General features: G+C 40.7%; 2 protein-coding genes across 2 annotated transcripts; both read right to left on the minus strand.

Moving 5' to 3' along the window:
- Positions 1–17,711: 17,711 nt before the first annotated feature.
- LOC138890249 (uncharacterized) lies at positions 17,712–18,789 on the minus strand. The gene is made up of 2 exons (XM_070173620.1): positions 18,673–18,789; positions 17,712–18,305 (listed from the first exon to the last, which is right to left on the minus strand). The coding sequence occupies exons 1-2, from the start codon at positions 18,787–18,789 to the stop codon at positions 17,712–17,714; spliced, it is 711 nt and encodes a 236-aa protein (XP_070029721.1).
- A 10,278-nt stretch (positions 18,790–29,067) lies between these two features.
- On the minus strand, positions 29,068–33,656 carry LOC104241198 (transcription initiation factor TFIID subunit 7). The gene is made up of 6 exons (XM_070172269.1): positions 33,425–33,656; positions 33,224–33,337; positions 30,541–30,674; positions 30,316–30,435; positions 29,983–30,056; positions 29,068–29,510 (listed from the first exon to the last, which is right to left on the minus strand). The coding sequence occupies exons 2-6, from the start codon at positions 33,333–33,335 to the stop codon at positions 29,354–29,356; spliced, it is 597 nt and encodes a 198-aa protein (XP_070028370.1). The 5' UTR covers positions 33,336–33,337; positions 33,425–33,656; the 3' UTR covers positions 29,068–29,353.
- Between the last annotated feature and the right edge of the window lie 38,433 nt (positions 33,657–72,089).

Below are 72,089 nucleotides of genomic sequence, written 5' to 3' on the forward strand. Positions count from 1 at the left end.
TTATATGCCTAACTGACCCTAAAGAAGAGGATAGGCCTAAAAATCCCTAGAGTAACAAAAGAAAAAAGCTGGCACAACAGCTTGAAGAGAGGAGAACAACAAACTTCATCTTCCTCCATTCCCTATCATGTAAGAAGCTCATTAAGAGCTCAATGAAAAGCAGTTGAAATAACGTTTAAAAATGCAGCCAAAATCAGTCCCAAAGAGCTCCGAAACAGCTAAAAATTTGCCCGAAATTACGCCCGATATAGCTCCAAACACGAGCTGAAAAACACCTCCAAACCCAGCTTGAAATCAGCCCCTGAACCCACGAAAATCGGCTGGAAAAATCACCAAAATCAACTCTGAAAAATGCTGTCGAAACCCAATTGAAACAGCCTCCAAAACACCTGAAACCACCATGAAAACACCCCAAAAATACAGCATAAATCAGTCATGAAACCAATCACGATTTGCCTTCCAAAGGCACACTTGCATCGTCCATCCTCCATTTCTTTGAGTCGAGTTTCGTGCCGGTGATTCAGTTCGATGTCGTTGGTCCTGTTCGCAGTCTTGCTTTCATTTTGAGTATTCAATATTCGCTATTGTACTAGTTGGTTTGATTGTGACCTTTCATCAATAAAATGATGAAGAAGCTTCATTGAGGTTAATCTTATTTCCTTTAGCAATTTATTTTAAGGAGACATTTTATGCCTATTTGTTTTGCTTTCCTGCCTTCTTATTTAATTTTAGATAAGTTTAGTTAGTACCAATATTTTGCTTCTTGTTTCTATTTGTATTGTTTTACCACTTTCTCATTTGTTTTGGGTAGCTTAGCTGGTAGTGTTTTGCTTCTTATTTAATTTTGTTTGTGGTCATGTGTTAGAAATTTAGTCTTGTTGTTATATTACAATTGAAGAAAATTTCTAAAATTTGATGAATACCATAAGCTTACAAGGTTAATAATAGGTTGTTTTATAATCTGGGCTATTAGATGAGACAACTAGGCCGTTTTGGGTTTCAGATTGATTTGTTTAGGTTACTGGTTGATTTTTAAACTTTTGTTGCTAATATTTTCATGTTGGTTAGTTTACTGCCAAGAACTTCAAAAATATAAGTTCCATTTTTTGGTCCGATAAGTTTAAACTATTTGAACCATGGTAGTGATATAACATTTAGACCAAATAGATGAATTCTTCCAGGCCCTAAGAACTAATTTGAAGCTAGCCATCTGTCCATAATAAATCTAATTTATTTCTTTCACAATAAGTTCCATAACTTATGCATAACAATAATTTCAAGTTAGGAAGAATAAACACCGCTAGTTTCTTTAAGCACGATTAATAAGTCATCGTGACCATGGGTACGGTTCCCGTGGCATGGTCACGATACGTAAATCACATTTGGGTGTGCATTTTATGTGACCCGACCATAACTTCGAACATTAATTAATATAAACATGTTGTAAATTGTGGGTGCATTTTATGTGATGTAATTCACAATATGTACAAAAACAAGAAGTGCACGATATCGTGACTCATTTAAATAAATTCCATAAATCCTAAAAAGCGGTTATAAAGCTAAAAATGCACAATAGGTTTAAAACATGTAATAAATCAGATAATTGGGACAATTATTAATAGTTGAGCGACCGTGCTAAAACCATGGAACTCGAGAATGCTTAATACCTTCTCTCAGGTTAACAAAATTCCTTACCCGATCTTCTGTGTTCGCAGACCAAAAATAGAGTCAATTTTCCTCGATTTGGGATTTTAAAATAAACCGGTGACTTGGGACACCATAAATTATTCCAAGTGGCGACTTTGATTAAATAAATAATCCCATTTCGAATAATGTTACTTAAATTGGAAAACTCCCTTATATCCCTTTCGAGTGTAAAAAGGAGGTGTGACAAAGGGCTTTGATAAATTCAACCCTCGAATAATTTAAAGTCTAATTCGATAAACATCAGCCTTCGGAAAAACTTCAAGATGTATTCGATTATTATTATACAAACAAGTTATTAATAAGGTTCCGATACCTTGAACCCTCAAAAAATTCAACGGGTACAAAAAACAGATGCTAATGCATACAAAGTCTTTACTAAGTCTTTTAGCCGAAAAGAGGAAAAAATTATAGATATTTTAGAGGCCTAAACGGCACAACTTAAAGAGCCTAAGGGCCGATGTCTAGGAGCCTAAGGGACAACTTAAAGAACCTAAGGGCCGATGTATAAGAACCTAAGGGCCAACTTAAAAGGCTTAAGGGCCAAAACATATAGAGGTCGAGACCTCATTCGCACTCGACTCGGACTCGAGAATTCCGACACCCCGAGCTCATATCAAATCAATTTAAACTTTGCTCGAGGAGTGACAAAACCTTATGGGTATTATGTTGATTAGTGAAAAGCGTAAGGATCCATTATATTCCGAGTTCAAACAAATACTCGGATTGATCGTTTAAGTTATACAATAAAATTTCTCGCAGATAAAGACAAAATGAAATTTAACACAAACTGGAGATAAAGCAAAAAGGGTTCCTTATATTCACAAAAGTTGATTTACAAGGTAAATTTACAACGCCTGTCACACCTCCTTTTTCCTACCCCGAAAGGGGTATAGAGAGGTTTTTCCAATTTAAGTGACAATCGAAACGGGATCATTTTTATTAAATTCAGAGTCGCCACTTGGGATAATTTATGGTGTCCCAAATCACCGGTTTAAATCCCTAATCAAGGAAAAGATTGACTCTGTTATACAGTCTGCGAATACAGAAATCCGGGTAAGGAATTCTGTTAACCCGGGAGAAGGTGTTAGGCACTCCCAAGTTCTGTGGTTTTAGCACGGTCGCTTTGATCATACCTGGCTTATTAAGTTATTTTAGTTACTGATTTTAGAACCTATATGCATTTAACTTTTACCGCTTTTTAATTAAGAGAGTATTATCTTAAAATGGGTCACGCGTACGTGTACCCATTTGTTTGGCGTGTCCAAAAACTGTGTCACGCGAACGTGTCCACAATTAATAACACTTATTATTATTATTAAGGAAGTTTGGCCGAAGTTGCGCGAACGCATACTCTGGTGTTATTTTTAGAAATCACAATCATGTCACGGGGACGTGTCCACAATCGTAATGGTATATTAAACGTGCTTAAAGCAAACCACGATCGTTGGTTATTTGTTATATCTAAATCGGGAAATTAATACAAGGGCCATGCAATTGTCATTTTTGTTTGGCACAGCGCACCTCGAATCTAATTTACAAAGGGAATTTAAACTAAATTTCGAGGGTCCATGAACTATATGTGTTGCCTAATATGGCGCGCCTCCCTTAACTTAAGAAATTTAATTATTTGAACACTTAAGGAGTTAGAATTCTACTACTGCCAAATTGATTAGGAATGACGAAGGGCTGAAGGTTTAAAGGCAGTTTGGGCTGGGCATGAGGCCCAATAACCTGCGAGGTGCAAAGCTGTCCCGTACTGGTAATTCTTAGAGCCAAATCACACTGGGCCCAAATGAGAGCCCAAATTGGGGAGCAAGCCGCTTCAGCAGATCATGGGATCCCATTTCGAATCCAACCATAGCACAAAATATCAGTCAATTGCTTTCAAATTCACAGATCAAGTCATTTTAAGAAATCCAATAATTAACGATTGAGTACCACAAATGAACTATTCTTGACACTAAACATTATTGTTGTTCAAATCACATGCCATCATTAATTGAAAAAGCAAAATGAGATTAAATTAACAATTATCTCGGAGCCTTAACTAATTAACACAAACTGCCTAATTAAACTTCTTCTTCTATCTTTAGCACTTACTAGCCAAGCCTGCTTATCAATGGGTGAATGAAAGAATTACTGGGCCTGAGTCACAGGCTCAAATGGAAACAACAAGCCACTTTTCTGCAAAGGAGTCCACACTCCCAGCTTAAAGGTCTCGGAAACTTTAGAAAGAGCTAAGCTGAAAACTTCTGACCCAGCATCGAGTCTAGACTAATACGAAACAATTACAGTTTACCAGCAAATATATCTTAGCAAACAACATCATTGTTCAATAACTAGTACGTCCAAATTTAAGGAACAAAGAAACAATGAGAATCAACAGTACTAACAGCAGAAATCAGCACCAGCAATACATCAATAAACCAATTTCAAACCCCAACAAGTGATGTGCAACAATCAAAACTTAGCTTCAATCGAAAGTGACTCAAACTTCAAACCAAACTTCTACAACCCAAGTTCAATCCATTCCAACCCCAAATGATAAATCAGTGTTTTTCAGAACTTAAAGAAAAGAATCGGAAATCACTGAAGCAATTTCAATGGAACAGTAAAAACAGTTGTTTGTATTTTTCTCAATTTTTCTCTCTCCATTCTCTGCCTTGAAAGGTAGGAAAACATGTCTTTATAGGCAAGGAAGTAGGGCAGCCTAGAAAAGTTCAGCTTTGCAATTAGGCCCTTTTTCAATTTTGTTTTTGCCTAGATAGCCTTAGTTAAACATTTGAAAATCAACTTAAACCCCCCACCCAGCTTCCTAGAAGCTTCTCAATTCAGTTATACCAAGATTCCCATAAGAAGATTACCCAACTTACCCCTCAAGCCCCTGAATATTACTCTTAAAACCAAATACGGGTCAAGTTGACCTAGTAGCTTGAACCAAACCACACGATTTCTATCAAGACCTGGGCCAATCCCCTTCCTTAGGCCCAAGTCTAACTCTGCAATTCATTGGAAATGAGAAAGAAAAAGAGACAATTCGAACTCCTGAACCAACAACTCAACACGGCCCAAAAATTAAAACAAAGAAATTAGACACACACTAGTTTAACAAATTTGAACAGAACAAAGAAGCTAATAATTGATGTTGATTCCACAAAAACAAAACAAACCACAAGCAGCTATGATTTGAAAACTAAGGAAAGAGAGGGAAAAATAAAAGAAACTAAGAGAGGAAATGACTGAGAAATTGGACTTACTAAAGCGAATCTGAGTTAGATTACCCTTTCCACAGAATCCCCCATACTCTGCAGCCGAAATAGACTTCAGTCACATGTTCTCAACTGAAAACAACACGACAGAAGTCCATCTTAACCTCAAAGGACTCGAAACCTTGATAACCATCTTTTTCTTTGATTTAGGGTTGAGCTTTGATCTGAAATTCAGGAAAGTCCGGGGACATTCGAGGGAAATTGGTTTGGGATTTGGAAACCGGAGGGTGTGATGGTTGTTTGGTGTTAATTTGGGTGGGATTGGAGTAGGCGCCGCCGGGCTCGAGGTGGGGAAAAGAGGGGCGGCGGATTAGGGTTGTGGGCGGTCTCTGAAGAGACGAGGGTGAGAGAGGGACGATGAAAGGTGGGGTAGGGGTTCAAACAGTTATATACGGGGGAGGGGTTAGTTCTGATTCGTTGGATCTTGTTGATCCAACGGTGGGGATGGGAAGGCTTAAGACGGCGTCGTTTGGTTTGCTCGTGGGGGCGGACCGGGTTTGGGGACTGAACTTGGGCAAATGGGTGGGAAATATTTCGGCCTTGGCATTGGACTGGCCCAATTCCGAGTCTCTAAGTCCAATTCCTCCATTTCCTATTAATATTATTAATTCCCTTTCTTTTCTCTTTTCTTTCTTTCATTTTTTAAATTCCTTTTGTTATATTTTTCTCTTTTTTTTCATAATTAAATTAATTCCTAAATTAATCCCTAGAACCTAATTAACTTAAACGAAAACACTAATTAAACCTAAATGATAATTAACACAATTAATTAAAAATAAATTAAAAGGAAAACTACTCAAAATAAAAGTTAAGATTAAAAGTGCAAATTCAATTGTTTTTTTGTGATTTTCCCTTTTTTAATAAAATAACTTAATTACTTAATTAATCCTAACATGTTAAATTAAATCCTAAATACAAATTCACTTATATATTTTGTATTTTTTATTAATTAAAATGCACAGACAAAATGCAAATAATTAGCAGAAAATGCCACAAAAATCCATAAAATTGCAAATGAAAAGAAATTTATTTTCTTGAATTTATGGGAGTAATTCATATAGGGCAAAAATCACGTGCTCACAGCTGCCCCTCTTTGCTCGGAAACACAAAGAGTTTTCGTGCAAAGTTAAAGTGAGCAGATACGAGCGATTTTTGCCCGTTTGAATACTCCGAGGGAAGCATTTTTGAAAGATTTGACCGCACCCTACTTCCGAGGTTGCCTACATATTCTTGGCTATAAAGGAATCAGGTCAGTGTAGTTCGGGAAGTTCCGGTAGTTGGGACTACCATGAAGCTGTGATTTCACAGTTGCTGTTGCTGCTACTGCTTACTGAAACCTTTATTACACCATGATAAAATAAAAAGAAGCTAGACTAGACTATGATATATGCATTACAAAATCCTATCTATATCTTCAAACTTGCTCTTGTGGTTCTTGTTGCCTTGTTGACTTGTATTCTCCCGGTGGAATCCCCTTGTTGCTGCATTGAATTATAATCTGAGATGTTTTTCCTTTCTCCATGTGGACGCCTGATTGTTGAAACTAGAATGTATTCCCTTGTTCTCCAGGGGGCTCCTGATTGTTGAAGCTTGAATGTATTCCCTTGTTCTCCAGGTGGGCTCCTGATTGCTGAAATTTGAATGTATTCCCTTCTTCTCCAGGTGGGCTCCTGATTGCTGAACTTGAAATGTATTCCCTTGTTCTCCAGATGGGCGCCTGATTGCTGAACTTGAAATGTATTCCCTTGTTCTCCAGGGGGGCACCTGATTTCCACAAAATAGACAAAAACAAAGAAAACTTCTGCCCCAGTTTGGCATGTTACCAAATATCAGTAAGAACTTGAAAACTGAAACTTGAACTATACTCCCTTGTTCTCCAGGTGGGCGCTTGATTCCTGAACTTGAAATGTATTCCCTTGTTCTCCAGGTGGGCGCCTGATTGCTGAAACTTGAAATGTATTCCCTTGTTCTCCAGTGGGCACCTGATTGCTGAAACTTCTGAAACTTGAAATATATTCCCTTGTTCTCCAGGTGGGCGCCTGATTGCTGAAACTTGAAATGTATTCCCTTGTTCTCCAGGTGGGCGCTTGATTTTCACAAAATAGACAAAACATTCCCTTGTTCTCCAGGTGGGCGCCCGATTGCTGAAACTTGAAATGTATTCCCTTGTTCTCCAAGTGGGTGCCTGATTGCTGAAACTTGAAATGTATTCCCTTGTTCTCCAGGTGGGCGCTTGATTTTCACAAAATAGACAAAACAAAGAAAACTTCTGCCCCAGTTTGGTATGTTACCAAATATCAGTAAGAACTTGAAAATTGAAACTTGAACTATACTCCCTTGTTCTCCAGGTGGGCGCCTGATTGCTGAACTTGAAATGTATTCCCTTGTTCTCCAGGTGGGCGCCTGATTGCTGAACTTGAAATGTATTCCCTTGTTCTCCAGGTGGGCGCCTGATTGCTGAAACTTGAAATGTATTCCCTTGTTCTCCAGGTGGGCGCCTGATTGCTGAAACTTGAAATATATTCCCTTGTTCTCCAGGTAGGCGCCTGATTGCTGAAACATGAAATGTATTCCCTTGTTCTCTAGGTGGGCGCCTGATTTCAACAAAATAGACAAAAACAAAGAAAACGTCTGCCCCAGTTTGGCAGTTGGGCACATATGTGAGTGTTAAACTGAATCATATTACCAAATATTACTAAGAATTTGAAAGCCAGGTCTCGTTATCCAGGAGGGTCCTGACAGCTCCCAGTTAAACGATAGTTTTAAATCTAAATTATATCTTCTAAAGGTATTACTTCCGCTACATCTTGTTTATCTAAGAAAGTATTAAAGCTACATCCCATTATCCAGGAGGGTCCTGAGAATCAAAAATTAAGTTTTATCTTAAGAGTGACTGTTTTACGGCTAAATTATATTACCCTACAATAGAACTTACGCTACATCTTGTTATCTGATGGAAATCCTAAAGCTAGGTCCCATTATTCAGGAGGGCCCTGAAAACTCCTAATTGAATCCTATCTTAAACATGCAAACTTTGAAACCATCTTATATTCCTTGGGGTACATTTATGCTAGATTTTACTACTCATTATTGTTTTGAACTTTAAACTAGGTCCCATTTTTCAGGAGGGTCCTGAGAACTTCGAATTAAATCCCATTATCCAGGCGGGACCTAAGAGTTTACAGTCAAACCTGTTTGGTGCTCGCCTTTCTTTATGGAGGGTTTCTCCGAAACAAATGAAACTTTCTGCCCCTATTTCAATCAAAGAAAAATCTTGTAAGTTTTAAAACATGGTGGTTAGCTGATGGCATTCTTGCTGAAAGTGGCCTCCCTGTTGTCGTACTTCATTTTGACTGACTTCCCCTGGACTGGCCAAGAACCGCTTGGCTTTCTGACTGATTTTTAACCCATGTGACCTCGGATGACCCGAGTGTTCTATACCTGAACCGTTGTTTCACCTCTGACCCCTTTTACTGAACTTCCGCATCTCCCATGAAATTACTGAATCATTCCGCCGATGGAACTTTCAATGGCACTTTATATCCCATTTCATATCATACTACCTCTAGCAATGCCTTGGCTGCCCTGCGCCTTGTGCAACTTTGGAAGTTGGTAGTAGGCTTTGAAATTTCTTCTTATTTGCTTAAACAGAACTGACATTGGGAATATCTTAGAGAAATAAACCCAAAAGAAATGAAATGCGATGACTTTCAGAGTTAAGGATAAGCAAAATCCAAAACGAGAAGACTATCTGAAGGTAAAAAAGAAATGAGACTTATCTGAGTGAAGCACTGGCACCAATGATCATGACATGCATTTCGGATTAATCGGCCCAATCTGTCCAACCAATCAACTTTCAATTGCCATACTTTGTTGCCCCGAAATTTCCATAAGCTGACTTCTTCACCAAAACCTTGACCTTGTTCGACCTGCGGTGCCCTGAAGGGTTTTCACCAACAAGTCTCTCTCATTTGTTCATCTCTCAACTCACTTTCGCCTCAAGGTGCCTATGAGGGTTTTCACCAATAAGACTCTCTCATTTTTATTATTTCTCTCAGCTCTCATCGCCTTACGGTGCCCGTGAGGGTTTTCACCAATAAGACTCTCTCATTTTTATTATTTTTTCCTACCTGGACCAGAGTGCTTCCCCTGATACGAATCACCTCTACTTGCTCGACTTGGAATCTCTCAAAGACTGATCGAAAGGTCTTTCTTTGGACTGTAATGTGGGTTTTTGGATAGGGTTAGAAAGAAAAGGTATCAAAGGCTCAAAACAATTCAAGTGGGTTCAAAATTACAACTTTTGGAATCAGATTTCTTGTAACAACCACAACTTCTGCCTCAGTTTCTTTGCTTGGGGACTTTTGGGATTTTATTTTGATGGGACCGAACCATGAGGCTGCCTACATATCCTTAAAAGGAATCAGGTCGAACGTAGTTCATGTCATAAAAATTGCTTTGTTGTTGCGATTTTTCTTTTCTTTTCTCTTCCTTTTTCTTTTTGTAGTTTTGTTTTATTTTTCTTTTTTCCTTTTTCTTTTTCATTCTTCTCCTTCTCTTTTCATTTCTTTCTTTTACTTATCGTTTGTTCTTGCATTTCTAAATTTTGCCATTGATTCCAAAAGAGGGGTATGAAAGGAAATAAACAAGGCTCAAAAGGGGTAACAAAGGATAAAGTGTTTAGATAGCAAAACAAAATGCCTTCGTCATTCTAATCTCCAAAATATGCCAAGTACAAATAAACCCAATTTAACCAAAGAAATCATACATAGTATCTTTTGACTGCATCAGAATTGATGGCCATTTCTCCACATTTGCCTTCTATATCTGTTAAATACAAAGCACCATTGGACAACACTCTTATCACGATGAACGGCCCCTGCCAATTTGGGGTGAACTTTCCTTTCGCTTCCGCCTGATGTGGAAGGATACGTCTCAATACTAGCTAACCCACTTCAAACTTCCGTGGATGCACCTTCTTATTATAAACTCTTGTCATTCTCTGTTGATACAACTGGCTATGACACACTGCTGCTAACCTTTTCTCATCGATGAAACTCAATTGCTCCAGGCGGGTTTTGACCCACTCGTCATCATCAATTTCGGCCTCAGCGACAATCCGAAGGGATGAGATTTCAACTTCCGCGGGTATCACTGCTTCAGTGCCATATACCAACACATAAGGAGTTGCCCCTACTGAAGTATGAACAGTAGTGCGATAACCCAACAATGCAAAAGGCAGCTTCTCATGCTACTGTCTGGAACCCTCCACCATTTTCCGAAGTATTTTCTTTATGTTCTTGTTGGCCGCCTCGACTGCTCCATTCGCCTTGGGGTGGTAAAGGGTGGAATTGCGATGCATAATCTTGAACTGCTGACATACCTCTTTCATCAGATGACTATTGAGATTAGCACCATTATCTGTAATGATCACCTTTGGGATCCCGAACCGACAAATGATGTTTGAGTGCACAAAATCGACCACTTCTTTCTTGGTCACAGACTTGAAAGTTTTAGCTTCAACCCACTTGGTGAAATAATCAATGGCCACTAGAATAAACCTGTACCCATTGGATGCTGCTAGCTCGATTGGCCCAATGACATCCATGCCCCAAGAAACGAAGGGCCATGGTGCGTACATTGTATGCAATTCAGATGGCGGAGAATGAATCAAATCTCTGTGCACCTGACATTGGTAACACTTGCACACAAAACTGATACAATCTCGCTCCATAGTGAGCCAATAATAACCTGCTCGGAGAATTCTTTGCCAGCACGTACCCACTCATATGCGGTCCACAGATTCCATAATATACCTCGGTCATGATAGTTGTGGCCTGTCTAGCATCTATGTATCTCAACAATCCAAGATCCGGAGTCCTTTTGTACAAAACCCCTCCGTTGAAGAAAAATCCTCTTGCCAACCGCCGAATTGTTCTCTTTTGATCACCTGTGGCTTGTACCGGATACACCCCCATCCTGATCTATTCCTTGATATCGTGAAACCAAGGCTCACCATCAAGTTCTTCCTCTACCATGTTACAGAAAACATGCTGATCATGGACTTGAATCTGCAAAGGGTCTACGTAAGCCTTATCTGGATAATGTAACATTGATGCCAGAGTAGCCAAAGCATCAAGAACCTCATTATGAATCCTTGGGATATGCCTGAACTCTATTGATTAAAACCGTTAACAAAGATCATGCAAAAATTGTCGGTACGGTATGAGCTTCAAATCCCGAGTTTCCCATTCTCCTTGAATCTGATGCACCAGAAGGTCTGAGTCGCCCAAGACCAAGACTCCCTGGACACCCATATCTACAGCTAACCTCAAACCCAGAATGCACGCCTCATATTCAGCCATGTTGTTAGTACAGTAGAAACGAAGCTGAGCCGTAACAGGGTAGTGATGCCCTGTTTCAGAAATAAGTACCGCTCTTATCCCAATGCCTTTCATGTTAGCATCCCCATCAAAGAAAAGTTTCCATCCTAGCTTTTCAACTAGTTCCAACTCATCAATATGTATTACCTCTTCATCAGGGAAGTAAGTCTTCAAAGGCTCATATTCTTCGTCTACTGGGTTCTCAGCCAGGTGATCGTCCAATGCCTGGGCTTTCATTGCAGTCCTAGTCACATGGATGATGTCAAATTCTGTGAGCAAGATCTTCCACTTTGCGAGCCTCCCTGCAGGCATAGGTTTCTGAAAGATTTACTTTAACGGATCCAAACGAGAGATGAGGTACGTAGTGTAGGATGACAAATAGTGCTTCAACTTCTGTGCTACCCAAGTTAGGGCGCAACATGTCCTCTCAAGGTGGGTGTACTTAATCCCGTAAGATGTGAACTTCTTGCTGAGATAATAGATGGCCTGCTCCTTCCTGTCGATGATGTCATGCTGACCCAACACATAAACAAATGAATTGTCCAAGACCATCAAATACAGAATCAAAGGTCTCCCCGGTTCTGGTGGCACCAACACAGGTGGGTTTGACAAGTACCCATTTATCTTATCGAATGCTTCTTGACACTCATCTGTCCATTTGACCGCAACATCCTTCTTTATTAGTTTGAAGATAGGCTCACAAGTTGTCGTAAGCTGAGCAATAAACCTGCTGATGTAATTCAACCTCCCTAATAAACTCATCACCTCAGTTTTGTTCCTTGGGGGTGGCAATTCTTGGATAGTTTTGATCTTTGACGGGTCCAATTCAATACCTCGACGGCTGACTATGAACCCCAATAATTTTCTAGATGGCACACCAAATGCGCATTTTGCAGGATTGAGCTTAAGATTGTACCTGCGAAGCCTTTGGAAGAATTTTCTCAAATCTCTGACATGATCAGACTACTTTCTGGACTTTATGATTACATCATCCACATAGATCTCGATCTCTCTATGTATCATGTCGTGGAATATGTTTGTCACTGCCCTCATGTAAGTTGCCCCAGCATTTTTCAAACCAAATGGCATGACCCTATAGCAGTATGTTCCCCATGGCGTGATGAATGTCGTCTTCTCTACATCTTCCTTATCCATTAGGATTTGATGATAGCACGCATAGCAATCCACAAAAGACCCAATCTCGTGTTTGGCACAATTATCAATCAGAATGTGGATATTTGGCAGTGGAAAGTTTTCCTTGGGACTCGCCTTATTGAGATCACGGTAATCAACACATACCCTGGTCTTGCCATCCTTCTTTGGAACATGTACTACATTGGCTAACAAAGTGGGATACCGAGTGACCCGAATAACCTTTGCATCGAACTGCTTGGTAACCTCTTCTTTGATCTTCACACTCATATCAGTTTTAAATTTCCTCAGCTTCTGCTTGACAGGAGGGAATGCCGGGTCAGTGGGAAATTTGTGAACCACCAAATCAGTGCTTAAACCTGGCATGTCGTCATATGACCATGCAAAAATATCTTTGTATTCAACTAATGCTTTAATTATCTCCTCCCTGAGTTGAGGTTCACGATGGACACTTATCTTAGTTTCTCTGATATTGTTTGGGTCCCCTAAATTTATTGCTTCTGTATCACCCAGGTTAGGCTTGGGTTTTTCTTCAAAATGGCTTAGTTCTTTACTAATCTCTTCAAAGGCCTCATCTTCGTCGTATTCTGATTCATTATCACACTCTATTTCTTGAATTACTATTTCTGAATTAGATTGGCTTTTAAGATTGGGCCGAAGATTCCTCATGCAAGTCATGTTATTGAAACCAGCATAAAAAGAGTTGTACAAGGAAGAAAAGAAAATAAAACTATCAGGAATGAGGAAAAGGGAAATTGCACTTCATTGAAATTAAAAGATAACAAGGTTTATACATCCAAACGGACGGAACATAGAATTTGAATTACAACCCTGGAATAATCCAGATAAACTGAAAGAAAATCAAAGCAAACTACCAAAACTCCTTCCTGGTGGGGAGAGGAGTAGCTTCCCAATTGTTAATATTTGCACCGAGCCCAACAAATTGCACATCTGCCTCGCTCGAACCCTCTCCAACTGCCACCATGTTCACCTCGTCGAATAATTTCTCAAACCTTCCAAGCAACTCCTTATCACTACCAACCACATGACTGGGAACTGTTGTTGCTAGGCGTTTCTTGGCGCCGGGCCTGATAAATAATCTAGAGAGACGTGGGATGGGCTTTGGGAGGACCCATGCCCTCTGTTTCAGCTTTCTGTCTCTTTTTATGTCCGCAATTGTGGGCTTGAACCCCAAACCAAATGTATCCAAGTTTTTGGGGAGAGACACCGGTTGTACGATACCTTGTAGAGATGCACCCAAACCCTTGCCTGGTACAAAACCATTTTTCAACATTTCAACGGCTACCATGACTGCTGCAGCGACTACCCTCGGCACTGGAACGCACTTCCCTTCTGGAATTTTCTTTACCGATACCATGTCAAAAACCTGATAAACCCATGGCCCCTTGTCGTCTTCAAACTCTATGAACGGAACAATGGCATCACTGTGGGCACACAAATTATCCTCGCCGTGCATAACAATTTCCTGTCTATCCCATTCAAACTTGACCATTTGATGCAGAGTAGACGGGACCACTTTTACAACATGAATCCAGGGCCGACCCAACAGCAGATTGTAAGAAACAGCCACATCGAGCACCTGGAACTCCATGGTAAATTCAACAGGCCCTATTGTAAGCTCAAGCACTATGTCCCCGACTGAATCTTTCCCTCCACCGTCAAATCCCCGAACGCAGATATTGTTCTTGTGAATTCTTTCATCATCCACCTTTAATTTGTTCAAAGTGGAGAGAGGGCAAATGTTCGCACTGGAACCATTGTCGACCAGTACTTGGGTAACCACGGAATCTTCACATTTCACCATGAGATAGAGGGATCTATTGTGCTCAGTGCCCTCCATGGGCAACTCATCATTAGAAAAAGTGACTCTGTTTACCTCAAATATCTTGTTAGCTATCTTTTCTAGGTGGTTTACTGCAATTTTTTCAGGAACGTGGGCCTCATTCAGGATCTTCATCAAAGCCCGACAGTGCTCGTCTGAATGGATCAATAATGACAATAGTAAGATCTGAGTCGGTGCCTTCCTTAACTGCTCCACAATGGAGTAGTCCTGCACTTTCATCTTTCTTAAGAAGTCCTCTGCTTCTTCTTCGGTCATAGCTTTCTTCACTAGTACTGGGTTGTCTTTGGAGCTTTTAGCTTTTCTCAATTCTTCGGGGGAAAAGCATCTCCCCGATCAAGTCAAACCATGGGTCTCACAAACTTCTTCTTTAACTTCTTTCCCCTTGTAAGTCACTGTCACTCGTTAATAATTCCACGGAACCGCCCTGCTGTTGACTATCAGTAATTGATTTACCGGCTTGATAATGACAGGGTCTATGCGGGCACCCTCCACAATTACCATAGGCTTGTTCACCACTCCTGGCACAACCACTTTCGCTCTTTCAGGTTTCCTTGCAACGTCACTTGAGGACCCCTTCTTAACCACCACAGATGGTTCACTATTTTCCCCATTCAACTTGATCACAAACTTCTCACTTGTTGACTTTTCAAACGGCCTGGCTTCACTAGACCGAATCATCATGACAGTTTGCGAAGGCTTCTTAGTCTCCCCTTCCTTATGCACTATCTCAATCATATTTGTCTCATGATGGGCCGACAATGGGTTCTAGTTGATATTAGGTGCCTCCGGAGCTTGGACCTCAATCCGATTAGTATCAATGAGCTCTTTAATAACTGTTTTCAATTGCCAGTATTTCTCTATGTCGTGCCCTGGAGTACCAGAACAATATTCGCAACTCACAGAGTGATCAAGATTCCTCGGGGGAGGATTTGGCAGTTTCGCCTCGATCGGACTAGGCATACCCAATTGTCTCAACCTGTGGAACAAACTGGTATAAGATTCTCCCAATGGAGTGAAGGTTTTCTTCTTCTGCAACCTCACGTTCTTAAATGCTTGGTTGGGATAAAAACCTAATCCATGAGGGTTTTGATAGGCTCTTGGGGGTGGATAGGCATTTTATGGAGCTGGGTAAGAATTAGGTGGAGTTGGTGCACGCCATTGCGCGTGGGCAGGATATTGAGGGTATGTTTGTGCGTGATGGACGAAAAAGTGGGAATCTGGTGGTGGGTAATAGTGTTGTGGTAGGCTATATGGAGTGTGGGGGTAGATTTGGTGATAGGGTTGAGGCTGGTTGTAGTAACGTGAAGGGTCCCTGGATCCGACCCAAGTTCCTGACTCAACTGTCGCAACATCCTCTCTCTTCTTTTTCCCAAGTACACCTCCAGTACCGTTTTGAATGGCCTAGGTGGTCGCTTTGATTGTTGAATAACTCATGATCTTTTTGGACTTGAGTCCCTCCTCAACCATGCCTTCCATTTTTACAACCTCATTAAAGGACTTGCCCACTGCTGACACCAAATGACCAAAATAAGTGGGCTCCAAGGCCTGCAAGAAATAATCAACCATCTCACTTTCTTTTATCGGAGGGTCAACCCTCGCTGCTTGATCCCTCCAACGGAATCCATATTCCCTGAAACTCTCACCAGGCTTTTTCTCAATCTTTGTCAATGACAGATGGTCTGAGATAATTTCAAGATTGTACTGAAAATGGAAAGCGAAGGCTTGGGCCAAATCGTCCCATGTGTACCACCTGCTGTGTTCATGTCTGGTATACCATTCCAATGCCGATCCACTCAGACTTTGGCTGAAATATGCCATCAGTAACTCATCTCTTCCGCCCGCTCCTCTCATCTTGCTACAAAACCCTCTCAAGTGTGCTACTGGATCACCATGCCCGTCGTATAGATCAAACTTGGGCATTTTAAACCCTGCTGGTAACTGAACATCTGGGAACAAACGTAAGTCCTTGTAAGCCACGCTTACTTGACCTCCCAATCCCCTCATATCTCTGAACGATTGTTCTAAGCTTTTGACCTTTCTGATCATCTCCTCATGTACAAGATTTTTGGGTGGCTTCTCGGTCTCTGCTGGGAGATCAAGATGAGGGGTGTAAGAATATGGTTCTGGAACTTTGAAGGTAGGCTCGGGAGGTAGTACTGGTTGTCATGAGTCTAGAACAGAGGCTCACTGGAAGATCGTTGTAATGAGGCAGGTGGAGGTGCCACAAAGATAGGAGTGACTGGTGGAGGAGGGTATGAGACTTGTTTGGGTGGTGGAGCTTGGGAAGTATGGGAAGTGGTTCCGTAACATTGTTGGTAGAGGGGAAAGGCTGTAGACGAGTTCATAGTGGGAGGTTCCTGAGGTTGAGCCGATGGTGGGATATAAGCAGGGTTGGCGGGATAAACCGGTGGTGGATGCCCCTTTGTCCAGGCGTGGTACATTTCAGCCATTTGCTGCTTCAACTTATATAACTCATCTTTCAAATTAACCTCCGATTCATCCACCTCTTTTGACGGATCGACAATGCTTGCCTCCAGTTCTTGGTTGGCCATGTTCAGTTTGTCTTTTGACCGGGTATTGTAGGAGTGAGTTGCCAGAATGCCAATAAACTAACCACCTGTCTGGACTCAGTATATCAACAACAACCTTGTTAATAATTAGGCCTTTAACAAATTGGTAACCGCACATTTTGGGGAATGAATGCACCTAAGCAGTTAACCGTTTCTATTATGCATTTGATCAACTGTTTGCGTCATCCCGGTTTTTCTTTTCCCTTTTTCATCTTTTTCTTTTCGTCTTTTCACTCTTGCCCTTGCTTTCTCTTTGTTTTTATCCTCTCATTTCCCTCTTGTTTTGCCATTGTTTCTTTCTCTTGGTTTTCTTGTTTTTCTCTCTTTTTCTCTTGTTTTTCCTTTCCTTTCTTTCTCTTAAGGTTACGGTCGAATCCTATGGAGATTGCCTACGTATCATGACCCCGCATGAATCAGACCAAGCGTAGTTCTGGGAGAGATAAAAATAAATAACAAAATATTTTGGGATTTTCAATTTTCATAAAAAGCAAACGCTATTACAAATACTCAAAACTAACAGACTCCAAAGAAACTAACAGACTCTGATGAGAGAACAAGATACAAACTCCAAAATAAGCTACCATACTCCAACAAAAGAAAATATAGACTCGAAAACAAATGACAGACTCCAGAAGAAAGAAAATACAGACTCAAGTGAAAATCACGAATACATCAGTGCCTCCAACCCTGCCGTAGGAACACCAACCGGTCTTGCAGTGGGCCTACTTGTCATGTCATCTTGGAGCCGATAGAGTTCTTCCATTATCTAACGGACGAAGATCATTACAGTGGCGAAAAACATGGACCTTGTCATGTCCTTACACGCACTGCACTTCATGGTAATATAGTCAGCAATCCTTCGAACTCTTTCTCTCGTGATGCCCTTCTCTTGTAACAGACGACCAATCTGACGGGATCTAACCTCTAAGACCTGAATGGCAGCGTGGTTTTGTTCTTGTAAGTGCCACAAATCCTCTTCCAACCGTGCCATTACAGTGTAACAATGTTCTCTTTCAGCCTTAAAATTTTTTGCTTGTTTAGCCATTTCACCCTCGAGGTTGCCAATTGCCTTTTCCCAACTTGTGACCCCTCTTTCATATCTTTCTTTCATCTGTTGAATGAAAGATGCACGCCTTTCGGTGCTTTTAGCCAACCTTGCTTGTGCTTTTGCTAGTTCAATCTCAGCTTTCTGCAGACCATCTTCATAGTTACGCACCTTTTGAGTAAGGTTATAAATGAGCCTTTCATCTTTCCTGCTTCGGCCTGGGTTCTCAGCTTCAATTTTCAACTGTCGAACTTGGGCTTTGAGAGCTTCATTTTCTCGCACCAATATTCTTTTCTCACCCTCGGCCTCTTGTGCCTGTAAATCATTGATGAAGGTGACTTTTCTCAACTCTTCTCGTAGGTCATGGATGGTGGCCTTATATTCCTTTTCCTTCTCCCCCTAGGCTAACCTTTCCTGAATTTTGTCATCAAAGGCTTGAACATGAGGCCTTTTGGCGGGCCTCTAGGGCTCTGGCTCGTTATTTACACAAGACATTTTCTCAAACCAAGCAGCATAGTTTGGATCTACTTCCCCCCTGGCGATGTCTGGTACATGGGTGCCATTTTTTAGATACCAGCAACTATTCCAATCCTGCTGAACTACAGCCTCGGGAAATGCAGCTTCTGGATGTAACTCTATGACCTGGGTGCTTAGATCTTCATCTTCGGGCACAATCTGATACCTTCCCAATTGCCTCAAGACCCTCTGTGGTGCATATGGCTGAATACTCCTTACACCCATTAACCTCAGGTAGCCCTTGGTAGCAGTCATATATATGGCTTCTGTCCTCGGGAGTCATCCTATAGTTCACTCGGCCTGACCTGCGTTGAGAACTTTCAAGTGGGAGACCCATGCTTCAAACCCTTCTGGTGCATTTTAATCCTTTACCCTCTCCTTGTAGCTGGTGATGAAGTTACCCGGGCTCAAACCATAACTCATGAATCTGGGATGATGGCAAAGGTGCTCGATCAACCACATTTGCAGAAGGATGTTGCAACCTTCAAAGAATTGAGCCCCTGCTTTGCATAAAGTCAATGCTCGATAAATATTCGCCAGCACCAAGGGGGAAAGTGTATGATCTTCCTTGGTAGTGAGGATTTGTGCAATTCTAGCCATACGAATATCCACCGTCCCTTTCTCATTTGGAAAAACCATGATCCCCAAGAATGCCACAATGAATGCAAACCGGCGATGAATTTGCCAACAGCCCTTATCTTGTTTGTTGCTCAGACCCTTTTCATGCGTTTCGAAACCAGCAGAGTGCCCGAACTTGAAGTATAAGAAATGGAAAGCACAATACCCGTTGCTCACACGGTCTTTATTCGTTTATTTACTAATATTCAGGAGGTCAAAGAACTTGTGCACCGATGGAGCCCTTAGAAATATAAGTTGTTGCTTCCTCAAATTCTGTCCAAACTCAATGTCGCCGGCCATTTCCTCCAAAGTAGGGGTGATCTCAAAGTCCTAGAAACGAAAGACATTGTGGACAGGATCCCAGAAAGTTACCAGGGCCTTGATCAAATCTTCCCGTGGTTTAATCTCAAAAATGTTTAGAAGGGCACCCAATTGCCTTTTTATCCATTTCTGACCATTTTCATCTAGATCATTCCACCACATACGCAAGTGCAACTGAGCCTATTCCCTGACCACTTCTGGCGGATCCTGAATGGTATTCATTTGTTCCTGTGGAAGGTTAAGGTTAGGGTTGACTCTAGTGGACCTTTTTGTAAACAGATTTTCGAAAAAAACAAATCAAAGGACCATGATTTCTTCCCCTATATGCCAATTTTAGCCAAATGACTATTTTTGCAAGTGTGGCCCCTTCCCAAATTCACATGAATTTTGAGGCCGGGGAGGATTACTTTATGAAACTTCACAAACTTGTTCGTTCTTTTACGAAAATAGCCTTTCAACAACTAAAAAATACTCTAAGGCTATCTCGGCAAGAATGGTTTAAGACATTCCAAAGCTGGATCGGCTTATTTTGACAAAAAATCCAGACTGTATTTACTTAACCACTGACTCTCTTTTTCTTTTTTTTTCAAAAATAAGGTCGAACCTTATGTAGGTTGCCTACGTATCCCACATCCGGTGAGAATCAGACCTGTGTAGTTCGGTCAGTTTTGACAAATTTGGAAGAACATAGTGTTTGACTCTTTTGGAATAACTTTTTTTGATAATTTTGGCAGAGTTTCAGGACGTTTTCAAATACCGGTGTTTTCTTTAGAACCGGGCTTTATTTCTTCCCTATATCACTCTTGGTTTTTCTCTTTGCTTTATTTTCCCTATCCGGTCAGCATGCAAGCCAAAACAAATAAATGTTCACATAACACATAGAATGCATCAGGATGGTCTGTTATTTCGGGCACACCTGTCCTAGACGGACCTAACCCCTGTGTTGAGTCCCCTAAGTCAAATGCACATAATGCAAACAAACGTTCCTACTAGGGATCCGGCATGAAGCTGAGTTTTTCTAGGTTTAAATCCTGAGGTTGTGGTATAGACTTGGGGTACCTGAGCGGACAACTGGGGCCGAGGAGGGGGCGATATACCGGGAGCACTGAAGTCTACCCGGCCTTGTCATTTGCCCAGCCTCGTTCTATTTGGTATAATTTCTACAGAAAAAGCGGGTCATGCGAACGTGTGCACCATTTTCAGAAGACTCAGAAGGATTGCGTAGGAAGACAATTATATACAATTCAAATAATATTAAAGCGGTAGACATATAACATTTAGCACAAAAGGTTCACAGAATACAGTAATATCAACAATAAATGAAGCTAAGTAAAAAACAAATCATTTACCAAGCTCGAATTCTTGAACCCTGAACCAGAGATTCTGGGTTTGATCCCCAGCAGAGTCGTCAGAGCTGTCACACCTCCTTTTTCCTACCATGAAAGGGGTATAGGGAGATTTTTTCCAATTTAAGTGACAATCGAAACGGGATCATTTTTATTAAATTCAGAGTCGCCACTTGGGATAATTTATGGTGTCCCAAGTCACCGGTTTAAATCCCGAATCGAGGAAAAGATTGACTATGTTATACAGTCTGCGAACACAGAAATCCGGGTAAGGAATTCTGTTAACCCAGGAGAAGGTGTTAGGCACTCCCAAGTTCCGTGGTTTTAGCACGGTCGCTTTGATCATACCTGGCTTATTAAGTTGTTTTAGTTACTTATTTTAGAACCTATGTGCATTTACCTTTTACCGCTTTTTAATTAAGAGAGTATTATCTTGAAATGGGTCACGCGTACACGTACCCATTTGTTTGGCGTATCAAAAAACCATGTCACGCGAACGTGTCCACAATTAATAACACTTTATTATTATTAAGGAAGTTTGGCCGAAGCTGCAAACGCATACTCCGGTGTTGTTTTTAGAAATCACAATCATGTCACGCGGACGTGTCCACAATCATAATGGTATATTAAACGTGCTTAAAGCAAACCACGATCGTTGGTTATTTGTTATATCTAAATCGGGAAATTAATACAAGGGCCATGCAATTGTCATTTTTGTTTGGCACAGCGCACCTCGAATCTAATTTAAAAACGGAAGTTAAACTAAATTTCGAGGGGCCATGAACTATATGCGTTGCCTAATATGGCGCGCCTCCCTTAACTTATAAAATTTGATTATTTGAACACTTAAGGAGTTAGAATTCTACTACTGCCTAAGTTGATTAGGAATGATGAAGGGCTGAAGGTTTAAAGGCAGTTTGGGCTGGGCATGAGGCCCAATAACCTGCAAGGTGTAAAGTTGTCCCGTACTAGTAATTCTTAGAGCCAAATCACACTGGGCCCAAATGAGAGCCTAAATTGGGGAGCAAGCCGCTTCAGCAGATCATGGGATCCCATTTCGAATCCAACCATAGCACAAAATATCAGTCAATTGCTTTCAAATTCACAGATCAAGTCGTTTTAAGAAATCCAACAATTAACGATTGAGTACCACAAATGAATTATTCTTGACACTAAACATTATTGTTGTTCAAATCACATGTCATCATTAATTGAAAAAGCAAAATGAGATTAAATTAACAATTATCTTGGAGCCTTAACTAATTAACACAAACTGCCTAATTAAACTTCTTCTTCTATCTTTAGCACTTACTAGCCAAGCCTGCTTATCAATGGGCGAATGAAAGAATTACTGGGCCTGAGTCACAGGCCCAAATGGCAACGACAAGCCACTTTTCTGCAAAGGAGTCCACACTCCCAGCTTAAAGGTCTCGAAAACTTTAGAAAGGGCTAAGTTAAAAACTCCTGACCCAGCATCGAGTCTAGACTGATACGAAACAATTACAGTTTACCAGCAAATATATCTTAGCAAATAGCATCATTGTTTAATAACTAGTATGTCCAAAAACTTTGAATATCATTAACAACACATGCCCAAAAGGACTTGTAAGGAAACTAAAACCAGCTAATCAGAAAAATAGTTTTAGCACAATCCCCTTTGACTTAAATTACATGATGAAATGCAAAATCCAATCACTGATTCACTCAGCATATCCCATATAAAGTCTAACATATTCAGAGTCATCTATACCTCAACAGAAGCATGCTCAAATCCTATAATAAACACATAGCACTTAAGAAGGACATGTAACAGGGGAAATTCATATTTAAAAAAGGAAAATAAATTAAGCTATGAGCCAACATTCTATTGTTCAATCATCAGAAAATCCACTTCCATTTCTTAACTCTCCAACTTTGAGCATCAATTTACATAGGTTTCAAGCATATGTACCTGTATATTTAAGGAACAAAGAAACAATGAGAATCAACAGTACTAACAACAGAAATCAGCACCAACAATACATCAATAAACCAATTTCAAACCCCAACAAGTGATGTGCAACAATCAGAACTTAGCTTCAATCGAAAAGTGACCCAAACTTCAAACCAAACTTCTACAACCCAAGTTCAATCCATTCCAACCCCAAATGAGAAATCAGTGTTTTTCAGAAATTAAAGAAAAGAATCGGAAATCACTGAAGCAATTTCAATGGAACAGTAAAAACAACCGTTTGTATTTTTCTCAATTTTTCTCTCTCTATTCTCTGCCTTGAAAGGCAGGAAAACATGCCTTTATAGGCAAGGAAGTAGGGAAATCTAGAAAAGTTCAGCTTTGAAATTAAGCCCTTTTTTCAATTTTTGTTTTTGCCTAGTTAGCCTTAGTCAAACATTTGAAAATCAACTTAAACCCCCCCACCCAGCTTCCTAGAAGCTTCTCAATTCAGTTATACCAAGATTCCCATAAGCAGATTACCCAACTTACCCCTCAAGCCCCTGAATATTACTCTTAAAACCAAATACGGGTCAAGTTGACCTAGTAGCTTGAACCAAACCACATGATTTTTATCAAGACCTGGGCCAATCCCCTTCCTTAGGCCCAGGTCTAACTCTGCAATTCATTGGAAACGAGAAAGAAAAAGAGACAATTCGAACTCCTGAACCAACAACTCAACACGGCCCAAAAATTAAAACAAAGAAATTAGACACACACTAGTTTAACAAATTTGAACAGAACAGAGAAGTTAATAATTGATGCTGATTCCACAAAAACAAAACAAACCACATGCAGCAATGATTTGAAAACTAAGGAAAGAGAGTGAAAAATAAAAGAAACTAAGAGAAGAAATGACTGGGAAATTGGACTTACCAAAGCGAATCTGAGTTAGATTACCCTTTCCATAGAATCCCTCATACTTTGCGGCCGAAATAGACTTCAGTCACATGTTCTCGACTGAAAACAACACGATGGAAGTCCATCTCAACCTCAAAGGACTCGAAACCTTGATAACCATCTTTTTCTTTGATTTAGGGTTGAGATTTGATCTGAAATTTGGGCAAGTCCGGGGACATTCGAGGGAAATTGGTTTGGGATTTGGAAAGAGGAGGGTGTGATGGTTGTTTGGTGTTAATTTGGGTGGGATTGGAGTAGGCGCCGCCGGGCTCGAGGTGGGCAAAAGAGGGGCGGTGGATTAGGGTTGGGGGCGGTCTCTGAAAAGACGAGGGTGAGAGAGGGAAGATGAGAGGGGGGAGGGGTTCGGATAGTTATATATGGGGGAGGGGTTAGTTCTGGTTCGATGGATCTTGTTTATCCAACGGTCGGGATAGGAAGGCTTAAGACGGCGTCGTTTAGTTTGCTGGTGGGGGCGGACCGGGTTTGGGGACTGGACTTGGGCAAATGGGTGGGAAATATTTGGGCCTTGGCATTGGACTGGCCCAATTCCGAGTCTCTAAGTCCAATTCCTCCATTCCTATTAATTTTATTAATTCCTTTTTCTTTTCTCTTTTCTTTCTTTCATTTTTTAAATTCCTTTTGTTTTATTTCTCTTTTTTTTCATAATTAAATTAATTCCTAAATTAATCCCTAGAACCTAATTAACTTAAACGAAAACACTAATTAAACCTAAATGATAATCAACACAATTAATTAAAAATAAATTAAAAGGAAAACTACTCAAAATAAAAGTTAAGATTAAAAGTGCAAATTCAACTATTTTTTTTTGTGATTTTCCCTTTTTTAATAAAATAACTTAATTACTTAATTAATCCTAACATGTTAAATTAAATCCTAAATGCAAATGCACTTATATATTTTGTATTTTTTCATTAATTAAAATGCACAGACAAAATGCAAACAATTAGCAGAAAATGCCATAAAAATCCATAAAATTGCAAATGAAAAGAAATTTATTTTCTTGAATTTATGGGAGTAATTCATATAGGGCAAAAATAAGCGTTCTCACAACGCCCACGAGGGGCCCTTGTACAAAAAAGAAAAAGAAAACCTAATCTATTTTCGGGCTCACGTCCCCCGGAACTGCACCTTCGGCAGCTTTATCTTCGGAAGCCTCCTCTCCCTCGGGAACATCTCCTTTGTTATACTCGTCACCGGAGCCACTCGCAACGTCCTCGTCATCGGAAGAGACGATAAACCTGTCATCGATTTCCCGCGCCTTTGCTTCGGCTATCTCTTCAGCAAGGTTAAACCCTCGGGCATGGATTTCTTTTAGAGTCTCCCTCCGGGCCTGGCACTTGGCCAAATCGTTGCTCTGTTTCTCCCTGTCAGAGGCCTCCCTCAGCTCAGCTTGAACGGCCGTAACATCTCTTAAGTATACGACGATGGATTTATCACCGCAGCCTTCGTCTTCTCAGCTTCATCGTTGGCCTGTCCAGCTTCGGCCTGAGCTCTAGCGAGCTCTGCCTCTAACTACGCAATCTTCTTAGCCTGGGCCAGACCTTTCGCTTTGAGGCCCCGGAGTTGAGTTTCTGCCGAGGTCAGTTGGGCTGTAACAACTTCCTTATCGGCAATAAGCTAATCCATGCTTTCCTTCCATCGATGGCAATCAGCTTTAACTTGATCAACATCGCCTCGAAGCTGCCCGATCATCTCCAACTTCTGTTGCAGCTGAGACATCGAAGTATTAGCCTCCGAAGTAAGGCCAAGAAGGCCATACTCTATTAAAATCACAGTTACCTGCTCATCTATCCCAGACTCATTTTTCCGAGCTTTGGCCAATTCAGCCCGGAGGTTCTTAAGCTCCTCTTCTTTTTTGCTACAGAGGAGCCTCAGGGCTTTCTCTTCGCCCGAAACTTTCCTAAGCTCGGCCTCGCATTGGCTCAGCTCAGCTCTAAACTTGACGATGACTTATACATGAAATGAAGATATATTAGTCAAAGGAAAAGGAGGAAAGGAAAAATTACAACAATGAAAGTTAGTATTTACCCGAGAGAGGAGACGTTGAGCCTCTTCGAAAATGGTGGATGCATCATTGAGGTTAGTAGTATCCTCGACCCTAGTAAAGCAACTCTGAAAGGGATCTTCTTCGAGGAACTTGCTCATATCGGGCATGCGCAAAGCGTTAGCTTCTTCGATTGCCTCCTCGGAATAAGTTGGCAAAGAAAGGGAGTGACCTGTTGCCATGGCCCCAAGCTCTTCACTCGGGGCATTCTCATTAGCTTCGGGGGTCTATGCATTTGCCCCTTCCGGTATATTTGTTGAAGGCGGATTAATGATCTCAACCTCTGGGGACACGGGGGCCTTGCCCGCATCTTTCTTTGGGGTTCCCTCACCACGGGATGAGGTCTCTAGTTCGGAGGGCTTGGCGGCCTCGATTGGTTTCCTGGTTCGAAGCGCCAACACCGACTCTTCACCATTATTTTCTTCGTTATCGGGGGAATCGTGGGCCGAATATGCGCCCGCTTGAGCAAATCTCTTCCTCAGCCTTCGAGCAGGGGCTTTCTTGTATTGAGGGCCTTCAGGCTTCGAAACCCTCTTTCTTTTATTGTCTTTCCCCAACTTCGGAATTGGGGACTCAGACTCTTCTCTGGGTGGGGGTGGCCTCATTTCGGAGGCATCTCCGAGGCCTACACAAGTAAATATTGATGAGTTGATGCCATCAAATAAAAGATATCCGAAACATAGAGAAAGCACTTACCATGATGCTTAGCCTCCCATTTGCCCCTCGATAAATCACGCCATTTGCGTTCATCATACGAGGAGGTCGCGGCCAATTTTCGAACCCAGTCTTTGAGGTCGGGGACAATGTGAGATGTCCAAGCAACAGCTGTAGAAAAGATAACAATATTATGAGATGCAGAAGCAAAGTATATATGGATATCGGAAGAAGGACTCCACTTACGATTAAAATTCCATCTCTCCAGGAACGGCATCTTATCCCGGGGGATGACATCCGGAGTCCTTACTCTGATGAAACGGCTCATCCAGCCTCGATCTTTGTCTTCGTCATTGCTAGCAAAAAAGGCTTTCTTTGTCCGATATTGCAGCTTGATGAGCCCTCGGAATAGCTGGGGCTGATATAGCCGAATAAGATGGTTGAGGGAGAACTCCAACCCCTCGACCTTCCCGAAAAAGTAGTGCAGCATGATCACGATGTGCCAGAAGGAGGGATGGATCTGACCGAGGGTGACCTCGTATGTTTTACAGAAGTCGATCACTACCGGATCGAGGATACCTAGTGTGAAGGGGTAAGTGTAAACACTTAAAAAAACCCTCCACGTGGGTACTGATACTCTCCTCGGGGCCGAGGATCTGAACCACGTCCTCGTTCTCCCAGCCACAGTCCCTCTTCATATCTTTGAGGTACTTCTCCGATATCAAATTGATGTATCGAGATGCGTGTCGGCATCAGCCTGGGACATCATGGGAATTTTCAACATTAAAGTCTTTCTTAATCACGCAAGGGCTGGAGGTGATTTCTTCAAGAGTCGGCGGCACCACCGGTTTGGCCGGCCAGGATGAAGAAGAAGATGACGCTTTATTTTTTTTGGGAACTGATTTGGAAGTTTTAGCCATGATTCTAAGCTAAAGGGTACGGACGGTGGCAGGACGTGGTGTTTTTACGAGAACTTGGCATTTTTCGGCACTTAAAGAGGCGATGAAAACAGGTGATTAGAGAAAGAGATGAAGAAGGGAAAGATGTAATGAAAGAGTAAAGTTCTTTACTCAAAGGAATAACCTTATATTTATAGAAGGACAACGACGGTTCAACTGCGCTAATGGCCGACCAATACTGGCATGCATTCAATATTTTGGGGAAGTGAAACGACGGGATGTTTCAGTCACTTCGAACGCCTGCGTCACGGAAATGACATCATCACTAAAGACTTCGGGAAAACGAGGATCAAATCGTTTCTTATCATCTTATTCTAAGAATCCCGGGGACCAGACTGTATACGGTCAAAATCGTATGCCTCAGATTTGTAGGTTCGAGGGTCCGTCCTAGGCCCGAGTCCGGGTGAGGTCGAGTTCGAAACCGGCTGACCAAACTTGATCTCGAAGACAGAGTGCAGTGCCCGAAAGATAGGAGTTCGAGGAAAACCGGGCCAAGTATGCTCGACCCCGAAATGTACCGTTATGGATTTGTACCGGAATGAGCTAGATTCCTGCCACGTCCCCAAAGTCATGGCGCAAATCTTGAAATAGGGTTGTACGATTCCGTACTACGCGGTTAGACAGTTGTACCAAGAATATTCCTTACTGTAAATAGAAATATTCCTTATTTAGGGTTGCCCTATTATATAAAGGGGACCCCAATCATTTGTAACATCATTTAATCATTGAGAAAAGAATATACTATTTACTTTTTGGCCTACTGCTCATCAGAATTGTCCTTAGCTCTACAATTCTTACTTTATTTTTCTTACTTACTTGTTCTTACTGTTCTAAGCCCACCTCGAGGTCACTACTGTTGAGTAACACTGGTTTGATTCACTTGCCTCATTCATTTCTACTTCATATTTCTTGATTATTAATTGGTATTGAATTAAATCACATACCTTTAAAATCACAAATCAAGTTTAATTGTTGCTAGTATTTTCGAGGTAAACAATAGTTATACCCAAAAACTATGGTAATAGTGCGCTCACTATTTTTGGAGAAAAAAAACTAGTAAGAGGATGAGAAGAGTCCAGGATTAACATTTTACTATTCGTGCCGATTGAGCAAAGTGAGCTACTAAAATTAAAATATTAAAAGCTTTTTCAGTAAGCATGGACAGGAAAAGGTCAGATAACAGCAATGGAATAGTAACAAGAAAAATTAAGGAGCTGGGTTAGAAATTTTTCATGCCAATTTAAACTTAGACCATTATCATTCGTATAGGTAGTTCAGACTTACGACCATACAAGTATTTCCACTGATGAAAAATTTACAACACTGTCACCACCACATCAAATCAAACACAAATTAGGCATCATAACTATAGGCATAGACAGTTTCACTTTCACCTACTGCATTCGGGTGAAGATATACAACTCAAAATATATAGATATAGGTTATAATTAAACACTCATTGTTACAGGTCTACGGTTCTACCTCAGACATCCTCACAAGAAGGTAACCTAAAGTTCTATTGGTCGCGCCATGCCATTTTATCCTTTTGATTACGTTTCTATACTTCCATCCACTATCTCATCAAACACCAAACATAAATAGCTACTCAATAATGTCTATTCTAGTTCAGATCAAGGTTTTCCTGACTCCAGCCTCTCAGGATGTCAAAGCTAATCACTTTTGCAATAAATATCTTCTTAGAACAAACTAAGCAAATTCAATATATTTAACAGGAGACAGACCATCATTGTACAAAATGTAATTTGCAAGCGTCTAAGGTCTCTCAAGTAGATATTGCAAATTGTTATATTGCCGGCGATGTCCAAGCCTAGAATCGATAAGCAAACTGTAAATACACGAGCTAAAATTTCTATCAAGTTCCAAGGGCTATTAACCATGAAGTAGACTATGCTAATGGCAGAGACTTGGTTGCAACTTGCCAACCAACAGCTTTTGTAGCTATATAACCTTTGCTTGCTGAAAAATGTCCTCGGCTATATTGAATCATCAGAATCCTCAGATTCAGTTCTGTCAGGATCCTCACCTGCAGTCCCAGGCTCAGTAATGTCAGGCTTCGTTGCAGGTTGCGCCACTTTCTTATTCACATGGCGTGCACTTGCTTCACCTCCTTCCTCTTGCTCAGCAACTTCTATATGTAATCAGCTAGTTAAGGGAGTAACAGAATGAAGCTTAGCAAGTCTTCTGTAATGATAATGAACTTCTGACATATACTTGCAGCACATAAACTTGTCCTTGTGTACAACGGCATATGCACCTAGAACCACAGAAAATTTTCTGAAAGCTCAAAGCACTAAATTTTCCCTGACATTACCCCAAATCTCTTCCTGGTAAATTGACAGATAGAAATTTACAAGTTTTTCACTGGCAGAAGTTGTTCAACTACGGTGGTCTACAAGCTGATAAATGTCAATTTACCAACAGGATAGCTAGAATTCTTCAGAACTCATGGTTCTAATGCTATTCTACTAATGTTACCACATGAATACTGTCTGGATATAGCCCATTATGACCTTAAATAAGTCTATTTGGCTATTTTCGTTCTTGTATAGTGACTAAGTGGTGTTCTTTTTTAAAACTAGTAGAGAAAACAAAAAATGAGAGGATATCAATATTCTCAGCTGTTCCACCAGCCATTATGTTCTGCAAGTCTCTCTCAACGCGCCGAACAAGCTCAGGCTGCAAAACATATAACAGGTACATTGTGAGTTCAAGAACTCAACAAGAAAAGGGTGAGGTATTAAACTAGATAAGGGAGGGTGGGCCAAGGGACAGGGAGAGCTCCACTATATAACTAACAGATTTCCCCCAACCCTCCTCAAAAAATTAACCCCATTCCACACACAGTAGAGGCAACCCACCCCTGGCATTCTCTCTGTCAGGACAGATTAGAAAGTAATTAAACGAGAGGTCTTTTCAGAAAAGTAGGACATGTTACATTAAGATCTGGTTCTCTCCGAAATCTTCGCCTTCGAGCATCTCTCATTGGAGGTGTGAGGCCATGTCTATATTCCACCACATCTGGAGCAGGATCACCTTCTTCTCTCACCATAATCATCTGCCAAACCAACAAAATTTACATTTTAGGAAAGCGATGAATATCGAAACCATATCCATAGAACTGAAGGAAAAAGGAAAAAGGAAAAATTAACCACAACCCTACTTGACCAACGTCTGCTGTTTTAATGAGCACGCTGTCATCATAAGTTTTATATGACTCCACTATGCAAGGAAGATTCAACAGTGATGCAGGAAAGTGCTCATCTCCTATGACAAAAGTGCCAGTCTTTCCATCCTCTGTAAAACACAAAAAAAATTATAAAGCACATGCATGAACTGCGATAAGATGCTTAAAGATATTTAAGAATATACATACCACCTTCAGAAAAGAATGGTAATGTCACAAAATCAATAAGAAGCCAAGCTTTTTCCTTTTTTGATCCTTTTCTTTTGATAAAGTAAGTACAAGAAGCCAAGCATTCAAGGTATAATTCTGGGACAATGACAAGAACATATCATGAAAAGTTGAGTGTGGCTTCATTACCATAAACTAGAGCTCATTGATGTACTACTAAATTAGGCATATTTAGCCCAAGTCAAACATAAAGACATTAATTAATCTCTATTACACCAACATGGTACAGTAGAAGTGCAAGTCATGGTTTCAAATGAATTAACTGCCGATTTGGTTATTAGAAACTTGTAGTACTAGCGTAGATGAAATGAGGATATTGAGATGGATGTGTGGGCATACTAGGAAAGACAGAACTAGGAATGAAGTTATTAGGGACAAGGTAGGAGCGGCATCTGTGGAAGACAAGTTGCGGGAATCGAGGCTGAGATGGTTCGGGCATGTGAAGAGGAGAGACATAGATGCCTCGGTCAGGAGGTGTGAGACGTTGTCCATGGCGGGTCTGAGGAAGGGAAGGGGTAGGCCTAAGAAGTATTGGGGAGAGGTAATCAGGCAGGACATGTTATTGCTTCAGCTTACCGAGGATATGACCCACTATAACGATAGGAAGGTGTGGAGGTCGAGGATTAGGGTTGTAGGTTGACAAATAGTAGTGTGTTCCTCCTAGGCCGACCAGTAGTGCTAGACTATTTTTGTAATTTCCTATTTATGGTTCTTTATTATGCATGTTGTGGCATTCACACCCGTTATCATGTTACATTGTTGCTAATATTCTTTGCTACTTGGTTTCTATATCTTCATTGTTCCTTGAGCCGAAGGTCTATCGGAAACAACCTCTCTATCTCTATGAGGCAGGGGTAAGGTCTGCGTACACACTACCCTCCCCAGACCCCATTTATGGTATCAAACTGGATTTTTTGTTGTTGTTGTAAACTTGTAGTACTAGCAACCCAAATTTATGATTCAATACCCTGCATTAGTATTGCTTGCTTCAAGCATATGAAGGTGAAAGCTCCAACTTTCAATGGCAGATAAAACTCATAAAAGTAGTCCAACTCTTGTATCGATCAAAATATTTGTTATTTACTGAAAGTACATTACTTTATTGAGACCAAACAAATAAAAACTGGTCAATCTTTTTTTTCAAATGATAAACTTTAGATGAGAACTTATGTGTTTTTTCTTTTCTGATTGGTAAGAACTTCTGTTAATAAAGGAGGGGATTTACATCAATGTGTATTAACCTAAGTGAAATAAAATTATGTTATGATTTAATGGAATGAATGCACTGCATTATGATCAAAATACCTTAGTGCTCGACTGCTTTCTGATAAAGTAGATGAAAAATCCATATAACATCAGCCACAACATATCTTAGTATAATCTAATACTATAGACAAAATGGAGAAAAGACTTCAGCTAGCATGAAAGGCTGTTGTTGATAGGTTACCTAGGTCTACTCCAGCTCACTAACACATTACAGACGGACTTAAACACAACCAGCACGCCATGGATTAAAATATACAAAACCAGATTTGACAAGACATCAATTGTTCTTTACAATGAGTACATCTAAATGTTTTCACTCATCAGCATAAGCAAAAGAAGCTGAGATAGCAGGTGAACAATGGGTAAAACAATTCATAAATCACAAAATCAGATGGTGTATTTGTTACATGCAGACACCAAATTGGTTTGAAGTTGGAGGAAATCAAACCCTGACACAATGGATTCTGCTCTGTAGATAACCTTTTTAGACACCACGATATTTTGGAACATCATTAGTATAAATTTTCCAGCAAACCCAAGAGAATAAAACAGTTGTTTTGAGAACCATTCATTCAATCAACAAAATCAACTACACCTCAGTCCAGAATAAGTTAGAATCAGCTGCATGAATCACCAATATCCGTTCCACTCTATTGAACTCAATTTCATTCTAATGCTACATAATTTACCTTAAAGACAAATCACAGATTCTCTAAAACCTAAAGGCTCAGGTAAACCATTGACAATACAAGAAGGCTGAGGGAAAATAAAAGGATCAGTGAGTGACCAAATATGAACCCATAGAAAGCGAAATATGGAAGGATTATCTAAATCTGAAAGTGTAAATGCCAGGGGTGGAGCTAGAAAGGCGGGTACGGGTTGGCAAAACCCAGTAGCTTTAGTTAAAATATATATATATATATATATATATATATATATATATATATATATATTTAAAAATTCACTAAATATGTTATAAAATTGAATTCAAAACCCCATTACTAACACTCTGTCACTATCCTAGAATTTAAAACCTATAAAATTCAAATCCTAGCACGGCCCTCTGTCACTAAATGTCTACATGTCAAATTCATGGCAAAGTTCTAAAACTGTAAATAAGGCATATGAGCAACAGAACTTAGAACTCGAAAGAAAAAAAAATTACCAGAAAAAGACAAATCCAGTTTGTCTTCTGAAGAAGAAGCATTTTCACTCAAAAGGCGGTCAATTCGCTCAGCAACAGAAGGTGGAACTCTCAGAATAAATTGTTCTTCCATGACTGCAGATAAATTAAGAGGAACCAAAGGGGCAAACTTTCAGATATAATGTCCTAAAATCAATATCAATATATTATTTAATGACTTACCTAAAATCAGAAATTGGTGGAGTGGAATCCAGGAAGCGCGAATTGGCACCGTTAGGGCTTTTCTATTGGACGAACATGCAGTCTAGAACTGGTATTTTACCTTTGCTGAAGCCCAGAACTGGTGTTTGATGTTGAAGCTCCGAAATGGAGTTCCACCGCCGAATATGGCGAAGTTACTCGGAAGGGGCGAGGAGATGGGTTGTGAGAGCGGAGGAAGGGGAAAACGTCCTTTACTTTTAGTCAGGTATTTATATGACACATTTGGGATATATTAGTCGAATTACATAAATGCCATTTGTCATTTGCGGTATATAAATCGGATCAGCAGTTTCGCAAACCGATATAAGTTGTGTTTATCAATTGCGATATATAGTCGCAACTGCTAATTTGTCGCTCGATATATAAGTCGTATTTGTCAATTGCGATATGTGAGTTGTAATCATCGACATTACAACTAAAAGTCATTCAATAAATTCGATTATAGATGTGATTTATACGTGACATTCCCAAATGCAATTTGCTCTGTTTACTACACCCTTGAAATTTGGAGCCCAATGCATACATTTGGGGACAGAATTCCATATAATATGTCACCTGCGACCAGTTTGAATTGATCAAAACAATTTTAAGAGCATATTTTTCGGTAAACTAGTTCACCTCTTTTGAAGCTTGGGTTGGGTTGGCATATTAAAGCTTGATTGTAATGTTGGCAAACTGACTAGTGTTTTGATTTAACTTTAATACTAGAAACTAATAATAATATCCTCTTAAAATTGTTTGAATCAACAACAATAACGGCCCACTGTAATCTCACAAGTGGGATCTGGGAAGGGTAATATGTACGCAGACCTTACCCCTACCCGAGGGGCAGAGAGGCTGTTTTCAGGAGACCCTCGACTCAAGAAGGCGACAAAGAGACGATATATTAGTACCATCAATAGAATCCTAATAAAATAACAACAATATAAGAAATACAAAATAGATGGAAAGTACAACAATAACCAGCAGATAAAGCCCTGCATTAGTAGATAACCACTAACATCCTAAAACTATTTCTAACTGGCTAGTCTCACTCTGGTGCGCCGTAGAAATATTCACAACTTCCTCCTAACCTACAACCTTAATGCTCGACCTCCACAATTCTCTGTCAAGGGCCATGTCCTCAGTAATCCTAAGTTGTGTCATGTCCTGCCTGATCACCTCTCCCCAATACTTCTTGGGCCGCCCTCTACCTCTCCTCGTGCCCACCACAGCCAGTCGCTCACACCTCCTCACTGGTGCATTAGTGTTCCTCCTCTGAATGTGCCCGAAACATCTGAGTCTTGCTTCCCGCATCTTGTCCTTCATGGGGGCCATGAAAGATTGCATATAGGTGTTCGTAACACGCAGCGGAAGACAATAACAATCCTAGGCAGATCTTTTTGTGTTTAAAATTTATTTACATGTCAAATATCGAATCTAAGACGTACCTGTCACGACCCCAAACCCGGACCCGATCGTGATGGCGCCTCTCGTGAAGACAAGGCCAGCCGACACATTTCCGATTCAGTTTTAAGCAATTAAACAATAAGCATTTAGTCTTAAACATGATATAAATCCAAAAGTAAGCAGTGACAATAATAAACAATTTACGAAATACAATCTAACACAGCCCGATACCGGGGTGTCACTAGTCATGAGCATCTATCAGTACGCTACAAGTATGGAATGCCTACTAAACCATTACCGAATAACTAATAAAGAGATAGAAATGAGATAAAAGGGGGAGAAACACGGGACTGCGGACGCCAAGCAGCTACCTCGTGGACTCCGAAGCCTGCCGGGAGCTCTCAACTCACGCTAGCAGGATCAACAACGCCTGAATCTGCACACAGGGTGCAGGGAGTAAAGTGAGTACTCCAACTCAGTGAGTAATAATCATAAATAAACGACTGAGAGATATGAAAACACGTAAGTCACATTACAAGCTATAATGAAGCAGTAAAACCAGTAGAAACAGTAAATCAGTGAAGATATGTAAAGTCATTTAGTTCAGTTTAAATTTCAAGAAATGTCTTTTTAACAATTAAGCAGATAAATGACAGGCAATAAGAAAGATAAACACATAAAGGATCGCCCCTCGGACAAGATCATAGAACAACACCAGCCCATCGGGCTATCTCTCACATCACAATGGGTACCCGCGTTTATTGGGGGTGTGCAGACTCCTGGAGGGGGCCCTTACGGCCCAAGCGCAATATCAAGCCATCTCTTGACATCATCACTAGGCCATCGGCCTCATATCAACAAGTCATCTCGTGACGTATAAATCTCAGGCCCTCGACCTCATAATCATAATCAGTGTTTCCTCACAACATAAGCCCTCGGCCTTGCTCAGTCAGAATCTCAAAGCCACTCGGGCAATAGTAAATATAGTGCTCAGCCCAAAATATCATATAAGTGTTAAAGCGAAGTAAACATGGCTGAGTTATGAAAAACAGTAGAATATAGCATGACTAAGTTCATGTACAAAGTCAAAACAGTGAGGAAATATCAATAAAAATTCCCTAAGGGTTCAAATAGTTGGCACAAGGCCCAAATATGACATTCAGCCCAAAACATGATGATAGCAAATAGTTTTCAATCAAATACGCGGTAAAATAGTCATTCGGGATGGATTAAGTCACAATCCTCAATAGTGAACGACCCCACGCTCGTCATCTAGCGTGCGCGTCACCTCAATATAGTACAACAATGTGCAATCCGGGGTTTCATACCCTCAGAACATTATTTACAATTATTACTCACCTCAATTCGGTCCAAACTCTAGCCCGTGATGCCTTTGCCTCTCGAATCGGCCTCCACTCGCGTCGAATCTATCCAAAATCAGAATCACGGCGTCAAAATATGCTAAGGGAACGAAGCCCAAGCGAAAATAATCAATTTACAACTTAAATCTCGAAATTACCAAAACCCGACCCCCGGGCCCACATCTCGAAATTCGATAAAATTCACATCCATGGATTCCTTACCTCCCTACGAGTTCATACATATCAAAAGTACCAAAATTCGACCACAATGGTCCCTCAAATCCTCAAGTCTAGGCCTCCAATAACAAGCCCTAGTTTTCCCAATTTAACCCTTAAATTCCATTAATTATAGCTTTAATCTGTGAAATAATACCATAGGAACGAGTTTTAGGTCCAAAATCCTTACCTCAATGAAGTTCCCTTGAAATCCTTCTTCAAAATCGTCCAAAAAGCTCCAAAGCTGACTTAAAAATGGTGGAATAGCTTAAAATCGCGAAGGAAACAATTTATATGTTCTCGTCCAGGGATTTCGCATTTGCGGCCCAATTCCCGCTTCTGCGGTACTGCATTTGCAGTCAACAAACAGCTTCTGCAGTTTTCACTTAATTTACCAATATCGCATCTACGATGCACCAGCCGCACCTACGCCATCGCAGGTGCAGTTCACCAACCGCTTCTGCGGTCACAACCTTTCCAACCTATATTCGCTTCTGCGACCAATCGTCCGCATATGCGGCGTCGCACCTGTGGTCCCCAATCCGCAGGTGCAGAAACAACAGAAGCAGCAAATCTACAGCTTCACCAAAATTCCAAACTTCTCCGTCAACCATCCGAAATCACCCCGAGGCCCCCGGGACCTCAACCAAAAACACAAATATACCCCATAACCTTATTCAAACTTATACCAACCTTCAAAACACCTCAAACAACATCGAAACACATCGGATTCAAGCCTAAGATTCCAAAAATCTTTCAAATTCTGCTTTTGATCAAAGACCCAACCAAACCACGTCCGAATGACCTGAAATTTTGCACATACATCCCAAATGACCCAATGGAACTACTACAACTCTCAGAATTCCATTCCGACTCCTATATCAAAATCTCGCCTATCAACCAGAAAACGCCAAAAATCCCATTTCGCCAATTCAAGCCTAAATCTACTCCGGACCTCCAAAACATATTCCGATCACACTCTTAAGTCCCAAATCACCTTCAAAAGCTATCTGAACCATCGGAACTCACATCCGAGCTCTCTAACACATAAGTCAACATCCAGTTGACTTTTCCAACTTAAGCTTCCTCAAAAGAGACTAAGTGTCTCAAACCTTACCAAATCCTTTTCGAACCTGAGCCAACCAATTCGATCATATATAGAACCGAAAGACAAAGCAATAAGAAGCAGAAATGGGGAAAATGGAGCGGTAACTCATGAGACGACTGGTCGGGTCGTCACATCCTCCCCAACTTAAACAAACGTTCGTTCTCGAACGAGTCAAGAAACATACCTGAAGCCTCAAACAGGTGAGGATATCTGCTATGCATCTCCCGCTCGGTCTCCTAGGTAGTCTCCTCCACAGGCTGACCTCTCCACTGCACTTTAACTGAAGCTATATCCTTTGATCTCAACTTCCAAACCTGATGCTCCAAAATAGTTGTTGGCTCCACATCATAAGTCAAATCACCATCCAACTGAACCGTGTTGAAATCCAAAACATGAGATAGATCCTCAATATACTTCCGGAGCATAGAAACATGAAATATCGGATGCACACTCGACAAGCTGGGTGGCAAAGCAAGCTCATAAGCCACCTCCCCAATTCTCCGAAGCACCTTAAAAGGCCCAATGAATCGAGGACTCAATTTACCTTTATTCCCAAATCTCATAACACCCTTCATGGGTGAAACCTTCAACAGAACCTTCTCATCAACCATGTAGGACACATCCCGAACCTTCCTGTCAGCATAACTCTTTTGTCTCGACTATGTTGTATGAAGCCTCTCCTGAATCACCTACACCTTGTCTAAGGCATCCTGCGCCAAGTCTGTCCCCAATAGCCTAGCCTCACCCGGCTCAAACCAACCAATTGGAAATCTACACCGTCTCCCATACAATGCCTTATATGGAGCCATCTGAATATACGACTGGTAGCTATTGTTATAAGCAAACTCTACAAGTGGTAGAAACTGATCCCATGACCCTCCGAAATCAATGACACAAGCGCGCAACATGTCCTCCAATATCTAAATAGTGCACTCGGACTGCCCGTCCGTCTGAGGGTGAAAGGTTGTGCTCAACTCCACCTGAGTACTCAACTCTCGCTGCACAGACCTCCAAAACTGCAAAGTAAATTGAGTGCCCCTGTCTAAAATGATGGAAACTGGGACACCATGCAAATGAACAATCTCCAGGATATAGATCTCTACCAACCGCTCTAAAGAATAGGTAGTACACACAGGAATGAAGTGCGCAGACTTGGTCAGCCGATCCACAATTGCCCAAATAGCATCGAACTTCTTTGAAGTCTGAGAAAGTTCAACTACAAAGTCCATAGTGATCCTCTCCCGCTTCCACTCTGGAATATTCATCCGCTGAAGCAAGCCACCCAGTCTCTAATGCTCGTATTTCACTTACTGACAATTGAGGCACCGAGTTGCAAATCCCACAATATCCCTCTTCATTCTTCTCCACCAATAATGCTACCTCAAAACCTGATACATCTTCGCGGCACCCGGATGAATGGAATACAGCGAGCTATGGGCCTCCTTCAAAATCAACTCCCGAAGCCCATCTACATTGGGCACACAAATCCGGCCTTACATCCTCAACACCCCATCATCACCAATAGCCACATCTCTGGCATCATCATGTTGAACTTTATCCTTAAGGACAAGCAAATGCGGATCATCATACTGGCGCTCTCTGATGCGATCATATAAGGAAGACCGAGAAACCACACAAGCCAATACTCGACTGGGCTCCGAAATATCTAACCTCACGAACCGATTGGCCAAGGCCTGAACATCAACTGCAAAAGGTCTCTCCCCAACTAGAATATATGCCAAACTCCCCATACTCACCGCCTTTCAGCTCAAAGTATCAGCCACCACATTGGCCTTTCCCGAATAGTACAATATAGTGATGTCATAATCCTTTAGCAACTCCAACTACCTCCACTACCTCAAATTAATATCCTTCTTCTTGAACAAGTGTTGGAGGCTGCGATGATCAGTAAACACCTCACAAGACACACCATACAAGTAATGCCTCCAAATCTTCAACGCGTGAACTATGACAGCCAACTCCAAATCATGAACGGGGTAGTTCTTCTCATGAGGCTTCAACTGACGAGAAACATAAGTAATAACTCTACCCTCCTTCATCAACACATACCCAATACCAACTCTCAAAGTATTACAATACACGGTAAATGAATCTGAAGCTGACGACAGAACTAGCACTGGAGCCGTGGTCAAAGTTGTCTTGAGCTTCTGAAAGCTCTCGTCACTCATCCGACCATACAAATGAAACATTCTTTTGAGTCAACTTGGTCAAGGGTGATGCTATAGATGAGAATCCTTGAACAAACCGACGATAATAGCCTGCCAAACCAAGAAAGCTGCGAATCTCTGTGGTTGAGGATGGTCTGGGCCAACTCTGAACCGCCTCTATCTTCTTCGGATCAACCTGAATACCTTCGTTGGACACCACGTGCCCTAAGAAAGCCACTGAACTGAACCAAAACCCACACTTGGAGAATTTTGCATAAAGTTTCTCCTCCCTCAATCTTCGCAACACAACTCTCAAATGCTCTGCATGCTCCTCCTGACTACGCGAATACACCAGAATATCATTAATGAAGACTATGACAAATAAATCGAGATAAGACCGGAACACGCTGTTCATCAAATGCATGAACGCTGCTGTGGCATTAATCAGCCTAATAGAAATCACCAAGAACTCATAATGACCATATCGGATTCTGAAAGCTGTCTTAAGAATATTCAAGTCCCTAATCTTCAACTGGTGATAACCCAAACGGAGATCAATCTTAGAGAACATTCTCGCTCCCTGAAACTGGTCGAATAAATCATCAATGCGAGGCAAAGGATACTTGTTCTTAACTGTTACCTTGTTCAATTGCCTATAATCAATGCACATCATCATAATGTCATCCTTCTTATTCACAAATAGAACTGGCGTACCCCAAGGTGACACACTAGGCCAAATTAATCCCTTATCAAGGAGTTCCTGAAGTTGCTCCTTTAACTCCTTCAGCTCCGTTGGTGCCATACGATACGGAGAAATAGAAATGGGCTGAGTGCCCGGCACCAGGTTAATACCAAAATCAATATCCCTGTCTGGTGGCATGCCCGACAGGTCTGCAGGAAATACATCGGAAAACTCCCTCACAACTGGAATAGAATCAATACTAGGAGTCTCTACACTGACATCCCTCACAAAGGCTAGATACAAAAGACAACCCTTCCCAACAATACACTGGGCCTTCAAGAACGAGATCACACTACTGGGAACATAATCAGTCACACCCCGCCACTCAATCCGTGGCTCACCCAGTATAGCCAATGTGACTGTCTTGGCATGAAAGTCCAGAATATATGTGGCAGACTGAAACAATACCTGTGATTACAGCATCAGAAGCAATAGCATCGGGTCTGCCTGGAAGTGCATAGAAACGGGCCTGACCGCCACCTGATCGACCTCCCCCTCTAGGGTGACCCCTAGTTGACTGACCTCCACCCCTAGCTGGCTGGGCAAGTGGTGGTGAAGTAACTGCACTGAAGCCGATGACTGACCCCTCTGCTGAGATGAACCCGCAAGACGACGAGGGCACTGCCTCCACATATGGCCCATCTCTCTACACTCATAACAACTCCCAGGTGTTGGAGAAGAGGAATGAAGGGAACCCCTAGCACCAGAATGACTAGAATATGCACTCGGCATAGAAGAGCCCTGAACCGATGGAGCACGGGACGAACTCTAAGCTGGAAGGGCACTAAGTGATGATTAGACCTGATGAGAACTGTGAGAACCATGACCCGATAACGCCCCACAATAACCTGGGCGAGCTGGCTAAGCATGCCTAAATGGACGACCTCTGTCGTGCTGAAATCGACCCCTTGAAGGAGCACCACTATAACTACCAGATCCTTGAGGCCTCTTGGCCTCCCTCTCCTCTCGCTCCTGGCGACAAATAGACTCAATCTCACGAGCAATGTCTACAACTTCCTCAAAGGTAGCACCAGTCACCCTCTCTCTGGTCATAAGAATGCGAAGCTGATAAGTGAGGCCAATAAAAAACCTCCTAATCCTCTCTCTATCTATCACAACCAACCAAATAGCATGATGAGATAACTCGGAGAACCTCATCTCATACTACGTCACAGTCATCTCTCACTGATGAAACCACTCAAACTCCCTACGCAACTCCTCTCTACAAGACTGTGGCACATACTTCTCCAGAAAGAGAACGGAGAACTGTTGCTAGGTAAGGGATGCTGCACCAACAGGCCTATGCCTCTCAAAAGTCTCCCACCAAGTGAAGGAAGCTCCAGAAAACTGATAAGTAATGAAAGTGATCCTGCTGGTCTCCAAAATACCCGTTGTACGAAGCATCCTCTGACATTTATCCAATAAACCCTGGGCATCCTCGCCCTCTGCGCCACTGAAGGTCGGAGGCTGAAGTCTAGCAAACCTCTCCAACCTACGGTGCTTGTACTCTGGCATAGCAGGAACTACATAGTTATGAGCAACTACAACCGGTTGGGCTGGATGTGCCCCCGGTGTCTGAAGTCCCTGCACGACCTGCTTAGGTGTGCGAGCAGCGGGAGTCTGATTACCTCCCTTGGCCTGAGACGTAGCTGCGGCTGTAGTAACTAAGACCGCCTGAGCTAGGCCAGTAAAAACTGATAGAATCTGAGCCAAGGCCTCCTGAAGAACCAGAATTACAATGGGCACAGCTGGTGCCTGAGTTGGTGCTGCTGGAGCATCCATAACTGGGACCTGATCCTAAACTGGGGCGACTGTTGGGTCTGCATGTATTGCCCTAGGTACTGTGCGGGCCACACCCCTGCCCCTACTACTACCATGACCGCGTCATCGGCCTCTAGTGGCCATAGCTGGTGGTACTAGTGGTCGTCCATGCTGACCGATAGGGCGTGACCTCACCATCTGTGAGAGAATAAAATAATAGAAGTTTAATACTCGGATCAACAAGTTCGCACGACAAGAATTCCAAGAATATGGAGTTTTTCATAAAGGTTCTGTAGCCTCTCGAGGATAAATACAGACGTCTCCGTACCGATCCGCGAGACTCTACTAAACCTGCTCATGACTCATGAGACCTATGTAACCTAGGCTCTGATACCAACTTGTCACGACCCCAAACCCGAATCCGGTCGTGATGTCGCCTCTCGTGAAGACAAAGCCAGTCGACACATTTCCGATTCAGTTTTAAGCACTTAAACAATAAGCATTTAGTCTTAAACATGATATAAATCCAAAAGTAAGCAGTGACAATACAAAACAATTTGCTGAATACAACCCAACACAGCCCGATACTGGGGTGTCACTAGTCATGAGCATCTATCGATACGCTACAAGTCTAGAATGCCTACTAAACCATTACAGAATAACTGATAAAGAGATAGAAATGAGATAAAAAGGGAAGAAACACGGGACTGCGGACGCCAAGCAGCTACCTCTTGGACTCCGAAGCCTGCCGGGAGCTCTCAACTCACGCTAGCAGAATCAGTAACACCTGAATCTGCACACGGGGTGCAGGGAGTAAAGTGAGTACTCCAACTCAGTGAGTAATAATCATAAATAAACGACTGAGAGATATGAAAAAACGTAAGGCACATTACAGGCTATAATGAAACAGTAAAACCAGTAGAACCAGTAAATCAATGCAGATATGTACAGTCTTTTAGTTCAGTTTAAACTTTATGAAATGCCTTTTTAACAATTAAGTAGATAAATGATAGGCAATAAGAAAGATAAACAAATAAAGGATCGCCCCTCGGACAAGATCATAGAACAAGACCAGCCCCTCGGGCTATCTCTCATATCACAATGGTACCTGCACTCACTAGGGCTGTGCAGACTCTTGGAGGGGCCCCTTACAGCCCAAGCGCAATATCAAGCCATCTCGTGGCATCATCACTAGGCCCTCGGCCTCATATCAACAAGCCATCTCGTGACGTATAAATCTTAGGCCCTCGGCCTCATAATCATAATCAGTGTTTCCTCATAACATAGACCCTCGGCCTTGCTCAGTCAGAATCTCACAGCCACTCGGGCAACAGTAAACATAGTGCTCAGCCCAAAATATCATTTAAAGTATCATGTAAGTGTTAAAGCGGAGTAAACATGTCTGAGTTATGAAAAACAGTAGAATATAGCATGACTAAGTTCAAGTACAAAGTCAAAACAGTGAGGAAATATCAATAAAAATCCCCTAAGGGTTCAAATAGTTGGCATTCAGCCCAAATATGGCATTCAGCCCAAAACATGATGATAGCAAATAGTTTTCAGTCAAATACGCGGTAAAACAGTCATTCGAGACGGACTAAGTCACAATCCCCAACAGTGCACGACCCTACACTCGTCATCTAGCGTGTGCGTCACCTCAATATAGCACAACGATGTGCAATCCGAGGTTTCATACCCTCAGAACATCATTTACAATCATTACACACCTCAATCCGGTCCAAACTCTAGCCCGTGACGCCTTTGCCCCTCGAATCGGCCTCCGCTCGCGTCGAATTTATTTAAAATCAGAATCACGGTGTCAAAATATGCTAAGGGAACGAAGCCCAAGTGAAAATAATCAATTTACAACTTAAATCCCGAAATTACCAAAACCCGACCCCTAGGTCCACGTCTTGGAATACGATAAAATTCACATCCATGGATTCCTTACCTCCCCACGAGTTTATACATATCAAAAGTACCAAAATCCGACCACAAATGGTCCCTCAAATCCTCAAGTCTAGGTCTCCAATACCAAGCCCTAGTTTCCCCAATTTTAACCCTTAAGTTCCATAAATTATAGCTCTAATCCATGAAATAATACCATAGGAACGAGTTTTAGGTCCAAAATCCTTACCTCAATGAAATTCCCTTGAAATCCTTCTTCAAAATCATCTAAAAAGCTCCAAAGACGACTTAAAAATGGTGGAATAGCTCAAAATCGCGAAGGAAACAATTTATATGTTCTGGCCTAGGGATTTCGCATCTATGGCCCAATTCCCGCTTCTGCGGTACCACATTTGCGGTCAACGAACCGCTTCTGCGGTTTTCACTTAAGTTACCAATATCACATCTGCGATGCACCAGCCGCACCTGTGCCATCGCAGGTGCGGTTAACCAACCACTTCTGCAGTCACAGCCTTTCCAGCCTATCTCCGCTTCTGTAACCAATCGTCCGCATATGGGGCGTTGCACCTGCGGTCCCCAATCCGTAGGTGCAGAAACAACAGAAGCAACAAATCTGCAACTTTACCAAAATTCCAAACTTTTCCGTCAACCATCCAAAATCACCCCGAGGCCCCCGGGACCTCAACCAAAAATACAAACATACCCCATAACCTTATTTAAACTTATACCAACCTTCAAATCACCTCAAACAATATCGAATCAACCAAAACACATCGGATTCAAGCCTAAGATTCCAAAAATCTTCCGAATTCCACTTTTGATCAAAACCCAACCAAACCACGTTCGAATGACCTGAGATTTTTTACACACATCCCAAATGACCCAACGGAACTATTGCAACTCTCGAAATTCCATTCTGCCCCCTATATCAAAATCTCGCTTATAACCCGGAAAATGCCAAAAATCCCATTTCGCCAATTCAAGTCTTAATCTACTCCGGACCTCCAAAACACATTCCGATCACACTCCTAAGTACCAAATCACCTCCCAAAGCTATTTGAACCATCTAAACTCACATCCGATCCCTCTAACACATAAGTCACCATCCGGTTGACTTTTCCAACTTAAGCTACCTCAAAAGAGACTAAGTGTCTCAAACCTTACCAAATCCTTTTCGAACCCGAGCCAATCAACCCGATCACATATAGAACCAATAAACAAAGCAATAAGAAGCATAAATGGGGAAAACTGAGCGGTAACTCACTAGACGACTGGTCGAGTCGTCACAGTACCTGATGAAGAGAGCCTCGTTTCAGAATTTTCTTCGATAGTGCGAAGACTCTATGCGTATCCACACTGAGACCGATCCTTGCTATCAACTCTTTGATCAACGAAATCCGCGAACAAATTGAACGAACTATAGTGTTAAAGTTCTTCTCAAAAATCGTAGCCAACGTGAAAGACTAAGAAACTAAATTTTCTTGTCAAGAGTATTTCTAGACTCTTTCAATATCTCTGCGTACGACAAACCTATTATACATTTTATATGTTGTAGGTATAGGTTTTCTATAAACCTTCTTCATATATATACTGATATATATATATATATATATATATATATATATATATATATATATATATATGTATATATATGTGTGTATGTGTGTACTAGTACTACCTTAGTAATCCCTTTTCCAATACAATGAGGAAAAGTCAGAGGCGGTGACTTTGTGCAAGTCTAATGCCAAACGAAATTTCCAATTGAAATTGGAATCCCATGACAAATGGGTATCATGTTTCCCAACAAGTCCTTTTGGACTCTTACGCTACTTAATCCAATTCAAAATTGGATTACAAGCATAATTAATATTATATGTACAATTTTTGTGCAATATCAATTATATTATATATATCATATATATATTTCCATCTAGAGATATATTTTAATTTTCTATTCCAAATAGAAAAGTTTAATTTGTTCACAATATTAATTATATCCTCTGTGCTAGCAAAGAATATAATAATATTTCATTTGGACTAATAACTAAATTTACTTGACTAATTAAATTATTTAATTTAACTATCAAATAATAAAGTAATTAATCCTTTGGCAAAGATCAGAACACTCGTTAGTGTGCGACCCCATAGGTTCAATACTAAGCCGGTAGTAAATTGATCATATCAATATACTAATCAAGGGTGGCGTCTAGCAACACTCCTTAATGATCGGATAGCATGAAGTATACAATTTACTCTCAAGAAACTGTAGAAGAATAATGTATTAATTTCTTCCGTACTTATAGCTCTGAGTCACCCTAGGATATGGTTCAACTGTCAAATCCTAATAGGCGACCAACTATGTGTTCATGTCAAATATAATCGACCATCGAATAACTTAAGAAACTCATTTCTTCTTTCATTCAATTGCCCTGGCCAAGGTCTTAATTGGGTCGTTTATAATTTATGACAACATGGAGCTTAAACTCATTACCAAGAGTTGACAGATTCCATCTTGATCAATTACTAATTCTACAAGCATTTAATCATGCCCAATATCCTTTCAACTATCACCCTAGGGCCATAGGTGTCTGGTATCAAAGCACAATAAATAACTTGTCAATTACTATGACGATCTCAGGTCAAAAAAAACTTTTACATTACATTCTTTAAGAGGATATCCTGTTGACAGTTTATGGTAATTCTAACAATTAGGAATTATCCAATGAGTCGGTTCAATGATCATATCTCTATATGCATCATTTATCTATGTAATTTAGTTAATGAGATCAACTAATCTTTATCCCATAAAGACGATCACATAAATATTGATCTAACTGGATTACTAATGTCCAAATTAATAATCCTACGATCAAGAACAAATTTAGATTAAGTTGTAAGAGACTTTACTCTCATTATCATCATCTCTATCACGATGACAAGTGTCAAAATTTAATCAAGGACCTTATTAAATTAATCAAACAATTAATAATAACTATGATAAAAGAATATCAAATGCCATATATTTTTATATCAAATAACGTTCACAAAAATATGTTCAAATCATCAAATATAATATTGGATCTAGGGCATTATACTATATCCCTAACAATCTCCCACTTGCACTAGAGCCAATCGCTCTTGTGCTTCATTCCCAATTTCCACTTGTGCTTGTCAAACTGTGAGGACCCAAAAGGTCATCACTTGTTTAAAAACAAAATTCTGTGTTCTGAGGCCTTGAAAACCTCATTTAGAGTCACCTCGATTTGCGTGCATAGTCCGGGCACGTAGCCGAAAAGCTTAAATATGAAATTCTGTGAAAAATGATAAAATTTGGTTATAAAATGAGCTAATTTAACTTCGGTCAACGTTTTGGGTAAAAGGATCCGGACCCGTGATTTGACTGTCCCGGAGAGTCTGTAGGAAAATATGGGACTTGGGCGTATGCCCTAAATCGAATTCCGAGGTCCCAAGCCCGAGAAATGAATTTTTAAAGAAATGTTTTTTCTGAAATTGTTCAAGGAAATTTGAAATGAAATTTGATTAGAACATGATGGTATCGATCCCGTATTTTGGTTTCGGCGCCCGGTACATGTCTTATATATGACTTAAGACGTTTTTGTGGAATTTGGTGAAAAATGGATGTCATTTGACGTGATTCGGACTTAAATTGTAAAAAAAAATTGATGTTTAAAGAAGTTTTGAGAAAATTTCATTGATCCATATTATACCTCTTTAAGATGGTATCAATGTACAAAGACTAGGAAAGTCCAAGCAGCTTCCTAGATCTATCTCTATAGATCTTTATTCCTAATATATAAGATGTTTCTCCCAAGTCTTTCATGGAGAACTGTTCAGATAGACAAATCTTGGTACTTTGCAATGTCGGTATGTCATTCCCTATGAGCAATATATCATCAACATACAACACTAAATATATATATTTTTCCTCCTACTAGCCTTTTTGTACACACAAGGTTCTTCTTCGCATCTAACAAAATTGAACTTTTCAATTGTCTTGTTAAAGCGAATATTCCAACTTCGAGAAGTTTGCTTTAGTCCATAAATGGATCTTTGTAGCTTGCAAATTTTATTATGATCAGACGAAGATGTGAAACCTTCAGGTTATGTCATGTACACATCCTCTTATAGATTACCATTAAGGAAAGCTGTTTTCACATCCATTTGCCATATTTCATAATCATAGTATGCTGCTATAGCAAGCAAAATCCGAATACATTTGAGCATTGCCACAGGAGAAAACGTCTCGTCGTAGTCGACTCCTTCTTTCTGACGATATCCCTTGGCAACAAGACGGGCTTTGTAGGTCTCTACCTTTCCGTCTGCTCCAATCTTTTTCTTAAAAACCCATTTACAACCTATAGGTTTTATATCTTTTGAAGGTTCAACTAAAGTCCATACTTTGTTTTCCGTCATAGATTCCATTTCGGATTCCATGACCTTTTGCCACTTCTCATAATCAGAACTTTGTATAGCCTCTTCATAGGTCTTAGGGTCATCATCATTATGATCAACCTTATTTGATACATCATCTTGTACCATTAAATTTAATCTAGTTGGTACATGACGTTCTCGTGTAGACCTTCTAAGAGGTACTTGTACAATATGTTCACCTTGTGCTGGATTTGGTTGTTTTTTAATTTGGTTTGAAACTGGTTCATTAACCTGTTCTTGAACTTCAACCGTTGAAGATGGCAACTTCCTTGGAAACTTCACAACATCCAATAAAGGTTCTTCAACCTGGGTCTCATGATCTTTATATTGTGTTGATTCATCAGTTTCTTAAACTTCATCAAGTTCTATTTCTCCATTATAATTTCCTTCCAAAAGAAATTCCCTTTTAAAAAGGTTTCTCCTCTCGCCACAAACACTTTATGGTCCAAAGGGTGATAGAAATAATATAAAATTGTTTCCTTGGGATACCTAATGAACCTATACTTATCAGATCTTGAGTCAAGTTTAACAAACTGTAGTCTCTTAACATAAGCTATACAACCCCAAACTTTAATATGTTTAAGTTTAGGCTTACATCCTTTCCATATCTCATATGATGTTATTGTCACGACCCTAACCCCGAACCCGGTCGTGATGGCGCCTCTCGTGAAGATAAGGCCAACCAATTGAACCAAATTCTCATTTTTTTAAATAGCATAAATATAGTCTAAACATGGTTTAATAGCACTAAATAACGAAAATATAGATACAGTACGGAAATCCAACCCGACACAGCCCTAACCGGTGTGTCATAAGTCATGAGCATCTACAAGTCATAATGCAAGTCTGCTAGATCCAATAACTAGTACAAATATTCGAAAGGAATAGAAAAGACAAGATAGTAGAGACACGGGGCTGCGGACGTCAATAACTACCTCGTAATCCTTAAAAACCGCCTAGAACTGGAGGAATCATCACTCAGGAACGGAACCAGCAACGCCTGAATCTGCACACATGGTGCAGGGAGTAATGTGAGTACTCCGACCCAGTGAGTAATAAATATAAATAATGACTGAAGATAAGAAATCACGTAAAAACACAAGGCATTCCATACTGAAGCAATAAAATCACTTTAAATAGTAAAATAATGAAAAGTAAAGTAAAAATCCCTTTTTCCAACAGGTAAAACAAGTAGTTTACAAGTGAGTAACAAATGGAAATTTGCCCCTCGGGCATAGGTATCAACAAAGCCACCCCTCGGGCAATATCTCAGAACAGTACCAGCCCCTCGAGCTCAATATCAGAACAGTAATAGCCCCTCGGGCTCAATATCAGAACACAATGGGTACCCGCGCTCACTGGGGGTGTACAGACTCCGGGAGGACCCCCTTATGGCCCAAGCGCAATATCAAGCCATCTTGTGGCATCAAAACTAGGCCCTCGATCTCATATCAATCAAGCCACCTCGTAGCGTATATAAGTATCTCAGGCCCTCGGCCTCATATTAGTACCAGTGTATTCTCACAACTAGGCCCTCGGTCTTTAATCAGTCCAATCATCACAAGCCCCTCGAGCAATAGTAAAACAACATTTCTCAGCCCAAAACATCATTTAGAATATCATTTAAATCTCAAAACTGAGTAAAATGGTTGAGTAGTAAAACAGTGGAAAAATAGCAGGACTGAATTCAAGTAATAAGTCAAACAGTGAGGAAATGACAGTAAAAATCCCCGAAGGATTCAAATAGTTGGCACGAAGCCCAAATATGGCAATTAGCCCAAAGCATAATGAAAATAAATAAGTCTCAGTCAAATACGCAGTAAAATCATCAATGCGGGATGGACTAAGTCACAATCCCTAGTAGTATACGACCACACGCTTGTCATCAAACGTGTGTCTCACATCAATATAGCACTACGATATGCAAATCTGAGGTTTCAAACCCTCAGAGCATCATTTACAATCATTACTCACCTCGAACCGGCTAATTCTTTAGCTCGCGACGCCTTTGCCCCTCGAATTTGCCTCCACGCGCGTCGAATCTATCCAAAATCAGAACGAATACGTCACAATATGCTATGGGAACAAAGCCCAAGCAAAAACAATCGAAAAACATCAAAATCCTGTAATTAGCAAAACCCGAGCCCCGGGACCACTTCTCGAAATTCAAATTTTTTTACATCAACGGGTTCCTTATCTCCCCACGAGTTCATACATACCAAAAGTTCTCAAATCCGACCCCAAATGGTCCTCTAAATCCCCAATTAGAGTCTCAAATCCCAAGCCCTATTTCTTCCATTTTTAGTAAGAATTCAATGATTTTCTAGGTGGACTTCACAATATAAACGAGTTTTATGTCCGAAATTCTTACCTCCAAACGTTTCTCCTTGAATCTCTCTTCAATCTCCTTCAAAAAGCTCTCAAAATGATCAACTGTGGCTGAAAAATGGACCCAAATCGCGGACAAGAGGACTTAAAAACATTCTGCCCAGGCTTTATCGAGGTGTACCTTATGCTGTGCAGGTTGTACATCCTCTTACCATTTTCCCTATTGTACACCTTCTGTTAAAATGCATATAACTCCTTGTGGAAGTATCCAAATGATAGACGGTTTGAATATTTAAAAACTAGACTCAAAGATCTTTGATTTGATAGGTTGTACACCATATAATTCTTTATATATTCCGAGATATGAGCTTCTAAAGTGCATCAGAAAATTCTATCAAAACTGATCCACCAGCCATATTCGATCCATCATAACTTTCTGATAGAATATCCAAATTCTGAACGTTTAACTTTCTGGAAACTATAATGCAAGGATTACAACTTTCATGTTTTGCAATTTTGCTGATTCCTTATAGATTTCAAGGTATGAGCTTCCAAACTAGACTCCTCGCACCAAAAAATTTCTGGTGCACAGCTGAAGCTCAAAAAGAATCTGCAACTTTTCCAAAGATGAAATAGTCCGTTTAACCACCCGAAACTAACCTGAGGCCCCCGGGACCTCAACCAAAAGCACCAACATATCCTAAACCTTATTCAAACTTGTTCCAATCATCAAAACGCCTCAAATAACACAAATTACTCAAAACACATCGGATTCAAGCCTAAATTTCTAAAATCTTTTGTAATATGTTTTTGATCAAAAACCCAACCAAATCACGTCCGAATGACCTAAAATTTAGTACACACGTCCCAAATGACACAAAGAAGCTACTACAACTCTCGGAATTCTATTCTGACCCCTATATCAAAATCTCGCCTATCAATCGGAAATCACCAAAATATCAACTTCGCCAATTCAAGCCTAATTCTTCTCTACAACTCCAAAACCCATTCCGATCGCGCTCCTAAGTCACAAATCACCTCCCGAAAAGCTAACCGAACCATTGGAACTCATATCCGAGCCCTCTAACACATAAGTCAACATCCGGTTGACTTTTCTAACTTAAGCCTTCTTAAAAGAGACTAAGTGTCTCATTTCTTACCAAATCCTCTCCGAACTCAAACTAATCAATCCGATCACGTAAAACACGGATAACGAAGCGTAATGAAGCTAAAATAGGGGAAAACGGAGTGGTAACTCATAAGACGACTGGCCGGGTCGTCACATCCTCCCCAACTTAAGCAAACATTCGTCCTCGAACGAGTCAAGAAACATACCCGAAGCCTCAAACAGGTGAGGATATTTGCTCCACATCTCCCGCTCGGTCTCCCAGGTAGCCTCCTCCATGGGCCGACCTCTCCACTGCACTTTCACTAAAGCTATATCCTTTGACCTCAACTTTCGAACCTGACGACCCAAAATAGCTACTGGCTCCACATCATAGGTCAAATCATCATCCAACTGAACCGTGCTGAAGTCCAAAACATGAGATGGATCCCCAATATACTTCCGGAGCATAGAAACATGAAATACCGGATGCACACTCGACAAGTTAGGTGGCAAGCAAGCTCATAAGCCACCTACCCAATCCCTCGAAACACCTCAAAAGGACCAATGAACCGAGGACTCAATTTTCCTTTCTTCCCAAATCTCATAACACCCTTCATGGGTGAAACCTTCAACAGAACCTTCTCGTCAACCATGTAGGACACATCTCGAACCTTTCTATCAGCATAACTCTTTTGCCTCGACTTCGTTATACGAAGCCTCTCCTGAATCACCTTCACCTTCTATAAAGCATCCTATACCAAATCAGTCCCTAATAGCCTAGCCTCACCGGGCTTGAACCAACCAACTAGAGATCTACACCGCCTCTCATACAAAGCCTCATATGGAGCCATCTGAATACTCGACTGGTTGTCGTTGTTATATGCAAACTCTGCAAGTGGTAGAAACTCATCCCATGATCATCCGAAATCAATGACACAAGCACGCAATATGTCCTCCAATATCTGAATAGTGCACTCGGATTGTCCGTCCGTTTAAGGATGAAAAGTTATGCTCAACTCCACCTGAGTACCCAACTCTTTCTGCACGGCTCTCCAAAACTTCGAAGTAAACTGAGTACCTCTATCTGAAATAATGGAAATCGGAACACCATGTAAACGAACAATCTCCCGGATATAAACCCCAGCCAACCGCTCTGAAGAATAGGTAGTACATACAGGAATGAAGTGCGCGGACTTGGTCAGCTGATCCATAATCACCCAAATAGCATCGAACTTCTTCAAAGTCCGTGGAAGTCCAACAATAAAGTCCATAGTGATCCTCTCCCATTTCCACTCAGGAATATACATCTGTCGTAGCAAACCACCCGGTCTCTGATGCTCATATTTCACCTGCTGACAATTGAGACACCGAGCTACAAATCCTACAATATCTTTCTTCATTCTTCTCCACCAATAGAGCTACCTCAAATCATGATACATCTTCGCGGCACCCAGATGAATGGAATACCGCGAGCTATGGGCCTCCTCCAAAATCAATTCCCGAAGCCCATCCACATTAGGCACACAAATCTGGCCCTGCATTCTCAACACACCATCATCACCAATGGTCACATCTCTGGCATCATCATGCTGAACTCTGTCCTTAAGGAAAAGCAAATGCGGATCATCATACTGGCGTTCTCTGATGCGATCATATAAAGAAGACCGAGAAACCACACAAGCCAACACCTGACTGGGATCCGAAATATCCAACCTCACAAACCGATTGGCCAAGGCCTGAACATCAACTGCAAGAGGTCTCTCCCCAACTGGAATATATTCCAAACTCTCCATACTCACTGCCTTTCGGATCAAAGCATCGGCCACCACATTGGCCTTTCTTATATGGTACAATATAGTGATATCATAATTCTTAAGCAACCCCAACCATCTCCGCTGCCTCAAATTAAGATCCTTCTGCTTGAACAAATGCTGAAAACTGCAATGATCAGTGAATACCTCACAAGATACGCCATACAAGTAATGCCTCCAAATCTTCAATGCATGAACTATGGCAGCCAACTCTAAATCATGAACGGGGTAGTTCTTCTCATGAGGCTTCAACTGACGAGAAGCATAAGCAATAACTCTACCCTCCTGCATCAACACACAACCAATCCCAACTCTCGAAGTATCACAATACACGGTATATGAACCTGAAGCTGATGGCAAAACCAACACTGGAGCTGTGGTCAAAGCTGTCTTGAGCTTCTGAAAGCTCTCTTCACACTCGTCGGACCATACAAATAGAGTACCCTTCTGAGTCAACTTGTTCAAGGGCGATGCGATAGATGAGAATCCCTGAACAAACCGGCGATAATAGCCTGCCAAACCAAGAAAACTGCGAATCTTTCTGGCTGAGGATGGTCTAGGCCAACTCTAAACCGCCTCTATCTTCTTTGGATCAACCTGAATACCCTCGTTGGACACCACGTGTCCCAAGAAAGCCACTGAACTGAGCCAGAACTCACATTTGGAGAATTTTGCATAAAACTTCTCCTCTCTCAATCTCTGTAACACAACTCTCAAATGTTCCGCGTGCTCCTCCTGACTACGCGAATACACCAGAATATTATCAATGAAAATTATCACAAACGAATCAAGATAAGGTCAAAACACGCAGTTCATCAAATGCATGAATGCTGCTGGGGCATTAGTCAGCCCAAAAGACATCACCAAGAACTCGTAATGACCATATCGGGTCCTGAAAGCTGTCTTAAGAATATCCGAATCCCTGATCTTCAACTGGTGATAACCCGAACGGAGGTCAATCTTGGAGAACACTCTCGCTCCGTGAAGCTGATCAAATAAATCATCAATGTGAGGCAAAGGATACTTGTTCTTCACTGTTACTTTGTTCAATTAGCCTATAATCAATGCACATTCTCATTGTGCCATACTTCTTCTTCACAAATAGAACCGGCGCACCCCAAGGTGACACACTAGGCCGAATGAACCCCTTATCTAGGAGTTCTGAAGTTGCTCCTTCAATTCCTTCAACTCTGTTGGTGCCATACGATACGGTGGAATAGAAATAGGTTGAGTGCCCGGTACCAGGTCAATACCAAAATCAATATCCCTGCCCGGTGGCATGCCCGGCAGGTTTGCAGGAAACACATTAGGAAAACCCCTCACAACTAGAATAGAATCAATACTTGGAGTCTCAGCTCCGACATCCCTCACAAACGCTAGATATGAAAGACAACCCTTCCCAACCATACTTTGGGCCTTCAAGAAACAGATCACTCTACTGAGAACATAATCAGTCACACCACGCCACTCGATCCGCGGCACACCCGGCATAGCCAAAGTGACTGTCTTAGCATGACAGTCCAGAATAGCACGACACGGAGATAACTAGTCCATGCCCAAAATAACATCAAAATCCACCATACTCAATAATAACAGATCCACTCGGGTCTCCAGACCCCCAATAATCACCACACATGACCGGTACACACGGTCTACAATAATAGTATCGCCCACCAGGGTAGATACATGAACAGGTAAAGTAAAAAACTCACGGGGCGTACCCAAATAGCGAGCAAAGTGTGATAACACATAATAAAAGGTGGAACCAGGATCAAATAGTACAGAGGCATCTCTGTGGTAGACTGAAACAATACCTGTAATAACAGCATCTGAAGCAATAGCATCTGGTCTGCCGGGGAGTGCATAAAAATGGGCCTGACCGCCTCCTGATCGGCCTCCCCCTCTGGGACGACCCCTGGCTGCCTGACCTCCACCCCTAGCTGGCTGAGCGGGTGGTGAAGAAACTGGCGTTGAAGCAGAAGACTAACCCCTCTGATGGGACGAACTAGCAACACGGCGAGGAAACTGCCTCCACATGTGGCCAAACGCGCCACACTCATAACAACTCCCAGGTACTGGGGAAGGGGACTAAAGAGAACCCCTCGCACCGGAGTGACTAGCAGATGCACCCGGCATAGAAGAACCCTAAGCTAATGGGGCACGAGATGAAGTCTGAGCCGGGAGGGCGCTAAGTGATGACTGGACCTGCTGAGATCCATGATAACCATGACCTGAAGATGCCTCACGATAACCTGGGCGAGCTGACTGAACAGGCCTGAATGAACAGCCTCTGTTGTGCTGGAACTGGCCCCTCGAAGGAGCACCACTATAACTGCCCGATCCTCGAGGCCTCTTGGCCTCCCTCTCCTCTCGCTCCTGACGGCGAACCGACTCAATCTCACAGGCGATATCAACCACCTCCTCGAACATAACATCCATCACTCTCTCTGGTCATAAGAATATAGAGATGATAATTAAGGCCGTCAACAAATCTCCTGATCCTCTCTCGATCTGTTGGAACCATCCAAATGGCATGACGTGCCAACTCAGAAAACCTCAACTCATACTGTGACACAGTCATATCCCCTTGTCGCAACCACTCAAACTGTCTACGCAGCTCCTCTCTGCGGGACTATGGCACGTACTTCTCCAGGAAGAGAACGGAGAACTGTTGCCAAGTAAGGGGCGCTGCACCAACAGGCCTACGCCTCTCATACACCTCCCACCAAGTGAAGGAAGCCCCAGAAAACTGAAAGGTAGTAAATGCCACACCACTAGTCTCAAGAATCCCTGCTGTACGAAGCATCCGCTAGCACTTATCTAAGAAACCCTGGGCATCCTCGCCCTCTGCACCACTGAACGTCAGAGGCTGGAGTCTACCAAACCTCTCAAGGCGACGTTGCTCATCATCAGCCATAACTGGTACTATAAACTCCTGAGCTGGAGGTACCTCCGGCGTTTGAAGTCCTTGCACTACCTGCTCAGGTGTGCGAGCAACGGGAGTATGGGTGCCTCCCCCAGCCTGTGAAGTAGCTGCAACTGTAGTAGCTGAAACTACATGAGTCAGGCCAGTGCAAACTGATAAGATCTGTGCCAAGGCCTCCTGAAGACCCGAAATTACTATAAGCACAGCTGGTGCCTGAACTGGTGCTGCTGGAGCATCCATAGTCGGAGCCTGATCCTGGGTTGGGGTGGCTAGTGGATCAATAGGTGCTGTCGATGCCCTGCCTCTACCACGACCACGACCGTGTCCTCGGCCTCTAGTGGCTGCAGCTGGTGGCATTGGTGGTCATCCACCTCGTCTGGTAGCGCGAGTCCTCACCATCAGTGGGAGAATAAAATAACAGTAGTTTAGTACTCGGCTCAACAAGTTCACACGACAAGAATTTCAAGAATATAAAGTCTTTCCTAAAGGTTCTGCAGCCTCTCGAGGATAAATACAGACGTCTCTGTATCAATCCGCGAGACTCTACTAAACCTGCTCATGACTCGTGAGACCTATGTAACCTAGGCTCTGATACCAACTTGTCACGACCCTAACCCGTACCCGGTCGTAATGGCGCCTCTCGTGAAGACAAGGCCAACCAATTGAACCAAATTCTCATTTTTTTAAATAGCATAAATAAGTCTAAACATGGTTTAATAGTACTAAATAACGGAAATTAGATACAATGCGGAAATCTAACCTGACACAGCCCAAACTGGGGTGTCACAAGTCATGAGCATCTACGAGTCATAATGCAAGTCTGCTAGATCCAATAACTAGTACAAATATTCGAAAGGAATAGAAAAGACAAGATAATAGAGACACGGGGCTGCGGACATCAACAACTACCTCGTAATCCCTGAAAGCCGCCTGGAACTGGAGGAATCAACACTCAGGAGCGAAACCAACAACGCCTGAATTTGCACACATGGTGCAGGGAGTAATGTGAGTACTCCGACCCAGTGAGTAATAAATATAAATAATAACTGAAGATAAGAAATCATGTAAAAACACAAGGCATTCCATACTGAAGCAGTAAAATCACTTTAAATAGTAAAACAGTGAAAAGTCAAATAAAAATCCCTTTTTCCAACAAGTAAAACAAGTAGTTTACAAGTGAGTAACAAATGGAAATTCTCCCCTCGGGCATAGGTATCAACAAAGCCGCCCCTCGGGCAATATCTCATAACAGTACCAGTCCCTCGGGCTCAATATCAGAACAGTAATAGCCCCTCGAGCTCAATATCAGAACACAATGGGTACCCGCGCTCACTAGGGGTGTACAGACTTCGGGAGGGCCCCCTTATGGCCCAAGCGCAATATCAAGCCATTTCGTGGCATCAAAACTAGGCCCTCGGTCTCATATCAATCAAGCCACCTCGTGGCGTATATAAGTGTCTCAGGCCCTCGGCCTCATATCAGTACTAGTGTATCCTCACAACTAGGCCCTCGGCCTTTAATCAGTCCAAAATCATCACAAGCCCCTCGGGCAATAGTAAAACAATATTTCTCAGCCCAAAACATCATTTAGAATATCATTTAAATCTCAAAACTGAGTAAAATGGCTGAGTAGTAAAACAGTGGAAAAATAACAGGACTGAGTTCAAGTAATAAGCCATACAGTGAGGAAATGATAGTAAAAATCCCCAAAGGATTCAAATAGTTGGCACGAAGCCCAAATATGGCAATTAGCCCAAAACATAATAAAAACAAATAAGTCTCAATCAAATACGCGGTAAAATCATCAATGCGGGATGGACCAAGTCACAATCCCCAATAGTATACGACCACACACTCGTCATCAAACGTGTGTCTTACATCAATATAGCACTACGATGTGCAAATCCGAGGTTTCAAACCCTCAGAGCATTATTTACAATCATTACTCACCTCGAACCGACTAATTCATTAGCTCGCGATGCCTTTGCCCCTCGAAGTGGCCTCCACGCGCGTCGAATCTATCCAAAATCAGAACGAATACGTCACAATATGCTATGGGAACAAAGCCCAAGCAAAAACAATCGGAAAACTTCAAAAATCCTGAAATTAGCAAAAGCCGAGCCCCGAGCCCACTTCTCGAAATTCAAAATTTTTTACATCAACAGGTTCTTTATCTCCCCACGAGTTCATACATACCAAAAGTTCTCAAATACGACCCCAAATGGTCCTCCAAATCCCCAATTAGAGTCTCAAATCCCAAGCCTTATTTCTTCCATTTTTAGCAAGAATTCAATGATATTCTAGGTGGATTTCACAATATAAACGAGTTTTAGGTCCAAAATTCTTACCTCCAAATATTTATCCTTGAATTCCTCTTCAATCTCATTCAAAAAGCTCTCAAAATGATCAACTATGGCTGAAAAATGGACCCAAATCGCGGACAAGAGGGCTTAAAAACATTCTGCCCAGGCTTTATCGAGGTGTACCGTATGCTGTGCAGGTTGTACATCCTCTTACCATTTTCCCTGCTGTACACCTTCTGTTAAAATGCCTATAACTCCTAGTGGAATTATCCAAATGGAAAACGGTTTGATCATTTAAAAACTAGACTTGAAGATCTTTCATTTGATAGGTTGTACACCATATAACCCTTTATATATTCCGAGATATGAGCTTCTAAAGTGCATCAGAAAATTCTGTCAAAACTGATCCACCAGCCTTATTCTATCCATCATAACTTTCTGATAGAATATCCAAATCCTAAATAGTTTAACTTTCTGGAAACTATAATGTAAGGGCTACAACTTTAATGTTTTGCAATTTTGCTGATTCCTTATATATTTCAAGGTATGAGCTTCCAAACTAGACTCCTCGCACCAAAAAATTTCTGGTGCACAGCTGAAGCTCAAAAAGAATCTGCAACTTTTCCAAAGATGAAATAGTCCGTTTAACCACCCGAAACTCACCCTAGGCCCCGGGGACTTCAACTAAAAGCACCAACACATCCTAAACCTTATTCAAACTTGTTCCAATCATCAAAACACCTCAAACAACATCAAATTACTCAAAACACATCGGATTCAAGCCTAAAATTTTTAAAATCTTCCGAAATATGTTTTTGATCAAAAACCCAACCAAATAAATGACCTGAAATTTTGCACACACATCCCAAATGACACAACGAAGCTACTGCAACTCTCGGAATTCCATTCCGATCCCTATATCAAAATCTCGCCTATCAACCGGAAATCACCAAAATATCAACTTCGCCAATTCAAGCCTAATTCTTCTCTACAACTCCAAAACCCATTCCGATCGCTCTCCTAAGTAAAAAATCACCTCCCGAAGCTGACTGAACCATTAGAACTCACATTCAAGCCCTCTAACACATAAGTTAACATCCGATTAACTTTTCCAACTTAAGCCTTCTTAAAAGAGACTAAGTGTCTCATTTCTCACCAAATCCTCTCCGAACTCAAACTAATCAACCCGTTCACGTAAAACACGGATAACGAAGCGTAACGAAGCTGAAATAAGGGAAAACAGAGTGATAAATCATGAGACGACTGGCCGGGTCGTCACAGTTATGAGACTGACTTAGTGGGAACTTTATTAAGTAAGTATGTTGCTGCTTCCAAAGCATATCCCCATAAATTTATTGGAAGATCAGTGAACCCCATCATAGATATCACCATATCTAATAAGGTTCAATTTTTCCTTTCAGACATACCATTGTGTTGTGGTGTTCCTGGAGGTGTCCACTGTGAGAGAATCCCATTCTCTTTGAGATATCTGGTAAAATCTTCACTAAGATATTTTCCACCTCTATCAGACATTAGTACTTTGGTACTTTTACCAGTCTACTTCTCAAATTCACTACGGGACCTTTTGAACATTTCAAAAGATTCAGACTTGTGTTTCATAAGATACACAAATCCATATCTTGACATATCATCAGTGAAGGTGATGAAGTAAGAATATTCACCTCTAGCTTAAATCTTCATGGGCCCACAAACATCTGTATGAATTAGTTCCAATAATTCAGAAGCACTTTCTTCACTTTCAGTAAATGGAGATTTGGTCATTTTTCATTTGAGACAAGATTCACAAGTTGGGTAGGATTCAAAATCATAGTTGTCAAGGTACCCTTCCTTGTACAACTTGTTAATTCTTTTCTCTCCAATATGACCAAGCCTACAATGACAAAGGTATGCATGATCTACTTGATCATCTCTTATCCTCTTAAGACTTCAAACATGCATAATCGAATTAGCATTCACATTAGATAAGACATAAACCTCATATTGGAGATGGTCATTCACATATAAATTATTACTATAATAAATAGAGCAAATACCATTGCCTATATTAATGCGAAAATGTCACGACCCAAAATCCCACCATGTGAGTCGTGATGGCACTTAGTATCTAAAACTAAGTAAGCCGGTTATAATAACAATTCAAGCCATTTTTTTAAAGGATAATCGAAACAAACAACAAAAATAAAGATACAACCTCCCAAGACTGGTAGTACTGAGTCATGAACTCTAACTTAATAGATGAAATGATTTGAAGGAAACTAAATATACATTACTGCTCGAATAATAATTAACAGTACAATAAGAGGGAAAGACTCCAAGTCACTGCGACGACCAAACATCCCTACTTTGAATCCTTGCGATCACACTCTAACTCTGTCCGAGTCCTATATCTCTAATACCTGGCTCTGTACATAAAAAATGTATAGAAGTGTAGTATGAGTACACCACAGCGGTACCCAGTAAATATCAAAACTAACCTCGGTGGAGTAGTGACGAGGTACAATCAAGATACATCTAATAACCTGTGCAATATAGCATACCAAAATAATAGGAAACAAATAGCATTGATAGCAACAATTATCAACTAGTGATATAAACAGCAAGACAACAAGAACACCAAAAATATTGCTCAATAAATAATGAATACAAGTACAACCATTTAATCAAGTCCTTCAATTACAAATCATTCATAATCAACAAGTGACATACATAGCAGGACAACAAGAACACCATAAATATTGCTCAACAAATTATGATTACAAGTACAACCATTTAATCAAGTCATTCAATTACACATCTTTCATCTAAAAGTTTTTCAAATAATAATCTTTAGAATATAATACTTACCAATACATATATTTCGAATATACTTCCTTCAAATAAATATCTTTCAAATCTAATTCTTTGAAATAATATTTGATTATAATTCTTTCAAATAAAAGTCACATTGTGACACCTCATTTCACAATCATAAAAATACAGGCCTCAGCCCGCCTTCATATTTTCCACGGCACCTCGTGCCCATATTTCTATCACAACTGCACGGACAACTCACGTGCCAAAAATATCAATATATAAAAATTATGCACGATCAATTTACTTTACAAATAGTTTAAGTGAAGAAAATGACATTGCACTTAAATTAAAGAATCATATAAACTATTGCTTTGGATATTGAACTTATTAATTTAAAACATAATAGTAATTTCTTTTATTTAAAACAACTCAATCATTGAAAATCACTAAAAACCAAAAATATAAATCTTCAAAGTCTCGTACTAAAAAGTCAAAGCCAACACAATGCAATAAGGAGCGCAAAACATATAATCATAAAGTCAACTAGTACATCACGGAAGAAGACAAGAATTTACATATTAATGAAATAAAATCACCAAAGACAAGAACATAAATAAAGAAATATCAACGGGGCACTCCCGAGATACCGCCTCATAGTCCCAAATCACAAATAAACTCACAATATCTCATTTCCTTACATCACCGCGGGAGCCTTCACATATAATTTTAAAGAAAATATTTTTCCCCGAAATAGCATCCCGCGTTTTAGCCACCCTTATCACACTGCATGACTTCTAGTAGTTCCCCTACTAGCCACGCGTTTCAAGCCACCCTTATCTCACTGCATGCGTTTCAACACCCTGGTCTTATATCATTGCATGCGTATCAATATCACAATATTTCACAAATCGCACCTCAATTGCCCAAATATCACAGCATAATATAACTTGCACCTCAAGTGCCCAATTATCGCAGCATAATACAACTTGCACCTCAAGTGATCACATATCAAAACATATCACAAATTGCACATCAAGTGCTCAAACATTACAACATATTACAAATTTTACATACAATGCTCAAATCTTACAACATATCACAAATTTCACGTCGAGTGCTCAAATATTACAACATCTCACAAATTGCACATCAGGTGCCCAAATAGCTACATAAATCAACAATACATTTTTCCACAATAAAAAGCCCACGGCTCGGTCATATGCGCACAAAAATTCTAACAAAATATTTGGAAGTGAAAACTCAACAAAATAATATTTCACAATTTAACACTTCACCTCAATATGATTTACAGCATTTATAACTCAATATCAATTTCAAAAAAATGAACTGAAAATATATTCATCAAGGGACAATACTTTTTTTGTAATTCACAACTTCATGAAATAAATAGATTTATTCATCTTATTAACTAAATTTCTCATTTAAATTGTATGTAGATAAAATTAATAATGAAAATTATTTCCTTAAAAATAGCAACTCAAACAAATATAGAGTTCACATAAAAGTCAAGTAGCAATCACACCAAATTATCATATAAAAATAATCTAGACAAATAAGGAATGAGACATGACAAATAAGAGAGTTAATAAGTCCCAACAATTTTCCAATTTAATACATAAGGTTGTCTACGAATTTTAACCGATATAATTTGATCATATAAACCAAGTACGTACTCGTCACCTCGCGTACATGGTTTTCAATCACACAATTTCCACATAAGACTCAATACCTAAGGGGAAATTCCCCCACACAAGGTTAGGCAAGATACTTACCTCAAATCACGCTATCTCAATCCAATAATAGACATTTTTCCTCGATTATCCAACTCTGAATGGTTCGAATCTAGCCAAAAATAATTCGATACAATCAACACAAATTATTGGAATCAATCCCATATGAAAATACCAAATTTTCCAATAAAATCCAAAATTAGATCAAAAATCGCCTGTGGGGCCCATGTCTCGGAATCCGACGAAAGTTTCAAAATATGAACGTCCATTCAACCACGAGTTCAACCATACCAAAATTACTAAATTCCAATAAAAAATCGACCTCCAAATCTTAAATCTAAGGTATAGATAATTTCTACCATTTTCAACTCAATTTACTACATGATAAAAACAACAATAGATTCATGTATTTTAACCAAAATCGAGTTAGAATCACTTACCCCAATGAAAATCGCTTCAATCCGAGCTCCGTAGCTCCAAATGTGTTAAAAATGATCGAAACTCGCGTTTTGTAATCTGTCCAGGTAAATCGCAGGTGTCGAATACGACTTATAAATCGCATTTGGTAACAGCGATTTGCCTCTGCTCCAAAACACAGCATTACCCGCCTTCAGTAAATTAATCATAACTTTTCGTATAAATGTCCAAATGATGAACAGTTTGAAGCGCTAGAAACTAGACTCAAATACCTTTAGTTTGATAGGTTGTGCATCACATAACACCTTATATACATGTATATATGCTCGTCCAAAGTGTGATCTTGTGCGTGCTCATTTAGAATTTTAGTCTATCTTGAAATTTTCCAACTTGGCTTAGACTTAGGCATCTCCTTAGACCCCAAATAACTTATAATATACTCGTACACTTATTATCATATCCAATTGATATCCATCATATTATTAGTCCGTCTTTGCACACAAAATAATATAATTAGCGCACATCAACTTTCTTAATAGCTTAAGTACTTCAAAAAATTTCGGAGGTGTTACATTCTCCCACACTTAGGATCATTCGTCCTCGAATGAGAAGTAGAGTCGACCCCAATTCTGCACATAGCTTCACTCTTTTCTCACACACCTCAAGTTCCCAAAATGTTGACTAACTCTCAAATTTTTTTAGAAATTTCGGCAGAGTCTCCCCTATAATTGGGCCTATCCACCTGTCAGAGTAACACCAAAATAACTCCTAACAACACATCCACAACCCAAATCATTAAAACTAATCTCAGCATTACAAGAATTGCATCATCATAATGATATTTGAACATAAAACACATCATATATATGTCCATAACTACATCTCTGGTCTTAATAATTATCCATAATTGATTACAACATCGCCAATTAACTTGCTGAAACAAAATCTCGTTTTGAACCTCCACTTTACTAACAACGAGGCACGAGGCATGAAGACCTCATAATTATTTACCTGAATTAACGAGTCACATTTTACGCCACTTGTCACTCACCTCATAGGCTGAAACTAAATAATTACAACACGAATTTAGCAAAAATATGCACAATAACACATAAAAGAGTTATCAAATAAGCCTAACAGGCATGACTCCCTGTTAATACTATAGTACAAATTATAATTTCACAAAAAGGATAATTTAAACACATAAATTTTAATCACAAGGATCTCGTCCTCATATAACTTGAATAGCAGCACATAGCCTGTTTTAAATATTTCACATCCTCTAAAAATTGTGAGAACCTCATTGTCACGACCCAAAATCTCATCTGTCATGATGGCGCCTATTGTGGAACTAGGCAAGCCTCAACTCGACATCTCAATACAGCAGAACTTTTAAATAAAGGCGGAAGCAGTTAATAATAAAGAAATCCTTTTTCAAAAAATAGAATATAACTCCAAAATTACTATACAATCCATCCCCAAAACCCGGTGTCACTGAGTGCATGAGCATCTAAATGATAACAACATCCGAGTGATAAAATACTGTCTGAAATATAGAACAGTACAATATGAAAGGAAACGTGTCAAGGTCAACGAACGCTATGCAGCTACCTCAATAGTCTCCTGAGTCTGACTCATCAATCAACAACCACCGTGACCAGAAGTGCCTGGATCTGTACACGAGGTACAGGGGGTAACGTGAGTACACCAACTCAGTAAGTAACAGAAATAAATAAGGAACTGAGAAGTAGGGACGAGCTATGCAAATACAGCTATCTCAACAACTTTCAAATAAGAGTAGTCATACTTTTGATTTAACAGTTTAAGTCTCATCAATGCGTACTCAAATAAACAAATATCAAATATTCCAAAAATATGTACGACAAGGATAAATAGCAACTAAGTGCAGCAATTAACTTGAAACTCTAACGACCCGACCGGTCGTTTTGAACTTTTGCACTTTGATCGCCAGTCTTCGGGCATGACTTGCCCCATGTATATATTATGCCTTATATAAATTGTTGGTTTTGGTTTTCAGGGTAATCGAAATGAATTTGGAAGAACAGTTCTCAGTTTGAAGCCTTAAATTTGAAAGATTTGACCAAGAGTTGACTTGTTTGCATATGATCTCGGATCAGAATTTTTATGATTTGGCTAGCTCCGTTAGGTGATTTATGACTTAGGAGCATGATCGAATTGTGTTTTGGAGGTCCATAGCTAATTTAGGCTTGAAATGCCGAAAGTCGGATGTTTGAAGTTTCCGGTCCGATAGTGAGATTTTTATTCAAGGGTCGGAATGAAATTTCGAAAGTTGGAGTAGCTCCGTAGTGTTGAATATGACTTGCTTGCAAAATTTCAGGTCATTCGGACGAGATTTGATAGACTTTTTGAGCGAAAGCATAATTTAAGAGTTCTTGGAGTTCTTAGGCTTGAATCCTATGTTAAATTGGTGATTTGATATTGTTGCAAGCATTCCAAAGTTTTGAGCAAGTTTGAACGATGTCATGGGATGTATTGGTACAATTTTTTTGAAGTTCCGGGAGTTCCAGGTAGGTTTCGGGATATTTTAGTGCGAAAATCATAGTCGTAGCAGGTCCAGAAGGGTTGCAGGCCCCGGAACTCACCCACATGGTCCGTACAAAATGAAGTGCGCCCGCGGTGAGTGCAGTGCGGACCGCACAAAAGCGGGCGCGGCCGCGGTAGGCATCGCGCGGACCGCACAAAAGTGGGCGCGGCCGCGGTGAAGAACCTTCTCGCTGGTCCTACTTCAAAAGCTCATATCTTTTGATCTACAAGGAATTTGGACATCTGTAGCGAAAGTTATGGCCAAAATCCTAAAGCCTGTCACTGCAGAGGAAGGCCTGTGCGGCCGAGGTTGTTTTTGCGCGGACCGCACTGGCTTGCCCGGACCGTGGTCGATTTGGTATGGCCCGTGGAAGCTGAAACCTGAGGGGTACTCTATAAATACGAGATTTTGGGTTTTATTTAATATTTTGACTTAGAGAACTCGAATTTTGGCGATTTTTCGAAGGTTTTTCAAGACATTCATCGGGGTAAGTAATTTTAACTCTGATTTGGCTAGAGTACATGAATCTATCATTGAATTCATCATTTAATTCGTGATTTGGGATGGAATTTAGGAAGAAAATTGTGAAACCTTTTAAAAATGTAAAATGATGATTTGAAGGACCAAATGGTATCAGAATTGGATAATTTTGGTATGGTTAGACTCGTGAGGGTAAGAGGATTCTGAAAATATATATTTTAACCAATTCCAAGATGTGGGCCCGGGACTCGGGTTTTGGTAATTTCGGAAATCGTGCCCTTTGTTGATTGTTTTCGCTTGGGCTTGCTCCCTTAGCATATTGTGATGTATTCGTTCTGATTTTGGATAGATTCGGCGCGCGTGGAGGCCAATTTGAGGGGCAAAGGCGTCGCGAGCTAGAAATTTCACCGGTTCGAGGTAAGTAATGATTGTAAATACTGTCCTGAGGGTTTGAAACCCCGGATTATACATCGTTGTATTACTTTGAGGTGACTTACATGCTAGATGACGAGCGTGGGGTAGAGCACTGCTGAGAATTGTGACTTAGTCCATCCCGAATGATTAAATTAAATGTGCATTTGATAGTTAATTGTTTGATGTTATTATAACTGTTTTGGGTTGTATGCCATGTTTGGGGCCTTGTGCCGACTTGTTGAGACCCTTAGGGGTATTTTACTATTTTTCCTCACTCTATTTGTTTGAAATCACATCCTCAGTCATGTTTTACCTGCTTATTGCTCAAATCTAGCTTTATCACTACATTCTTAAAAATGTGGAAACTGTTTTGGGTTGAGTTCCCTGTTTTACTGAGATAGACCGAGGGTCTGATTGTGAGATTGATGATTGAGATATACCGAGAGTCTGATGGTGAGGTAAATGACTGAGAGAGGTCGAGGGCCTAGTTGTGAGGATTATATATCTATGGATCGGGCTGCACGTCGCAGCAATATACATACATATATATGTATATGGATCAGGCTGCAAGCCGTAACAATGCTTATATGGGTCGGGCTGCGCGTCGCAGCAGTGTTATACTGACATTGATATAAGGCCGAGGGCCTAGATTTGATGCCACGAGATGGCTTGATATTGCGCTTGGGCCGTAAGGGGACCCTCCCGGAGTTTTCACACCCTCAGTGAGCATCGTCGACGAGATATATGGATCGGGTTGCACGCCGCAACGATATATGGATCGGGTTGCACACCGCAGCGGTTATTATATGGTACCTATTGAACGTGAGTGCTTAGTGTGAGCGTTGATTGATAAGGGTTGAGTCATGAGTGACGGAGAGGCTTGCTCGAGGGGCTATATATACATGTAGTACGAGTGATGCTTTGCCCGAGGAGTTTCTATCGAATATGTTGATTTAGTGACTGTTTTTCACTCATTTTTATATTAAGCCTCTGTCGAAATGTTGAACAAATATTTTAAAACAACTTTTATTTAAATTGGGGTTTATGAGATGTTCAGAAATTAATCACTGATTTGGCATTGGTTATTTCCACTGAGATTTTCAAGTTAAGAAGTATTTATGACTACTGTTTTGCCCGAGGGGTTGTTTTACGAACTATGCTTTGCATAAGGGGGCCGATTATCTCATCAATCATCACTCACACTCAGCAGGTACCTTATAATAACCGCTGCAGCGTGCAACCCGATCTATATATATAGTCGACTGCACTCACTGGGGGTGTGCAGACTCCGGAGGGGCTCCTTCAGCCCAAGTGCTATAAACTACACGGACAGCTCTCGTGCTGCACGGACAACTCACATGCTATAATAATATCTGGATCTGCACGGACAACTCACGTGTTGCACGGACAACTCACGTGCTATAATAAAATATCTGGATCCGCATGGACAACTCACATGTTGCACGGACAACTCACGTAATATAATAAAATATCTGGATCCGCACGGACAACCCACGTGCTATATTATCATTAACCTCACACTTAGGCTCGGCCACACTCAGTCATCAATCTCTCCAGTCTCTCGGGCTCTCAGAAATCATATAAACAGCCCAAACAGAAGTAATATCATATATCAACAATGAACAGTAAGAGACGGAGGCATAATAAGCAAGAAAAGTTATGACTGAGTACTAATCAAAAATTTAGCCGCTAATTTAGCAAGTACACCACCTCACATGTCTCAACAGTGATCACATAAGTCCCAAACATGATTTCTAACATGAAGTACAGTCAATTTCCATGAAAACAGAGGGAACATGTATTAAACAATAGGCCAATAAATTTCATAGTCTCACGAGATGGACCAAGTCACAATCCCTACAGTGCATGCCCACACGCCCGTCACCTAGCATGTGCGTCACCTCCAAAATAGTCATACGACAAGTTGTCCGGGGCTTCATACCCTCAGGACCAGATTTATAACCGTTACTTACCTCAATCCGAGCAAAATCCTACTCCGAAATTACTTGCCTCTCAAATCAATCTCCAAATGCCTCGAAGCTAGCCACAATAATTCAATTCAGTCAATACAAAATATAGGAATTAATTCCATATGAAATTCTATATTTTCCATTAAAAATCCGAAATTGCACTAAAATTCGCCCATGGGGCCCACGTTTAGGAACTCGATAAAAATTACGGAATATGAACCCCCATCCAACCACGAGTCCAACCATACAAATTTTACTAAAATTCGACAACAATTCGGCCTCCAAATCATCAAATCTTATTTTCAAACTCTTCCAACTAAATTCACAGATTTAATGCCAAAACTAGTAACAGATTCGGGTAATCTAATCAAAATTAAATTAAGAACACTTACCATGTTGTTTTCTCTGAAAATCTCCCGAAAATCGCCTCTCCCCGAGCTCCAATTTGGTAAAAATGGAAAATAGGACCATTTTCAGAACTTAACATTCTGTCCAGAATTTTCGTGTTTACTGTTCACAGATATTGTTCACTGATACTGTATACAGATACGGTATACGGATACTGTTCACACATGTGAGGTCACTATTCACACGTGCGAAAAATGCAGAAGCTGCCCAGAAAATTTCGGCAGCTAAATTCAAGTCCAAATTGATCCGTTAACCTTCTGAAACCCACCCGAGGCCCTCGGGACCTCAACAAAATACACCAACAAGTCCTAATATATTATATGAACTTAGTCGAAATCTCAAATCACATCAAATAATGCTAAAACCGCGAATCACACCCCAATTCAAGCCTAATGAAACTTAGACCGTCCAACTTCTATATCCGATGCAAAAACCTATCAAATCAAGTCTGATTGACTTCAAATTTTGCACACAAGTCATAAATGACATAACGAAGCTATGAAATTTTCAGAACTGGATTTCGACCCCGATATCAAAAAGTCAACCCTCAGTCAAACTTTCCAAAAAATCTTCTATTTTCCAAATTTTGCCAAAATGCGCCAAATTATCCTACAAACTTCCTAATACAAATCCGAACATGCGCCTAAATCCAAAATCACCATACGAAGCTATTGGAATCATCAAAAATCTAATCCGGGCTCAAAAGTCAAATCTCCGGTCAAAATTAAAAAATCTTTAGCCTTAGATTTCTAGATTCCGTTAATTGCCGATAATTTGATCTAGAGACCTCCGAATTTGATTTCGAACATATGACCAAGTCCCAAATCACGATACGGAACTACCGTAATGGTCAAAACCTGTATCCGGGTTCGTTTGCTCAAAATGTTGATCGAAGTCAACTAAGTTGAGTTTTAAAGCTCTAATTCACAATTTAATCCATTTTTCACACAAAAACCTTCCGGAAAATCATGCGTACTGTGCATGCAAGTCGAGGAATTATTTATAGCACTTTTCAAGGTCTTAGAATACCGAGATAATTATTTAATTTAAAGATGACATTTTGGGTCATCACATTCTCCACTTCTAAAACAAACGTTCGTCCTCGAACGTACTAAGAATTATTCTCAGGTTACCAAATTGACAATTATACTTTTACACAAATATTCGCGGTTGATCCCACATTACCGCATTCAACATAAGTCTGACAATACCATTTCAATTGAGATTATTTCCTTTATCCATATTTGTAAACTTGAAGACCAAATTTCTTACACTCCAATCATTTCCAGAAAGGTCCGATTTTCACGTCAACACACGATATTAGTCTCGACTGGCTATAGCAACTCGTACCTATGCACCCATCAAATACGGGGTATTACATTCTCCCCCACTTAGGGTCATTCGTCCTCAAATGAGAAGTAGAGCATGTCCTTAAACACATAATGTAACTTATCTCTTTCTTTGCACATCTCAATATCCCAAATTTTTTTCTAACTCCCAATTTTTTCAGAAATTTCGGTAGAGTCTCCCCTGTAATTGGGCCTATCCACCTGCCAGAGTAACACTAAAACAACTCCTAACAACATGTCCACAACCCAACAAAGCACCACAAAGTATATATTAATAACACTAATCTCCACATTACAAGCACGACATTATCACAATGATATCTTGACATGAAACACATTATATGTATGACCATAACCACATATCTGGTCTTAATAGTTGTCCATAATAGATTACAACATTACCAATTAACCTCATGTTAATAAAAATTATGTTTCAAACCTCCAGTTTACTAACAACAAGGCATGAAGATCTCATAATTACTTACCTGAATTAACGAGTAACAATTTACATCCCCCGAGCACTCACCTCGTAGTCTAAAACTCAATAATTACAATACGTATCTAGCAAATTATGCACAAAGATATTCATACAAGATTTTTTTCCCAAATAAGTCTAATAGGTTTTCTATGACTCCCTATAAGTACTATAGTACAAATTTTAATTTCATAAAGGGAGTATTTAAACACAATTTTTTTTCACCACAAGGACCTCATCCTTATATAACATCTACCGCAGCTTGTAGCCTAGTTTAAATATTTCACATTATATAAAACACAAGGATCTCATCTTCAACTCTGTACCACAAGTAATATGCACATCGTGCCAAATTGGAACATTCCATTTTCTTCTTTTGA

This window comes from Nicotiana sylvestris, chromosome 4, assembly GCF_000393655.2.
Source record: "Nicotiana sylvestris chromosome 4, ASM39365v2, whole genome shotgun sequence".
Lineage (NCBI taxonomy): Eukaryota > Viridiplantae > Streptophyta > Magnoliopsida > Solanales > Solanaceae > Nicotiana > Nicotiana sylvestris.

Coding starts and splice junctions, on each gene's coding strand:
- LOC138890249 (XM_070173620.1), bottom strand. CDS start 18,789: ATGACTCCCGAGGACAGAAGCCATATATATGACTGCTACCAAGGGCTA. Junction 18,306..18,672: donor GTCTTGAGGCAATTGGGAAG/GTATCAGATTGT, acceptor AATGATTTACAG/GCACAAGAGGCCGAGGGTGA.
- LOC104241198 (XM_070172269.1), bottom strand. CDS start 33,335: ATGGAAGAACAATTTATTCTGAGAGTTCCACCTTCTGTTGCTGAGCGA. Junction 30,675..33,223: donor ACTGGATTTGTCTTTTTCTG/GTAATTTTTTTT, acceptor TGTGTTTTACAG/AGGATGGAAAGACTGGCACT. Junction 30,436..30,540: donor AAACAGCAGACGTTGGTCAA/GTAGGGTTGTGG, acceptor TTGGTTTGGCAG/ATGATTATGGTGAGAGAAGA.